Here is a 56,984-nt window from a genome sequence, read left to right on the forward strand (position 1 = left end):
GGAGTACAAATTATGTAGACCCTCAGTGAGACACTTACAATCAAAATATAGAAAGATACAAGAGGAAATCTTCAAAGCGGCAAGAAAGAAGCAACTCAAGACATACAAGAGCTCCTCAATTGTATGACTAGCAGATTTCTCAGCAGAAGCTTTGCAGGCCAGAAATAAATGAGATGACATAAGTACAGAAAGGAACTCTCAACCAGGATTTCTATATCCAGCAAAACTACTCAGAAACAACGGGGTGGCCTGCATTGTGGTGCAGCGCGTTAGGTTGCCACTTGCAATCCAGGCATCACATACTGGAGTGCCAGTTTTAGTCCCAGCTGCTCTGCTTGTGATCCAGTTTCCTGCTAATCCACTAGGAAGGCAGTGGATGACGGATACTTGGGCCTATGGGAGACCAGGGTGGAGTTCCTGGCTTCAGTCTGGCTTCAGCCCTGGATGTGCATGATGAGGGCATTTGGGGGTGGGGGTGGGGTGAACAAGCAGATGAAAGATCTCTTAATCTCTCTCTCTCTCGCTCTGTCTCGCTCGCTCTCTCTGTCACTCTGCCTTTCAAACATATGTACGTATGTATGTATGTATATTTTTAAGTGAGAAATTAAGACAATTCCAGATGAATGAAAGCTATGGAAATTCATTATAACCAAAACTGCCCTACAAGAAGTATGAAATGGAGTCCTGAAAGTTGAAATAACATTAGAAAGCAACTAAAAATCTACATTCTTTCCAATAAAGGTCAAAGATATTTTTCTTAAAAAGGAGAAAATACACAAATATGAAAACCAGTATTACTGTAATTTTGTTTTGTGACTTGACTAAGAGGTTGGTGAACACATCAATGTGCAGAAGCATAGCACATCCAGGAAGGGCATGGAAGCCACTGCTACCCTCCCATACGTTGCTCTATGCATCTCTTCCATTCGGCTGATCCTGAGTTGTATTTTTTACAACAAAATTATAATCAAAAGTAGAGTGCTTTCCCAAGTCCTGTGAGCTGTTCCAGAAAATTACCAAACTTACGGCTGGGTCATGGGAACTCCTGACTTTTTAGTTAGCTGGGAGGTAGCTGAGGACCACACTTGTGGTTGGTGTCTAAAGTGGGAGCAGTTTTGAAGGGTTGAGTCCTTAACCTTTGGAGTCTACGTTTGAGTCTTAGTTCTGCTGTATTTTCTAAGTGACCTTGACAAGTAGTCTAACCTCTTTCAACTTCAGTTTTCCCATCTGTGTAATGGGATTGGATAATAGCGTCTCTGAGTTGTTCTGAGGCATATATGAGATGATGTAATAAAGCACAAAGCACAGTGTCTGACACATTAAAAACACTCAATAAATATTAGCTTAAAGTTTAATACTAGTATTATTAATAAAGCAAGTTTGTGCCAGGCCACTCTGGTGATACAATCAAGTAGGCATGTTTTAGGTACATATTTGTGTTTGGTTCTCCAGTCATAATCTAGGAAACATATTTCCTTTTTTAAAATATGGACACATCTGAATAATAAATGAGAACTAGAATTCAAAATACAGAAGAGCCAGTTCTGTAGCGTAGCAGGTAGAGCCTCTGCGGTGCCGACATCTCATATGGGCATGGGTTTGTGTTCCAGCTGCTCCACTTCTGATCCAGCTCTCTATTATGGCTTGGGGAAGCAGTGGAAGATGGCCTAAGTACTTGGGTCCCTGCACCCGCATGGGAGACCTGGAAGAAGCTCCTGGCTCCTGGCCATTTGGCAACTGAACCAATGGATGGAAGGTCATTCTCTCTCTCTCTCTCCCTCTTTATAACTCTTTCAAATAAATAACTTAATCTTAAAAAAAAAAAAACATGTGAGAAGCATACAACAGAGGGTTTATGCCCTTGCACAATTACTTTTCTCCTAAGTCTGTAGGGCCCAAAACTGTTTTGTAAGCTTCCCTAGATGAAAGATTCTTTTTTTTTTTTTTTTTTTTTTAAGAAAGTATCTGGGGAAACTTGACGAGTGAATCATTTGGAAATATTGACTTGAGCTGTTGCTTAATATTTTGTCTGTGTTTTAGGGCACTCAGTAGCTGAAGTCCCTGAAGTTGCTGCTAAGGATCCTCTGTTAAGTCCCTGGGACTGCTTCTGAAAACATTGCCAAACATCCTCCATGGTGGAAGTAAGAGAGTCCTCAGATCCCTGCATGACCAGGAAGCAAGAAATTGATGAATGTGGAACAACAAACACACTGCGAATGAAAGAGGTTTTATTTGTTCATGAAGATTATACAACTGCCCTTTCTCCTTTGCTCTACTGCCCCCTCCTCTCCTTGTTCTCCTCACACCACCTGGATTTAGTTGACTTGGCTCCTAAGGACACAATGTGCCTGCATTTGCTCCGAAATGTTATCACAGCAATACTGAACTGTAAATACCACTTTTGTGAAGTGTTGTTATTCAGTTTCAATCTCCTGAAATTGCATAAACATTGACCATGCCAGTTGCCCATACAAACCTTAGTTTGGTATCACCAGTTTATCTTTAACCCACTTTGCACGTCATGTTGAAAGTTTACTGAAATGTGTGTCCTAGCTGTTAGCTTTCCTCAACTAATATTTGCTTTTTAGAGTGGCAATGATGTGCTTTGCAGAGCACATGGGATCTCAATGAAATCCCCCTAAACTTGCTCTAAAATCTTGACCCTGACCTTTTTTTTTTCTTTGAGGCTTTCGGTTAGGATGGGAGCAGAGCAGACTAATATATGGGAGAGGGAGAGGGATAGAGGAACAGAGAGTGACTGCAGGCAGATACCCCCTAACATCTCCAGAAATGGCTCAGTAGCCATCCCTGAAATCAGGTCATAAGCACTTTAAGATTTATGTTATTTCCCTTTCAAATTTTTCTCTCTCTCTTTTTTTAAAAAATTTATTTATTTATTTGAAAGGCAGAGTTACACAAAGAGAGAAGAGGCAGAGAGTGAGAGAGGTCCTCCATCCGATGGCTGCAACGGCCGGAGCTGCACCGATCCGAAGCCAGGAGCCAGGAGCTTCTTCCAGGTCTCCCACGTGGGCGAAGGGGCCCAAGTACTTGGGCCATCTTCTACTGTTTTCCCAGGCCATAGCAGAGAGCTGAATTGGAAGAGGAGCAGCCAGGACTAGAACCAGCACCCATGTGGAATGCCGGTGCTTCAGGCCAGGGCTTTAACCAGCTGAGCCACAGCGCCACGCCCCCCCCTTTTCAAATTTTTCTTGTATTATGCAGGAAATCATTACTCTTTTGTTTTAACTTGTGGTAAAATACACATAAACTTTATCATTTTACCATTTTAAGGTGTACAGTTCACATTAAGAACACTTGCATTATTGTGTAATCATCACAGCCATCCATATTTAGAACATTTTCATTGTCTTAAACCAAAACTATAATTCCCCATTTGTCCTCCCCCTCAGTCACCTCTATTTTCTTATTTATTCATTTGTTTCAAAGGCAGAGTCTCACACACACACACACACACACACACACAGATCTTCCATCCCTTGGTTCACTCTCTAAATAGCTGCAATGGCTGGAGCTGGGCCAGTCCGAAGCTAGGAGCCAGGAGCTTCTTCCAGGTTTCCCATGAGGGTGCTGGGGCCCAAGCACTTGGACCATCTTACACTGCTTTCTCAGGCGCATTGGCAGTGAAATGCATTGGAAGCGGAGCAGCTGGGACTGGAACTGTTACTGGAGAATGGCAGAGTTCTTGTCTTCGCGCAAGAAAGAATTCAGGCGTGAGACAGAGAGTAGTGGGAGGTAAAATAGCAAGGTTTATTAGGGAAGGGACATCCATAAAAATGGATGGGACCTCTGCAGACAGGACCTGAGAGAGTGCCCAGTCGCTCGGACTGGCGGGGGAGGGGGGAACTGAGGTTACATGGTTGAGTAGAGAGAGTACACCTGACCAGATCAGGCGGGCGGCTCAGCAGAGAGGCAGAGGGCTAAGCGTGCAGTCTGGTTGAGGCTGGGGGTTTTTAAGGAGATGGGCCTTGCTTCCTCACCTCTGCTCCTCTTGAAACAAAGGGCTTTTTGGATGTTGTTAGGAAACTGGCGCAGTTGGCCACATGGCCCAGCTACCTGAACCAGGCTCCACCCCCATCCTAATGGGATTGGCTGCTCCTGCTTCCCTGCCCGCCCTCAGGCAAAGTTTTAAAAGGGCCTGTTCCTGAACACGTGCTCTCTCGCCCCTTCTCTCCTGCTCTCTCTCAGTTCCTCTCTCCAGCCTCCTCCTCTGGTCTCTTGGCTCCGCTCTCCTCTCTCCTCTTCTCTGCTCTATCTTCTCTCCTTGCTAGCTCTTCTCCTCTCTGTCTCTCTCTCTTACAGTCTCCCTCCCTTTTTTCCTTCGCCGCCCCTTCACTCCGGTCTGTAGGTTGTTCCCCAGTAAACCCTTTCCCTTACTAAGGTGTCTGGTGTGCTTTGCGACGGCTAACATTAAGATATAACAGATGTAAACAGAAAAACTTCCGAGTTTTCTCCCTGAAGTTATCAGACAGGGGGAAGTCTGGCTGGTGCCTGGCCCGTTAGAGGAAAGGTGATCAAGACCCCCTGGAGAATCGGGATCCGGAGCAGGGTGTTCGAAATGCAGATACTGGGCTGCATCTGGGAGCTTGTGGAAGATTGCCAGGCAGAAGGGGCGGGGACCCCCACCTCGCAGGTTATCCGGTAGAAGGGGCAGGGCAGGATGCGAACATTGGGCTGCCCCTGAAACAGATGCCTTTGAGATGCAGATGCATATGCTGGACATAGATGTCTTTTCTTTAGGCCTTTATGTCACACACACATAAGCTCATATCTGACTTCCTACCTAACAGAACCAGCACCTATATGGAATGCCAGCACCACAGGCAGCAGCTTTACCTGGCTGGCCCCCATTTACCTCTAGTCTAATTTGTGTCTATGAATTTGACTACTGTAGAATCAGAATCAAAATGGAGTGAGCGTGGCTAAAAGCTAATTGCAGATCTCTTGCTTCTGTACATATTAGCTTTGCTTGCTCATGGCTAAGCGTGTATCTTGTGAAACTATGTGGGCCCAAATTCCCAGGAACTAGGTTGACAGAAATGTTTCCTTCACTGTTATCTTACAACCGTATTTCTTTTTATTGCTCACTGCATACCAGGGGCCAGTTCGAAATTGTGAGCCCTAGTGAACAGATTACTATAAAAAGCTGTGTAACCCGCTGTTGGGGGATGCACTCTGGTAAGGAGTATCGGTCCCGATCAGTTGCCTTGCCTCTCAATTGTCTCTCATTTTCAGTAAAATTCATGTGTGACTGTCACTGGTTTTTGTAATACTCTATTTTAGCTGATGAGCAGATGCAACACTATTCTACATTCCTCATGTAAGTGGAATCATACAAAATGTGTCCTTTTTGTGTCTAACTAACTTTCCTTAACATAGTACCTTTAAATTACATCCATGTTTGTGTCCTTTTTGTGTCTAACTTACTTTCCTTAACATAGTACCTTTAAATTACATCCATGTTGTAGTTTATGTCAGAATTCCCCTCCTTTTTAAGGCTACTACGCAGGTACCACATTTCATTCATCCATTCAGCTGTCAACAGACACTTGGATCCTTTCTACCTTTTGACTGTTGTGAATAATGCTGTTATGAATGTTGGTGTACAAATAGGTGGAGCCTTCAACAAGTTTATGGAAAATCTGTATAATCTTTTCATTCCATTTGCCGATGAGCTTTTTAAAGTATCCTTATATCTGTCTGAGTCCTGACTTTCACTTCTCTTGAGTATATATCCAGAAATGAAACTGCTGTAGCATATGGTATTCCATGTTTATTTTTTAAATTTATATTTTAAATTTATCATTATTTTAAAATTTTATTAGTTTTTGGAACTTTGAAAATACATTAAGGAAAAAAGAAAAATTAGTTACAAGTAATCCCATCACTTAAAAATAACCACCACTGGGCCAGTGCTTGTGGCTTAGTGGGTAAAGCTGCTGCCTGTTCTTTGTCTCGTGTAAAAGAATTATCACGTGGACACAGCATTGAAAGTAAAATAGGGTTTATTCAGGTTGGAAACCTCCTGCCAGAGCAGCAAAGGGGGGGGGGGTTCCAAGAGAGGGAGCCCAAGGGCTAGTGATAATGAAGTTTTTTTTTTTTAAACTTTTATTTAATGCATATAAATTTCCAAAGTACAACAATGAAGTTTTTAAGTACAATCTTGGGTAACAAACTGTCAATCAAGGAGGTAGGAACAAACTCAACAATAGATCTGATTTACAAGTCTCCATCCTTTTTGCCTTGTTTAAGATAAAAATCATCCCTGAAGGGCAGAGGAGGAATCACTGCTTCTTGGCTATTTTCATGGTAAATTTGTAAATTTGGAGATTCCTAAGGGAGCTGAACACATTGATCTGCTAAAGATAATGGAGAGATTTGTAAGGAAGCAGGATAATTTGATCTGCCAAAGATAAACTTCTTTTGGGGGGAGCAGGCACCTCACAATTCAAAATTTCTACCTAGGGACCACTCTGGCTGCCTATTACCCATTTAACTACCACCAGCATCCCACGTGGGCACCAGTTGGAGACCTGGCTGTTCCACTTCTGATTCAGCTCTCTGCTGTGGCTTGGGGAAGCAATAGAAGATGGCCCAAGTCCTTGGGCCCCTATACCCATGAAGGAGACCCAGAAGAATCTCTTGGCTCCTGGCTCCTGGCTTCAGATCAGCGCAGCTCTGGCTGTTGCAGCCATTTGGGGAGTGAACCAGCAGATGGAAGACCTTTCCCTCTGTCTCTACTTTTCTTAACTCTGCCTTTCAAATAAATAAATAAATATTAAAAAAAATTAGCAAGACAGTATTTACCCTTTCATACTCCCCTCCCCCCTCTTTTTAACAATTTATTTATTTGAAAGTCAACGTTACAGAGAGGGAGGGAGAGCACAGATGGCTACAATGGCCAGGGCTGGGCCAGGCCCAAGCCAGGAGCCTGGAGTTTTTTCTTGGTCTCCCATGTGGTTGGCAGGGGTCCAAGCACTTGGACCATTTTCCACTGCCTTTCCCAGGCCATTAGCAGGGACTTGGATCAGAAATAGAGCAGCTAGGACATGAACCGGCGCCAATGTGGGATGCCTGTCTTGCAGGTGGTGGCTCACCCTCCCTCTCCCAGTATAGTTTTCAATCTATGCAAATATCCATAAGAAAAATAAAATTTAAAATATTATATTTGGGGCCAGCACTGTAGCATAGCGGGTAAATCCGCTGTCTGCAGTGCCAGTATCCCGTATGAGTGCAGATTCAAGACCCAGCTGCTCCACTTCCGATCCAGCTCTCTGCTATGGCCTGAGAAAGCAGTAGAAGATGGGCCAAGTGCTTGGGCATCTCTACCCACATAGGAGACCCAGAAGATGCTCCTGGTTCCTGATCAGCCCTGCTCCAGCCATTGCAGCCATTTGGGAAATGAACCAATGATGAAAAATCTCTCTCTCTCTGCCTCTGCCTCTCTGTAACTCTGCTTTCCAAACAAATAAATCAATCTTTAAAAAGAAATATTATCTCTAGGGCCATAGTGGTTAAGATGTTTGGCATAATGGTTAAGATGCCTGCCTCCCATATCTGAGTATATAGGTTTGATACCCACCTTCAGATCCCTGCCAATGCAGACCTTGGGAGGCAGTGGTGATGGTCCAAGTAATTGGGGTCTTTCCACCCATGTGGAAGACTTGGTTGAGCTCCTGGCTACCAGCTTTGGCTTCAGCCCAGTCTTGGCGGCTGTGGATATTTAGTATTTAGGGAATGAAACAGAAGATTGGAGCTGTTACTCTCTGTCCCTCAAATAAATGAGAAACTTAATGAATCATTTCTAATCATCTCAGCAACCATCTAAGCAGGCACTGTTGTTCCGCTCACTGCCAGGTGAGGGAATAGAGACTCGCTGAGCCAGGTGTGCATTCTGGTGAATAGGAGAGCCGCCAGGGTTGGAAGGGGAGGTTTAGTATCCTTAAGCTTCTTAGAAGAGCACATGGTCTAGATTCAGGTAGAAGAAGAGCACATGGTCTGGATTCAGGTAGAAATGCAGGTAGAAGAGGAAGCTAAGGCTGGAGGAGGGGATAGCCCTGGTTCAAGAATGCCAAATGAGATTAATGACATATTTGCTGCTAGAATTCAGACCTCCCTGATTTGACCTTTTCCTACCATGACACGCCCAGCCTGGCCCTGCCCTTATGCTTCTCAAACTTCATTATGAGAAAATTCCTGGGGCAATCTACTCTTGGAATTTCATAACCAGCAAGTTCAGGCCAAGGCTTTGGAAATCTGCATTTTAAGCAAACACTCAGGTGATCCTTGGATAACACTTTAGAATCACTGTCTGGGATCCTTGGACAGTCACCTTAGGATCACATGCTCCCAAGAGCATGAGTCAAGGCATTTGATTACTGAGAACACTAACGTCTCCCAGGCATCCTGAATGTCCCTGAGAGCTAGAGACTATGAGTTAGCTCTGAAAGAGTCACTCAAGCACTCAGCCCAACCATGGTTTAGCATCCTTGGAGGTTATTCATCCCTCCCTTGCAGCCCTTTCATGTCCATAGGCTTCTCTTAGAAGACTCACTTTCTGTTCTGGTCTGTGGTTATCTACGAACGGACCTCAAGGAGTCCAAAGACAAGCTGAACTCAATTCCTAGACACTGCTCTTACCACCTACCACCCATCCCGTGCTGGACTGCATGGACCTTGCAGAATCTACTTTCTCACTCAAGCAACAAGAATGTACTGAAAACCTCTGTGCTAGGTGATGTGCCAGGTGCTGGTGATGTAGACAAGCCTGTCCACTTCCCACCACCCAGCCCTCATCCAGCCAGCACTGGACCTTGTTGGTTCCACAATTCATTCTCTAGCACCCTTCGATGCCCCTGATCTACTCCATCCTCCAAGAAACAGAATTTAAATATAGATCTGATTATGTTGTCCCCCCTACTCTCAGCGTTCCAGAAGTTCTCAACAGTTCTTGGATGAGGACAAAAATTCTTTCGTCAATGATTTTAAAATTTAAATTGAAGAGCTTTCCTCCTCCTCATTATTATTATTTTTCTAGTAGCTTCACGGTTTCAAGTCTCACATTTAGGGAAGTCCAAAATGCTTCCCTGGCCTGCCTGTCCTGATGCCACTCATGTCTTGTATTCCAGCCTTGTCCTCCCTCACTGTTTGTCCTGCAGTCACTGTGGAGTCCCTCAGATCGCTAGGCCTTTAGTGGTCCCTGGCCTAGGAAGTTGTCCTCACTGCTGACCCCGAGATGGGGTGTGATATTAGGAGTGAACCCCTGAAAGAGGAAGTGGGAGGAAGCAGCATGGGCAGAGAAAGGAAAACCGTGACACAGGCCTGACAAAGCCTCAGCCAACCTGCTGGGGAGGCCCTGGGGCAGTGGAGGTGACAGGATTTGTGTGTCTTGCCTTGTGTGCTTCAGCAGGGAGGTGTGACTGCCATCTCTGTGTCTACCACACCACCAGTACTGCTATGCCTCATCAACCTCAGGGCGGCTCATGGCTCACTTTATCTGGGAAACCTTCACTCAGACCTCTGGGCTCTCATAAAATGCCGCCCTGTTCCTCCCCAGCACTCATCAGTTTGTAATCATGTTTGAGTACGTGATTATTGGGTGGATGTCTGCCTTTGCTAAGAAACTCTGTTCTGTGCAGACAGGGACGGTCTGACTCATTATAGTCCCAGAACTTAGCCAGTACCTGGCATATAGTCCGTGCCCAATAAAAACTTACCGAAGTTGTTGAAGATGAAGATCGCTACCATGTCTTGCACACCTATGATTCTCCCAAGTTTGTGGGTAGAAAGCAGCTTGGTGTGTATTTGAAGGAAAGACATTCATGATTATTTCAATTAGGTTTTTAGCTTTAATATTAAGGAGGGTGCTTGTCCCTGACTGTCATCTAGACAACAAAATAAAAGCAGAGTTCAGGGGCCAGCGCTGTGATACAGCAGGTTAAGCCACTGTCTGCAGTTCGGGCATCCCATATGGGTGCCAGTTCAAGTCCTGGCTGTTCCACTTCTAATCCAGCTCACTGCTATTGGGCTTGGGAAAGCAGCAGAAGATGACCCAAGTCCCTGGGCCCCTACCACCCACATGAGAGACCCAGAAGAAGCTCCTGGCTCCTGGTTTCATTGTAGCCATTTGGGGAGTGAATCAGTGAATAGAAGATTCTCTCTCTCTCTCTCTCTCTCTCTGTGTCTTTCTTTGTAACTCTTTCAAATAAAATTTTTTTTTAAAAAAAGCAAAGTTGAACCTATTGCTGCAATCATAATAGCTACCATCCAAAGAGTTTCTAAAGACTCAGTGCATTGCAATGAGCAGTTCAAATTTCTCAGTCCAGGGAGCTACACATGCCCAGTCTTTATGCGTGCGTGGGGGGGGGGGGGGCGAGTGAGGTGCTGTAGACCTGGGTTAAGAATCACAATTCCTGCTCTCTGTTTTACTGAACCACTTGAATGTGCCACGTCTGTGCATCTCTGAGCATCATCTGTAAAGTGGGCATAACATTGTCTGCTCTTTTGGGTGTAGAAGTGCCTTGCTGATTGCCAAGTATGGTTTGCAGGAACACAACGGAATTCCTCAGAGACCGATTGGCAGTGCACATATCAGGAGTACGAAGTCCTTGTTTTTGACAAGGATGACGCAGTAATCCACCTAAAGGGGCTGTGTCCTGGGTGTTGCTTTTCCCAGTGATGCAACTGGATTTGTGCTCACCTTTCTGAGTTCTCCCTCCCAGCTCCTGTGTCCCTACTAATCAGGGGTAGACGAAGAGAGAGGAAACGGTGCACCGACCTATGGTGGACAGCGAGGGACTGCGTTTGCATCATAGGCAGGTCAAGGTTAAGCATGTTTTGGAGGTGGCGGGGTGTGTTTTTCTCCCCAGCTGGGCAGAGTACATGACAACATGACATTGAAGGCAGTGGAGTCCTCCGAGGAGCCAGTTAAGCTCACTGTGAGGCAGTCTTTTACCTGGTAACTGAATACCTGCCATTTAGACAGAGGCTGGGAAGGAGCTAGTGTAGACACAGGTGCTGAGGGTGGGACCAGTAGATTACCTTTCCAGAGCCCTGGGTAGGCCTGTTTGCTAACACAGAAATACTCAGATATCTCTGATTTCTATTGTTTCCCCTGCCCTGTCCCCTTTCCCCTGTTTGCTGGTAACCTAGTTCATCAAAGTGAATGGCATTCTCTTGACAAGGGTGACCAAGCGTGAATCACAGCATTAGCTTCCCAGCGTTGGCTTGTACACAATCCCCTCCTTGAACTTTCTGCTTAGCTCCGGGAGGCAGGTGTTGTCATCTCCATTTTACATGAGGAAACTAGGCTTGCGCAGGCTTCGGATAAACAGCAAGCGGCTGGATGCAGCTATGGTAAAGCCTGGGTTTCCTGCCGTCTTTTTCTCATATTAAGCACCTCCTGCCCCTGACTTGAACAAATCTAACACGTATATGTGTTTTTGTTTTTGTTGTGGTGTGCAAGCTGTGGACTTTCTTTCTACTCGAAAACATCTAGACTTACTGAATTTCCAAGACAGGAAGGGATCCGAGAGACCTTTTAATCCAATTTACTTTGCGGATGGAGAATCTGAGGCCAAGAGGAGTGACCACTCCCGATCCTCTCTGCAGATTGTGGTGTCCCAAGTAGCTGAAGCCTCTCCTATTCCTACCTATCCTACACCACACCTAGCCTTGCTCTGCACCGGCTCTGGGTGAGCCAGGAAGGGTTTTGTCTGGAGATACTTTTGCCAAAGGTAATAGTTACTCTATGGTGAGCCCTCATTGCTCAACAAATATTTACTGACTGCCTACAAGGGAACTAGTAGAGGTGCTGCGGATTCCACGAACAAGAAAAACACTGTCCTTTGCCCTTCTGGGGGTTTACATGGTTCATGGGGGCTGGGTGGTGGTGGTGGTGGTGGGGGGGTGATGAGTGAAAAGTACCTCACCAGGACGTCAGATGCTAGAAAAGAAATAAAGTGGAAGTAATGGAGGTGAGGTAGGGCTTCAAATGGGATGGTCAGGAAAAGCCTGCCCAGCTGGTGCATGGTCCCGTAATTCTTGCAACGATCCTTAGAGACTGTGGGCAGATCCCCACTTTGCTATCAAGGCAATTGACGTTCATAAGGGGTCTGAGCGGCACGGTCTAAGGCTAGGCGCCTAACCTCCACTGCCTACCAACCTCGGTGAGCGGCGGTGGCAGCGTGGGGCCCTGGATGATGAAACTCGGGGGGAAGACTGCACCATCCTGCAGCCCGTCCTTGTAGATGTTGGGGGCTGGGAGTGGAGGGAGGCGGGATGCGCCTCCACGGAGAAGCTGCAAGCAGCTCTACACTCTCAAAAGCGGCACAGACCACTACACTAGTCCGGCCCCAGCCAGGACCTCTATCCCCCCACCCCCATCCCCGCCCCCCACCTCCGGCGAGGACAAAGAACCCGCCCAGCCCGGGGCAGAGCCAAACGGCTGCTCCCGCCTCCTGCCCGGCCCCCGTCCGGGCCTGCGCGGGGCACTGTGGGACGTGTAGTTCGACTAGCTCCCTACAGCGACTCTGGCCATAACTAGGAGAACTACAAGGCCCAGGAGCCAGCGCGCAGGTTCGAGGCGGACTCGGCGCCGGTGGGTGTGCGAGCGCAGGGGGCCGGGCGGTGCGGGAGCCGAGCGCAGGGATGCGGCTGAGGGAGCCCCGGCCGGGGAGCAGCTTCAGGCGCGCGCTCTAGCCCCTCGCTGTGAGGGGCGGTCTGGCGGCGACAGGCACGTTGCATGCCCCCCTTGGGCGCAGCCTTTGCAAATCTGACGGTGCATTTGGCTTTGGCGCTGCCGTGGCGCGGCGGAGGGTCCTGGTCGCCGGGAGATGGGCACGCAACCCCAGAGCTGGGCTGGCACCGCTCGCTGAAGAGAGCCCTTGGCTGGGCTGGGGGTGGGGTGAGGGTGCCTGCCTTGGGCTGTAGGCGACGCGTTCTCGTTCTCTTTTTGTGTCAGGATTTCCCTCGGCAGGCGCGCGATGCAGCGGGCGGCGGCGCTGGTCCGGCGGGGCTGCTGCCCCCGGACCCCGGGCCCCTGGGGCCGTAGACAGAGCAGCGCGGCCGCCGAGGCCTCGGCCGTGCTCAAGGTGCGGCCCGAGCGCAGCCGGCGCGAGCGCATCCTCACGCTGGAGTCCATGAACCCGCAGGTGAAAGCGGTGGAGTACGCGGTGCGGGGACCCATCGTGCTCAAGGCTGGCGAGATCGAGCTGGAGCTGCAGCGGGTGAGCGTGGGCGCCGGGGGCCCATGGGGGGCGGAGGGCCCGGGAAGCCCGGCGGCGACCCCTGCCGCCCACCCCGGGGCCGACTCCCCCATCCCCTCACCCTCGAGCGCCGGGCACCTGGCACACAGTAAGGCCTTCAGACACGGTTCACTTGTTGAGCTGAATTCAATAATTGAGCGGCCCGTGCTGCCAGGAGCTGCACACGTTCGTTACGTGTCCTAAGCAGCGTGGAACCCAGATCCGTTGGAGGGAGGGAAGCAGCCCAGGAATAAAGAGACTTTCAGATAGTGAATACGGGCTTTGAAGAAGGCAAACCGGAGGCGGGCTGGAAGGAGGCTGCTGGGCGCAGCGGTGGGAGGGAAGCCGGCGCTCAGGAGAGTTTGTTCCAGACGTCGTTTCTCTCCGTCTTGAGGCCTTTTGGGTCTTTGCCAGTTATGATTCCCTGACAAGAGCAGGGGCGTGGAGGAGGGCCGGGCGGAAAATCTTGTTTTAGGCCCCCCGAGGAACCTTGGCTGGCAGCAGGCTCTCTGCCCTGGGACGGTCGCTGCGGGTGGGGAGGCAGAGGACTGGGCCCTTTGGGGACTTGATAAGGTGACCCTGGGACTGTCTTCATCTTGGGGACTGGCAGGATCTTGGCTTGAGCTCACAGCTGCCTGTAGAGTGACCACATGACCAGGAGTGCCGGGTGGGTGTAAAAGGTGGCCCTGTAGGCTACCCGATTCTCACCTGGGTGGAATTCTGGAGGCAGCGTCAAAGAAGGTTGTCTGAAAAAGGAAACACTTCTAAGAACTGTGAAAAGCAGCTGGTTGCATCGCCCAGCTGCTTGCTCAACATAGTTCTGAGCCAGAATGTGTGGCATGGGGGCAGGACTCCGGGAGCTTTTTTCTCAGAGGCACCACGTCCCAGTGCCCAGGGGTGAAGTGGTCACTTGGTGTCCCTTGAGTACTTGGGAGGTAGCCTCAAGGGGACTATGACACTTGGCCCCCATTCCTCTGGGGACTTTGGGAGTTGGATGAACTCAGGGCTTGCTAGGACCTCTTGGGGACACCCAGTTCTGCTGACTCAAAACAGTGAGCTGGCCGAGTCAGAGTCCAGTGTCTCCTGCCGACTTCTTGCAGGGCTAAGTTTAAAGGCTGGGCCAGAGAAGGCCCATTTCTGTGCTTCCCACGGAGGTGGGCCCTGGGCTGGCACGTGGGTTTCTCCCGCTGTGCTCCTTATTGATATTTGGCAGGCAGCAGCTGGCCCTCCTGGAGGCAGCAGTTTCTCTGCTAAAACAAAGCTGGGATTAAAGTATTCCAGTTTATCACATTACAGCTGATTCCAGAGTCGGGAGGGGTTCCAGGAATGATCTCCACCTTTTGCTAAATAGCAGGTTCTCTGTTGACGCTTCCCTGTTGGAGAGAGAGCTGATTGCCATATTGTTCGCTGGGCTCCAGCCTCCCTCCCCCAGTTCATTAAGGATTGGTGGGAGCATTCCAAATGGAAGCAGTGCTGTGAGCAAAGGCAGGTGCTTCGAAAGTTCTGGGTGTTTGGGGAAGGGAGCTAGTGTTAGTAGCCTACCATCCAGCAGAGGGATGTGGGAGAAAAATGAGACAGAAAGGTGGACTGGAGTTTATGTGCTGGGCTCAGGACTTTATGGTGTGTTTTGGAGGGAAGTGGGGAGCCAGGAAGGGTTTCCAGCAGGGGTGTGGCTCGATTGCAGGTGGTCATGTTTCTTGGTCAGTGGGCCAGAGCATTCTCTGATTGCTGGTACAGCTGCTCCTACCCCCACACCCGTGGAGAAGTTCTGTCTGTGCACCAACATTCTTAGGTGCTTTCCTTCAAGTTCGTTCTCTTCTCACTTAACTGAGTCTCAGTTATGCGGCTGTAGGTGCTGGAGACAGAGCCCCAGCCGAGCCAGCATTGCCTCATTCAAACATTTCTTTCTTGGGAGACAGCTGCTCTTCACGGGGCCAGCTTGAACAACGTCCCCTGAGGCAGCTGTGTTTCCCCCAACTGTTCTTTGTATTTATTTATTTATTAGCTTGCCTTGGCTTTGTACAGCCTTGGTTTTTCTACTTCTGTCTTGAACCACAGTGATTAACATGGGACTGGTGTTGTAAGAGGTCTGATTTGGTTACAGATGGAATGGCAGGGATTTGTAGAGAGTCGGTGACTTGGGGTGAATCCTACATCCTCTCCTGGCCTCTCTGTTTCCCTCATTTATAAAAGGAGAGAAGTGGCCTGGCTGGCCCAGGCTTCCCTCTTGGGCCTCCTTGTCCTGGGGGACCCAAGGATGGCCTCTGGTAGTAGCAGGGCCTTTAAGCTGCCTTATAGAATCATTTTCACCAGGTGCTCTGCAAACTGCAGGCTATTCGACTGGACACTTGGCTCCAGTGGTTGACTGTGGGCTTGCTGGCTGGACTGAGTCTTTGTCTTTCTTGCTTCTCTGACAGTACAGCCCAAGCTTGAAGGATTGGGGTGGGGGGGGGGTGGCTAAGGGGTATAAAAGGGGCCATTCTCCTCCAGGCCCTGCTGTGTACTCTCAGGGAGGCCCTGTTTCTCCTGAACAGCAACTCCAAGGGGGAGAACCTCTATTTGCTTTTCAGGTCCTTGTGTTCACTGGGAGCCGCACTTAAAAGCAAGCCGTAACTAAAAAGAGTACTGAAAAGATCTGACAGTTCTTCTTCAACCTTCTGCTTTAACCTTGCTTTATTGGAACATAGGGGTTAGGAGTTGGAACAGGTGGAGACAGGAATGGCTTCACTTCTGCTTATAAAAGTGCACACATTCGGGGCCTGCGTTATGCCGTGACAGGTTAAGCCACCCCCTGCAATGCCTGCATCTCATGTGATGTTAGTCCCTGTCCCAGCTGGTCCATTTCCAGTCTGGCTCCCTGCTAATGGCCTGGGAAAAGCATGGAGTATTTGAGCCCCTGCCATTTATGTGGGAGACCCAGATGAAGCTCCTGGCTTCAGCCTGGCCATTGCAGCCATTTGGGGAATGAACCAGCAGGTGGAAGGTCAGTCTCTGTCTCTCTCTCTCCCCTCCTCCTCCTCTCTGTAACTCTACTTTTCAAATAAAAAAGTAAATCTTAAAAAAGTGCACACAGTTAAGGCAAAACATTCAGGAAGTGGAGAGTGGTCATGTCTGGGTGTGATATCCAAGCACAGGCAAAAATGGAGGGTACTGTAGTACATGACTGGAGTTAGCTAAGAATGAAGATTGGAGGCCCTGGACGTGCCATGCCAAGCACAGGTGTTGAAACCCCACTCATTTTCCATAGATTTGGGTGCTACTTTTTTTTTTTTTTTTCAAGTGACAAAGAACTCTCATCTACTGGTTCTCTCCCCAAGGTGCCAGTTTGTAGACTGGGAGGTAGGCTGTCAGTCTCAGGACAGCAGGTTCAAAGCACCCCTGGGCACTGGGACGTGGTGCCTCTGTAGAGCTATTCAGGACTGGGGTCAAAGGTGGGAGCTGGGAACTCAATCCAGGTCTTTCACAGACGGAGCAGAATCTTATTTGAGCCATTACCTCTGCCTCCCAGGGTCCACATGAGCAGGAAGGTGGAGTCAGGAGCCAGAACCAGGAATCACACCCAGGCATGCTGATGTGGGCATCTTAATTCCTAGGCTAAGCACCCACTTGTGCACGCTACTTTAAAATGATTTGTGTAGGCTTCCAATGGGATAGACCCTTCACCTGCCCAGCCTGTCCGAGTCACCGTGGATCTGCGCCCTCTGCCTTTGTGTGCTCTGGGCCTCAGGCTTGTTGCCCTTGGTTTACTCATCTTCAAAATGAGGACAGTTTATTTCTCCTGGAACTAGTTGGAGCTGTTGGTAAGAATGCTTTGAACAGCAAGGAACCAGTTAGCCAGCTAACGAGAGCTGGCTTGGCGACAGGAGATGTTGAGGGTCCCTCCTTCCTTGCCCTCCTCCTGAACCTGAGAACCTATGCTGTGGGGCTGGCTTTTTCCTGCCTGGGCCCCATTCTTGCTCTTGTGAATGACCCCGTTTGGAACTCATCCAGTTTCCACCCAGCTTCAGCCCTACAGATCTCAGCTTCTGCAGCTGACTGACCCCTAGTCATCCAGAGTTCAGGGGTCTCTACCCAGCTGTGCTGCTTCACTGCCTCGTTTCTCAGTTACTGCTCTGGTTTCTTCCAGCTTGTCTTGTCTTCCCCTGTCTTCGGGGTCAGTCCTGGTGCTGAGCCTCAGTTTCCCCTGCTTACACATGCCTGTTTTCAGGGACTCTGGAGTTTAGTTGGGATTTATCTCTAGGGCTTCTCCCCGGAGCTCTCTGTAGGACTTCCTGCATGCTTCAGTGCCAGTCATTGCCCTTGTGGGGTCAGGAAGGTACCGGCCTTTTTGTAGGAGGTTTCTTCTCCCCCTCTCCTGCCCAAACGCTTCCTTTGCCTACTTTCTATTCGCCAGCAGTCTGGGCTGTGCAGGGTGGGTGATGGCCTCATCTGTATTGCTTACTCCTGTCACCGGGCATGGGTGATCAATAAATATTTGTTGAACAAGAGGGAGGTTCTCTGGAGAGTAACCATCCTACCCAATCCCCACCTACATGTCACATAAAATGATAAGAGCCATCCCTTATACAAGGAAACTGTCTTTTACTCCCACCTTTATGAAGGTATCATTGACAAATAAAGAATTATATATTCAAGGTGTACAACCTGATGATTTGACATTGTGAAAAGATTATAACAAGCCACACAGTTGCCTGCTCATTATGTGTGCACTAGGGGGAGGCTAAGATCTACTTCCTTGACAAAGTTCAAGTGAACAATACAGTATTATTAACTACAGTCACCATTTGATCCCCACCACTCAGAACAGGAACTTTTGTATACTTTGGCCAGAATTTCACATTTCCCCCATGCCCCAGCTCCTGGCAACCACTGTCTGTCTATAGGTGAGATCGTACAGTATTTGTCTTTCTGTATCTTATTTCACTTAGCAAAATATCCTCCGGTTTCATCCAAGTTGTCTCTCAAGTGGCATGGTTTCCCTCCTTTTTTGTGGCTAAGTAATGTTCCATTGTGTGTGACACATGCACTCTATTTTCTCTGTAGTTAGATATTTTTTTTAAAGATTTTTTTAAAATTTATTTTCCTTGAAAGAGTTACACAGAGAGAGAAGGAGAGAGAGAGAGAGAGAGAGGGAGGGAGGGAGGGAGGGAGGGAGGGAGGTCGGTCTTCCATCCAATGGTTCACTCCCCAGATGGCCGTGATGGCCGGAGCTGTGACGATCCGAAGCCAGGAGCCAGGAGCTGCTTCTGGGTTTCCCATGTGGGTGCAGGGGCCCAAGGACTTGGGCCATCTTCTGCTTTCCCAGGCCATAGCAGAGAGCTGGATCGGAAGAGGAGCAGCCGGGATTTGAACTGGCACCCATATGGGATTCCGGCGCTTCAGGCCAGAGCGTTAACCCATTGCGCCATAGCGTGGGCCCCTGTAGTTAGATATTTAGGTTGGTTTTTTATCTAGGCAATTGTGAGTACTACTGCAATGAACGTGGAAGTGCAGGTATCTTTTTAAGATCCTGATTTCATTTCTTTGAATAGGTACCTAGAAGTTGGATTGCTGGATCATGAGGTAGTCCTGTTTACACTTTCACCAAATTTGTACAAAGGTTGCCTTTTCTCTGTACCCTTATCAATACTTCTCATTTAACTTGTTGATAATAGCCATTCTAACAGGTTAAGGTGATATTGTGGTTTGGATTTGCATTTGGTTACTGATATTGAACCCTTTTTTCTTATACCCATTGGCCATTTTGTATTTCCTCTTTGGAAAAATGACACTTTGCCCATTTTTAAATCACGTTATCTTTTTTTTTTTTTTTGGTATTGAGTTGGAGTTCCTTGTGTATTTCGGATAAGTAACTCCTTATTGGATGATATGGTTTGCAAATATTCCCATTCTGTAGGTTGTCTTTTCATTCTGTTAATGATTTCCTTTGCCATGGCGTACACCTGTTAGAATCATCCATGGCACCTTGATCCATCCCCATCGTGACACTAGGGCTGTGGGCAGGGAAGAACAATGATGACAGCTCTTTCTTTCCCCTGCTAATACCCTCTAAAATATGCTAACCCCTGCTACCTGCCTGAGCCAAAGTGGTGGGAAGGGAGCCTTCGCAGGGTGGGACTGTCCCCAGGTGCTGCACATAGAACAGCTCTGGGGAAACCAGGATGCTCCATGCTTGTTAGTCCCTCTGACCTGGCTCTGGGGGCTAGGCTGGGGCGATGGCACCATTGGGTGTTCTGGCCAGGTCTGGACGAGTCACTGTTTTTAAGAGTTTGCTCCAGGCCCCTTGGTCTTTCCCAATCCCTGTAGACCTTGAGTGCCCAGACGTAGGAATCTGCACGGAACAGTCTCCTCCCATTGGTGGCTCTTGGCTGGGCAGGCTGGGACCCTTGCCCATTCAAAGGAGCCAATTTCCTGTCTCCTAGTTCATCCATCAAAGTAAAGTGTCCAGTGTCCAGGGGCTCTAAGACCCAGGAAAGGAGATGCCCAGTGTTCCCAGGCTGCATGTCAACATGCCCTGTATTGGTTGAGCAACGCCAGGGGAGGGCACAGGAAAGGAGCACCAGGGCTCCATTCTAGGCTTTATTCTCTCCCTGTGTTGGGCTGGCCCAGGGCCTGCAGCTGTGTGTTGGTTCCTGGCCCTCCCAACTATGACAGATTTATTCCCCACCAAAGAATAGGCTGTGCCCATGCCACAGAAATCACCTGTGTTCAGCTAATCAGGCCTGGGGGCTGTGACAGTTCAGTCAGGCTGGACAGAGGGCCTCCTGCCAGGAGCCAGGCTGCTGCCAGGGGCTGAGCTGAGCCTGCCCTTTTGCACAATGTGGCTTGGATCACCCCCCACACATACACCACCTTCTTGGCTGCTGCCTGTGGGACCAGCCCTGAGGCCACAAACCCACGGCCCCAGTCTCCCCAGGCTGTCTGCTCTCAGTACTCCAGAGCAGTGGATGGGTGCAGCTCCTCGCCTTGCACTCCATCGCACTTGTTGCTTCCTGAGGCCCCTAGGCAAGTTCTTCATGTTGGCCACCCCTGAAAAAACTCAGTGGAAGGGGCACAAGAGATGTAAAATGTTCCTCGTCCCCTCAAAACAACTCTTAGAAACATGTACTTTATTGAAAAACCGCAGGCCATTGCTTGGTCACCTTCCTTGCCCCCTGGGTGTCTCCTCCCCCACCCCATGCCTCATTACTTAGGGCTCGGGCAAAAAGGGTTAGAAAAATTTGTTTTGTCTTTCAAGTCCACTAGTTTTTACTTAAGGTGTTGATTCTAAAAAATCAAAGTTTTCTGAAGCTGTTTTTATTTATGCCTGACATGAAATGGAGAGAAAAAAGCAAGTGGCAGAAACAGAAATGTATCTTTAACACTTGGGTTTGGGGTGCCTTTAGGGCAAGGACAGCTGGAGATAGGAGGGTGGCTGGCCATGCTCAGATTGCCTCCTGGCACTGCCCCCTCTTCCTCCGCCATGACCCTCAGGAGCTCGTTCCTGGGCTGGCTCTGTGAGCGGATGATACTTGTAATCTGCCAAGTGGTCTCGCACTGTTTATCTCAGATCATCCTTTCAGCCACCCTGCAAAGTCCTTGAACCTGTTGTTGATTGCAAGTTTTCCAGGGCTAGTTCTGGGAGCTGTGTAGGATCCTCGTGTACTGTCCTCTATATCAAACCGCATTTTCACCTTTGCAGCAGCTGGGGTGTCCCTGTCGCCTCTTCAGTGATGTCACAAGGGTCTCATGAATTCCTCTTTCTGTGCTAAGCACATTGCTCAGGAGTGGGCTCTACTTTGTTCTTTCTTTTTTTTCTTTTTCTTTTTTTTTTTTTTTTTTTTTTTTTTTTTGACAGGCAGGCAGACTGGACAGTGAGAGAGAGAGAGAGAGAGAAAGGTCTTCCTTTGCCGTTGGTTCACCCTCCAATGGCTGCCGCAGCCGGCACACTGCAGCTGGCGCACCGCGCTGATCCGAAGCCAGGAGCCAGGTGCTTCTCCTGGTCTCCCATGGGGTGCAGGGTCAAGTACTTGGGCCATCCTCCACTGTACTCCCGGGCCACAGCAGAGAGCTGGCCTGGAAGAGGGGCAACCGGGACTAGAACCCGGTGTGCCTGTGCCGCAGGCGGAGGATTAGCCTAGTGAGCCACGGCGCCGGCCTCTACTTTGTTCTTAAATCCTTTTGTCCCTTGGGAAAATATTCATCATTCTACAAAGTCAGGGTTCCAAGAGAATAACCCCAAGAATTCCCTGCTGGTCAGTGTCTTCTGGAAGTGAGGGTGTCCTCAGTGTCCCTGGCTGTTGACTTCACCCTTCGAGGAGGGGCTGCACGTGGGGATGGGGTGCGGGGAGTCTGGGGTCCTCTCTCCCTGATGTTTGACATGTCCCATGCTGACACCTGTCTCCCGCCCACCACGTGTGCCCCGGAGACCTCCTGTGAGGTCCTGCAGCTGCCTCAGGATGCTCTGGCTGCCCAGGAAAGCTCCTGCAGCCTTTCCGGAAAGTGGGGGCTTTCTGGCAGTGGAGCATAGTGGTTAGGAAGAGAGATCTTGGAGTCTGGCTTCCTGGGTTCAAATCCCAGTACGTACTTATCAATGACATGACCTTGGATGTCTGCATCTGTGTAATTAGATTAATAGTAGTTCTACCTCAATGGGGTGGTTGTGAAGGTTAAATGAGACTGGGCATGTCAAGGGCTTGACACCAAGCCTAACACTCAGTGAGGCTCAAAATAGGGCAACTTATTAATATCCTGTGGGCTCACTGCAAGGCTTCAGGAATCCAGAGTCTGAGTGTCTCTAAGTATAACCACCTGTTGCCTTCTCTCCACTCAGGGTATCAAAAAACCGTTCACTGAGGTCATCCGAGCCAACATCGGGGATGCCCAGGCCATGGGCCAGCAGCCAATCACCTTCCTCCGACAGGTGAGTCAGTCTTCAGGAGCAGAGGCTGTGTGGGACCGGCATGGGCTTCAGGGCCAGCTTCTGCCTCCTTGTACTTCCAAACCCCTAGGCCCAGGCGGCACCAGAATCCCACAGGGAAGTGCTGTTGATGTGGTGGCCCCTTAAGTGCCTGATGTCCCCTCGTGCTCTCCCTTGGCCGTTTCTCCTCCCAAGGTCATCAGGAACACTACACTCATTTGGGGGTTGCTGAGTAGGTAGAAGGTCAGTTGGCATGGACAGTAGTGGGGTGGGCAGCTGGCCAGGGGAGAGGTAGAGACCCAGGGGACTGGGAGGTGATTGATGTGCTGGGTCAAGAAAGAACTTCCGAGTGAGACAACCTGGCTTTGAGTGTTGGCTGTGCCCCTTTCCTGTGAGTGGCCTTGGGCATGTGAAGCTCACCAAGGCACTGCCTCAGAGGGTGGCCGGGGTCACGGTGAGATGATGAGTGTGGAGGCCTTCCTCCGGCACAGAGGAGAGCCTGGGGCCTGGCTGCCCCTGTCAGCTGCTGCTTTCCTGGCTGCCTCCAGCGTGGCTCAGCTCACTCTTAAGGGCTCCAGGAGGAGGCATAGTTCAGAGTTTCAGTGGACTCTGCACCAACACTGGGATTTGTGGGCCAGAGAAGAGGAAGCAGGGTGAGGGGCAGCCTGAACAGAGGTGGGAGCCCCAGCTGGGTGAAGGCTTTTCCTGTGTGGTTAAAGTTCACCAGTTGGGGGGTGGGCAGGGAAGTTGAATGCTAGGCGCCTGGTTCCCATTTCCCTCCTCATGTCTCTGACTGCAGGAGTGGCACCAGGGAAGTATGACCCTAGCCTGTGCCCTGGGGTAGAGGGGGGTGGGAGGGGGTCTCAGCATGAAGCCCCTGAGGGTAATAGGGAAGAGCAAGTGAGGCTGGGCCTGGTCTGAGGAATGCCCACCATGCCTCCGTCCTGTGGCTGCTACTGTTGACCCTCAGAGCATGCCAGCTGCCCCGTAGATATCAGAGTCGCCAGCCGGGCCCCAGATGGGGAAATGGATCGGAGTGGCTGTACCAGGGAAGTGGAGGTGGGAGGAAATCAGCGGCCCTGATTGTCCTAGAAGTATGTTCTTGGGGGGCGGGGGGAGGGGCTGGGTCATGAACAGGCCTCAGCCTTTACTGGCTTGCAGACATGTCCCCAGATCCTGCCCTGCCACTGGCTATGGCAGGCCCAACACCTCCTGCCTATTGCTGGCCTCTTCCAGCCTTCGTGTACTTCCTGTGGGCTTTATTAGGATACCTGGGAAGTGAGCAGGCTGGGTCAATGCCCATCATGCCTGGGCAGAAAACGCAGCTCCAAGAAGCCAGGCACCTGCTGAAGTCGCCTGGCTGGTGTCAGAGCCGGGAGCCCTAATTGCCACCTCCGCCTCCCCAGTGCACCTGGCTCAGCCCCTAAGCTGCCAGCTTAGACTCGCCTGGTGAACTGGGGTTAACCAACACCTTTGCACACCTTTCCTTGCTTAATCCTCTTAATTGGTGAGGTTAGGGTGATTTTCCCTATTACAGAGTTGAGAAAGCTGGCCTAGTTTTCAGATAGCAAGGAAGGGCCCGGGGTGTGGGGGAAGCTCAGGCTGTGAGTAGGGAGGGGGTCTTTGTCACCTTACTCCTGTCAGCTGGGCTTCACCTGCCTGCTCAGCCCTGGCCCTCTGCTCAGGAGACCCCTGGTGGCCTGGCATGTGGGAGGCCGCTGTCTTTGCTGGGCCAGTCAGGGCCAGGGGGGAGCAGGACCCTCACTTGATTGCTCAGCTCCCCTTGTGTATCCCAAAACCCAGGTCAGGGTGCATCCCAGCTCCCAGCAGCACCCCCTTGTCTGCGGAGAGCCTAATGTCTTTCTGGCCCCCGCCCAGCATCCCTTGTGTTCCACCTGGGGCAATGGGGAGGAGAAGCTGGGAGCCCAGCCTGCACTCTTGTTCCCCCAGGTGATGGCACTCTGCACCTACCCAAACCTGTTGGACAGCCCCAGCTTTCCAGAAGATGCTAAGAAACGAGCCCGGCGGATCCTACAGGCCTGTGGCGGGAACAGCCTGGGTGAGGCTCCAACTTGCATGGTCCCCAAGAGCGTGAGATGAGCGTGTGTTCCCAGCATGGCTCTGGGTCTCGGTCCCTCCATGTGAGTGTGATTGCGTGTGGCGTGGCTGGTGCACAGAGTACGTGAAAATAGCACTCCTTGTCCGTGCACTTGGCCGATGGTGCATTGGGGCGCTTTAGGGGCCAGTGCTTGTATTTTGCTGGATTTAGGTCTTACCACCCGGGAGCCAGTTTCGACAGCTGAGCCTCCCCTTCTTCAGAGTAGAAGATTTAGCCCAGGGGTCGGTCTCAGCAAGAGGGGGCTGAGTGGCAGTGCAATGCTCAGCCTTGTTCGGCGGTCCTGCCCTCTGGACACATCCCCGCATGGTCTAGGAGGCGCTGGCAGTTGCTGGGGAGGAGAAATGCCTTGGGAGCCCTGCAGCCCTCTTTCTGTAGCCTCCACGTTGTTGCCAGCTGCTCCCCCTGGTCCTTGTGTCCCTCTCCCCCTGGCCTCTCCTCTCCTTTGTTGGGAGCCCACGCCCAGCTGTCCGCCTCCTTACGGAACACCAGGCACCCGAGGGCTCCGCGCGGGAGGAGGGCCTGGAATTTGGCCCATGTTGTCATGAAAATGATACTTGTTGTCCCTCCCCACTCGGATGGATTTCCAGCCTCTGGCTGTTTGTCCTCTGCCCTCTGTTTATTTTTGCCCCATTCCTTCGCCCAGTGCCTATACGGGGAATCCACTTCCCTCAGCCTGAGGAAACCAGTTCTCAGAGCTGACTTTGGTGGTGGGCACTGATGTCCTGGGATGTGGAGCTGAGAGTGGGACAGGGGTTTCTCTCACTTGCTCAGCAGGGGATGGGCCCCCTTGCTCTCAGTCATCTTCCTGCCTTGCTCTGCTCTGCTCTGTCTCTTTATGGAGAGCCCTGTGCATTGTTTTCTGGCTGTGGTTCCCCATCCCTCACCCCCAGCACACTAATACTCGCACCCCTTCTCTGAGTCTGGGCACCTTCCTGGTCGTGTACCTCTCTGAGTCCCTCGGCTCTCCTGCCTGCCAGCCTGGATAGGGTTTGGGCCAGTGCCCTGTGTTCCCAGACCTACACCACGGGATGGTAAGAGGCCTGGCCATTCGGGCTCCTTGTCCTCTGCACCCTCTGCCTGGTCCAGAGGACAAAGAAGCCTCTCAAAGACCCCATGGCTGGGGGCCTGAGACTCCTGGAAGCCCAGTAGAGAGGTATTGAGATGAGAGGAAAATCGCCTTGTGTGTGTCTGATAGGAATGAATGGGGGAAAGCATAGGAGATGTTTGTTCCACCATACTAAGCCTCTTTAACAGGTTTTTGCCACTCAGTGTTAGCCGGAGCTGGGCCAGTGAGGTTGGGAGGCTGTGTCTATGTAAGTCCCCTCTCGGAGTATTACAGCAAGAGAGCATTGGTTGGCTGTCACATGAACAGGTGCACTCTGGTCCTTTCTCCTCATCCTCAAACTAGGAAGTACTTTGTACCTACCCTCCTTCCCCCCCAACCCCGCCCCTGTTTGCAAGAAAGATTGACAAGTGTACTGAAGCCCCATCCCTGTAGGGTCACTACCAGGCCCTGGCATAGAAGGAAGAGGGGCAGTTTGGTTTTTCCTTGACGACCTGGGGGTGCTGCTCTCCCAGCTAAGCCTCGGGCAACCTGAGTACTTTTCTGCTCATAGAAAAGGAAATGAAATATGATACTGTGACCCAGGGCCACCTGACCCAAGTGGGATTTTTAAAAAATTTTTTAAATTGGACCGGCGCCGTGGCTCACTAGGCTAATCCTCCGCCTGCGGCACCGGCACCCCAGGTTCTAGTCCCGGTTGGGGTGCCGGATTCTGTCCTGGTTGCTCCTTTTCCAGTCCAGCTCTCTGCTGTGGCCCAGGAGGGCAGTGGGGGATGGCCCAAGTCTTTGGGCCCTGCACCCGCATGCTAGACCAGGAGAAGCACCTGGTTCCTGGCTTCGGATCGGTGCGGTGCGCCGGCCGCAGCGGCCATTGGGGGGTGAACCAATGGCAAAGGAAGACCTTTCTCTCTCTCTCTCTCTCACTGTCCACTCTGCCTGTCAAAAAAAAATTTTTTTTAATTTATTTTTTCAAAATTGAGATTTTATTGGTGTTGTAGATCAGTACGCAGACATTTCAATTTGTACACGATTTGTATCATACATACTGAAAAATCTATAAAGCTGTGAACTGTTATCCTTTTTGAAAGTTACTCCAGTACTTTCCAGCTTCAGATTTGGAGGCAGCTCTTCCTTAAGAGGCTGTCAAGTACCAGTATCTTCAGTTGTTGCTATATTGCTTCAGTTGTTCCTATAAATCCCACCAGTTCACAGGTTAATGTCATATGCACCACATACTCAAATCGTCCATCTTTTCAGTACACTGACGAATTATTAGGAAAACTGGAAGACCACAACCAAACAGTGCACACGGTTCTGACAGAGTAACAGGGAGTGGTTTTCCATAGGAAACAATTCAATACACAACTGTGACTCCAAATTGCCATTTAGTATGTGTTGTAGTGTAGGATATAACACCCTCCCCTCCATGAAATGTTAAAACAGACACCCAAGACAGTGAAAGCCTTCCATGGTTGAATATCCAAAAAGCAAACAACCAGCAAATTAAAAAATTAATTTACACTTAAAAAATGGGATAAGGTAGGCCGCCCTCCTTCTTTAAAATGTTTCTATAGCTACTGAAAAATTTGCATTTACAAAATAGTCGGTACATTTCCCCTGGATTGTACAATAAGGGAGACAGACCACTGATAGGACGTTGTGTATGGTGTTAATCAGACTTGGCTTCATCCTCTTCTGCTTCATCAGAGGCTGGATCTCCTATTTTTAGTTTCCCTGTTTTCTGCAGGCAAATCTTTAATTTCTTGGTCAGCCACCTCAGCCTGTTTCCCCTTTGCTCCTCTCTCCCTTTTGTTTGTGCTTTTGTGTCCGAGGACTTATGCTTCCCTGCTGCCTCTCTAGACCTTGCTTCTTCCACTTCCTCAGGAGCAGGTTTAGCCGACAGCCTTGCCCGTCTCCTCCTGGGCCCTTCCTTTAGTGCCCTTGGGCGGAGCTGACTTTCCTCTTGAGCATCTTGGAGGTGGAGAGAGCATGTACCGGGTGCTGCTGGGACACTGCAGGGGTTGTGGGAGAACTGGATGGGACCAGATTTGGAGCCTGCCCCTTCCCCCCAACACTCCTTATCTCCCATCCTGTGTCCCCTGGCTTCCCCCCGCCCCTCTGGTGGCCAGCCCAAATGGGATTTTTTAAAGATTTATTTATTTGAAAGGCAGGGTGACAGAGAGGGAGAGACAGTGAGAGATCTTCCGTCACTGGTTCATTCCCCAAATGGCAGCAACAACTGGGGTTGGGCCAGGCTGAAGCCAAGACTGCAGAGCTGGATCCAGGTCTCTGACATGGGTGGCAGGGGCCCAAGCACTTGGGCCGTCATCCACCACTTTTCCTGGGTGCATTAGCGGGGAGCTGGACTGGAAGTGGAGCAGCTGGGACTCAAACCAGCACTCATATTGGGTGCCAGCATCACAGGTGGCAGCTTAACTCACTGTGCCACAATGCCATCCTCACCGCCCCCAAGTAGGGATTTTAAAAAATATTTATGTATTCATTTGAGGGACAAAGAGAGTGAGTGTGCTCCCATCTGCTGTTTCATTCCCCTGATGTCCACAACAGCCAGGGCTGTGCTGGGGTGGAAGCCCGGAGCCAAAAGCTTAGTCCAGATCTCCTACGTGAGTGGCAGAGACCTGATTACTTAAGGATCTGTCACTGCTGCTTTTCAGGGTCTTGCACTGGCAGGAAGCTGGAGTCAGGAGCCAGAGCCAGGACTCAAACTCAGGCCTTCCAGTAATGTGGGATGCAGATACCTTAACCACCAGGCTAAATATCCGCTCCCCAGAGTGAGATCATTAAGTGTGTATGGAAAGTCTTTTTATTTTATTTTTTTAACATTTATTTATTTGAGGGGCAGAGCTATAGACAGAGGGAAAGACAGAGAGGGAAGTCCTCCATCTGCTGGTTCATTCCCCAAATGGCCACAATGGCTGGAGCTGGGCTGTTCCAAAGCCAGGAGCTTCTTCCAGGTCTCCCACGTGAGTGCAGGGGCCCAAGGACGCGGGCCATCTTCCACTGTTTTTCCAGGCCACCAGCAAGGAGCTGGATCAGAAGTGGAGCAGCTGAGACTTGAACTGGTGCCCATATGGGATGCAGGCTCCATAGGTGGCGACCTAACCTACTACACCACGGTGCTGGCCCTGTACATGAGGACTTTAAGCTCACACAGGACATGCTTTTCGCATGCCCTTTAAAATCATTTCTTACTAGAGCCTCAATTATTGTCAGTTTGACAAGTAATTCAGCTCTGGGGTTGCATCCTGGGTCTTAAATAGAATCAAGGAGAAAACTGGCACCTGCTCGCAGAACTAGGAATTTTATTTACCTTTGTGTGCCTTTGGGAAGCGTGTGTACCTTCGTGCAGCCCCTGCCTGAGCACATGCCGTAGACCAGGCACCATTCCTGACTGTGAGGGACCCTGGAAGAAAGACAAACAGAGCTTCTGGGGGAACAAATGTTATAAAGAATTCAGACGAAAATGTAGTCGCCAGTTTCCATGACTTCTTGGAAGAAGTGCAGAGAGCACTGTAGGATATAAAGGGAGACCAGTGGAGAAGGGGGGCTTACGGAGAAAGTGACATTCAGGTGCATGTGGAGGATGAGTGAGACAGAGCTGCAAATGCATGCTGGACAGAGGGAACAGCATGTGTAAAGGCCCTGGGGCTTGGGAGCTAAGTGTGATTACGTGGAGGGGTGGGTGTGGTTATTCAGTAAGAGAGTTTGGCAGTGGTGATGGTGCCACTCTATTTGTCCGCAGGAGGTAGGTTGGTCCACAATCTTAGGATAGTGGATCCAATGCAGGGTGTAGTGGGAAAGGGTTCAGCAGGGGGCTAAGTGCTCTAGGATAGGTACACTGAAGAAGTAAGTCACAGTCTCTGCCCCAAAGGAACTTGAAGTCAGCAGAAGACAAGGCTTCTTTTGGGTAAAATAACTGGAGAAATTGCCAGCCAGGAGAGAGGCTGGGCATGGGGCAGAATCTTCAGCATTATAGACTGGAAATGAGCCTTGAAGGAGCAGTGTGGTTTGGAGCATAACCCGAGATCTACAGGCAGAAAGGAACCCAGAAGCCTCCTGAGAAGGGTGAAAGGTGTGTTGCCCGCAGAAGCAGAGTTTACCAGTGGATGAAGGCCTGGAAGTTCAAGCATGCCGCTGGGCTTAGAGGCAGGAAGAAGGGGAGGCATGGCCCAGGCCACATAGAGTAGAAGCTGGGGGCATTGGGAGAAGGCAGAGTTCAAGACAAGGGAGCCTGGAAGGTTCCGAGCACTGAAGCTCAGAAATATCAAGTTCCTATGGGAGAGGAGCTCTCTAACCCAGTATTTGTACCCCCCCTTTAATTTACAAAGCAGTTGGAATACATCAGAATGCCCAAAATGTTGTAAAAGCCACTGTGCACCCACTGCTCAGTGAGGACGCATGTTAATGTTGATACTTGGCATCTGGACCTAGCCCCCTTATTCTTACAGCTGGTCAGAGGGAAATGGGAAGGCCCAGTGCTGCCCAGGGAGGCTGAGGCATAGCCGGGGCCAGCGCCCTTCCAGTGGAGAACATTTAACCAAGTCCCTCCTGAGTGCCAAGCCTAGCCTGATACTTGGGAGTCCCCAGAACAGAATCTTTTACCTTCCAGAGCCTGATGCTGCCTCCTGTTGGTGGTTTTGCAGTAATCGTAGAAGGAATAGGCTGGCCCTTTAAAGTGAAAAACTTGAAGAAAAATCAAAAGACATGAAAGGTTATATACTAAAAATCTGACTGCCAACTTCCTGGTTCTCTCCTGAAGAATTTTCCCTGCCCCTGTCTTTCCTTTCCTCTGTTTTCTTCCAGAGAGATTTTGTGCATGTGGAAGTACATTTTTTAATTTATTCTTTAGAAACACAAGGTTGCCTGACAGTTTAAAATGTCCTGTTGAGGTTAGCAAACATCCTGTGAAACGCACTAATGCTAACTAGCGTACAGCTTGAGTGATTGCTGCACATGTACAGCTTGCATCACAGCCTGTGCAGACCAAGGTGCCAGGCATCTCCAACCCGCGGAAAAGCCCTCTTCGTCCTCCTTTCCAGTCAGTATCCCCACCCTCGATAACCGCACCGCCAGAATAGTCACCGCTGTTCCTCCTTTCAGCACCATGCATCAGTTTGGCCTGGTTTTGACCCTCATATAAATGGGAAAGTGGCAGCCTAAGGATATTGTTGACCTGGGATGGGGTGGGGCGGGGTGGGGTGGGGGCTGTTTGGATCATGCATTCTGACAGATTCTGCATAACCACATATTGGCAAAGGTGGTAAAACCACGGGAACCCCAGTTCTAATGACTTTTTTTAAAGATGTATTTATTTATTTGAAAGTCAGTTACAAACAAGGGAGGGAGAGATAGAGGTCTTCCATCTGCTGGTTCACTCCCTGAGTGGCTGCAGCAGCCAGGGCTGGGCCAGGCTGAAGCCAGGAGCCAGGAGCTTCTTCTGGGTCTCCTATGTGGGTGCAAGGGCTCAGGGACTTAGGCCATCTTATACTGCTTTCCCCAGTGCATTAACAGGGAGCACGGATGAGAAGCGGAGCAGCCAGGACATGAAGCGGTGCCCATATGGGGTGCTGGCATCGCAGGTGTGGCTTTATCCACTGTGGCACAGCGCCGGCCCCTCTAATGACTTCTGTTGTCATAGAACACGTATGTGGCTGTGCGGAGTGGGTGTAGGCACCGTGCAACTTGCTGGAAGCCAGGGCCTAGAATAATGCTTAACATTTAGTAGGCACTCATGAAATACTGGGTGGGTAAATGAATGAGTCAATGGATACATGGCTGGGTGGATGGATGTGTGGGTGAAGCCGAGACGGTTAAGTAGCTTGTCACAATTCCGAACCCTGGAGCAGTGGGAGTCGGGCCCCATCCAGGACCCCCAGCCTGCCTCAGTAAATTGATTGGGACCCCTCTGCAGCCTGGCATCCTGCCTCTGTTCATCATCTTGTGTGTTCTCTTACAGGGTCTTACAGTGCTAGCCAGGGTGTCAACTGCATCCGTGAGGATGTGGCTGCCTACATTACCAGGAGAGACGGCGGCGTGCCTGCAGACCCAGACAACATTTACCTGACCACTGGAGCTAGCGATGGCATTTCGGTACATGCGATGGTCCCTCTTTTCCCGCTGTTATGAACAGCCTTGCGTGCAAGTTTCAATCATTTGAACTGGCTAGCAGGGAGACAGGCCAGCTTCCGGCCCCTGCCCTGGTGGCCTGCAGTCCTTGCGTCTTCATTGCTAGGTTCTCGGAGCTCTATGCCCCAAAAAGGCGAAGAGGCAACTGGTTGTGACGGGAGAGTTTTATTGAAAACAGGATAGCAGAGGAAAGGGAGGAGGAGGGGTAAGAAGTACACTCTAACAGCTAGTGGGGGTCTGAGAAGAGATCCAGCCTTCACCCCAGCAGTGGGCAGCAGCCTATTGATGCTGTTTGTTGGGAGGGGGACATGCAGATGTGCAGAGACCCACATCCATTGCATTAAGGTGGGTTTCAATAGGCAGAAGACCCTAATTTACAATGTATGAGCTTGTCAGTTTGGTATGTCCACTGCAAGTGGGCAGCTGTAAGAGCCAGAGCTGGCAGAATCTTACGCCATAAAATACCATTGTGACATCTTCAGGGTTGTTCTATTTTTTTTTTTTTATTTAAAGATTTATTGATTTATTTGAGAGGCAGAGTTACAGAGAGAGGGATAGACAGAAAGAGGTCTTGCATCCACTGCGTCACTCCCCAAATGGCTGCAAGGCTGGATCTGGGCTGATCCGAAACCAGGAGCCAGGCTCTTCTTCCGGGTCTCCATGTGGGTGCAGGGGCCCAAGCACTTAGGCCATCCTCCACTGCTTTCCCAGGCCATAGCAGAAAGCTGGATCTAAAGAGGAGCAGCCAGGACATGAACCGGCACCCATATGGGATACCAGCAGCTCAGGCAGAGGCCTAACCCACAGCACCACAGGGTTGTTCTTAATTGGGGCTCAGTGTGCCAGGTGTGAGGTTAACTGTGTCCCAGCAGCCTAGCAAGTCCTAACATTCATGAGCCTGGATACTGCTGTAGCCTCGGTTTCCCTCCAGAGCTCACACCAGCAGGTCCAGCTGGAGAGGAGCCAGGGGCACTCGAGATTGCCCGCTGGCCTGTCACTGGGCGTGTACTGTGCCAGGTGCTGGGGAGGCCTCAGGAGTGAAACCCATCCCTCGGCCTCTCCCACCCCCCAGTGCTGGTGCACGGCAGCATTGGTATCACCTAAATGAATGTCATGGCAGGAGCCTCTGGTTTCTGTTCTGCAGTGAAGGACAGAGCGCCAGGAAGCCGCAGGGACTCTGACTTGGTGGGACGGGGGTGGGGGCAGAAGGCTTCTGGAGGAAGTCTGAGCAGAGATGTGAAGCTGTCCTGGAGTGGGCTGGCAGAGGCCTTGAGCCGGAAGCAGCCTGGGTGGAGGGAGAGTCCTGCTGGGCTTAGGAGGCCACATTTGGGTCATTGTCCTAAGAACAATAGGGAGCTATTGAAGGCTGTGAGGGGGAGGGGCACATAATTATGTTCTCAAGTTGAAACTTTGTTGTAGAGTAGGAGTGTAGGGAGGGAACTTCAGGATCTGGGTCAGCCATGGGCCGGAAGGGCAGCCTGCTGTCGGTGGTTACTTGGCGGGAGACCCTGGGTCTGGTAGACCCTCTGGCCGCCTTCCCCTTGTGCCAAGCTGCTCCCAGGCCTGGGAGGGCATGCAGTGCTGTCAGCTCTGTTCTGCCTGTTCCTTCCTTTGTCTCCCAACCTTCACATTTGTTGTGCTTCATTTCTTTCCCAGAGCCTTTCTGATGCATTTGCGCTTTCTGGAGCCTGGGAGGAAACAGGCCCAGGCACAATAAGCAGTCTGCCTGCTTGCATTAGGGCTCCAGCTCCCCAGCTCGGTGTCTTCCGTCGGCCTCTGCCCTTCTCCAGAGGAGCCCTGTGTGGGCAGAGGTCCTGGAGCTGGGGAGGGAGGTGCCGAGCAAGCTTCAGTGGAAGGAACCAAATGGTAGCATGTCTCAGTCCAGTGGCATTCTCAGCGCCAGGGACTGAGCCTGCGCAGGCTTACACTGTGTGTAAGGTGGAGACTCCTCCTGCAGAGGGTTTTGGCTTATTAATTAATTATTGCCACCTCCACAAACACCCCACTGGATTCCCATGGCCTGATTTCTTAGCACTCTCCAACACGTCTCCAGCTCTGCTTTGAAAACAGGTCGAAGCGCCCCCTGGTGGCAGTGGATGGATATTTAACCCCACTTCTGAGATGAAGGACTCTGCCACCAAGTACTAAGTCTCAACTCCCTGCCATCCCCCAAGCTAGGAACTTGAAGTTGTGTTTCTCTTATCCTTTCAGCAGCCCTAGGAAATGAGGCTTGGGGCATTGAGGTGACTCGCACAGGGTGCACTGGAAGCGGGCAGTGGGGCGACTGGGGAAAGGCCGGGATGGGGGCTTGTCTGCTCGTCAGCTTCCAGGAGTAGGAAGTGGCAGGGGCCTCCTAGATGTGACTTTTCCATTGCAGACAACCCTGAAGATCCTCGTCTCTGGGGGCGGCAAGTCCCGGACGGGGGTGATGATCCCCATCCCGCAGTATCCCCTCTACTCGGCAGTCATCTCTGAGCTCGACGCCGTCCAGGTGAACTACTACCTGGATGAGGAGAACTGCTGGGCCCTGAACGTGAATGAGCTCCGGCGGGCATTGCGGGAGGCCAAAGACCACTGTGACCCCAAGGTGCTCTGCATCATCAACCCCGGGAACCCCACAGGTCTGTACTTTCCTCCCTCGCTGGTTTCTAGGGGTGGGGGGAGGGCTGGTGCACTGGACATCTGGGCACTGAAGAGTTAAATAATGTGCGGCCCTCTCTGCCCCAGTTTCCCAATCCTGTTGCGGGTTTGCTAACACAAAGCCATAAAATTTGCCTCTGGAGGTGAGCAAATAGAGGCATTTGCTTGGGCAGCGTTGTACGATTATTAACACCAGCTTTGTTTTTTCTTTCCTGTTCTTGCATTGGTAAAGACTCACCTCCTTGAGATTATTTACGGGCAAACTGGCACCATTAATTGGAGGCCTCATTTTACGCTCACTGCCATTTGCTTTTTGAATTGGTTTTCAGAATGTGGGTGAGTGCATTTTTAAGGTTTTATTTTTTATTTTTCCTCCCTTTTTGACACAGCACTGCAGTGCACCTTGAGGACTGAGAAGGAAATATCATTTAAGAAAAAAAAAAAGCAAGTCCCCCTCCCCATAAAAGCCTTTTTCCAGAAGTTGAAAAGCCGCCCAATTTTGCCTGTTTTTCTTAAAAAAAAGCACGCAGCCCTGCCCGTGTTGGTCTTCTGGACTGCAGATTTCCTCTGCCTGATGCTGTTCGGATGCAGAGGACAAGGGCTCCTCTCGCCTCCTTTGTTGAGATAATCTGGGTCAGAGCCAAACCGCCTTGGAGCTGATGGTGGAGTCCGCTGCTCGGGCACATCAAATGCCTCAATCAGCCAGAAGCACCGCTTGAATTCCTGAGTGCAGAAATGGGTGCAGCTGGCAGCAACGCTGCTTTATTTACCCCAGTTCCTCCCCAGGGGAGGCGGGGAAGATTCTAACGGTGATGGAGGCGACAAAGAGCCGGGTTCTCAATCAGGGTGGGAATTACAAAGGGAGCCTTGACGGCTTTCCAAGGCCACCACACCCCTGGCTCTCGGGGGGGGGGGGGGGGGGGGGGGGGGGGGACGGGGCCAGGCATCAGTATTCTGTGCCACGGTGGCCGAGAACCACTGCCTTAGACAGTGGTCTTCAAATCTGAGTTTGTTAGAGTGCCGACTGCCGGGGTCCAGGCCTGGATATTTTGATATAGTTGGGCTGGGGTAGGGCTTGTGAATTTGCATTTCTAGTAAGCTCCCAGGTGCTAATTATGCTGGACCACACTTGGAACAGCAAGTCCAAAGACATTTTAGGAAAGCCTGCATTAGTGTCAGTAATTTCTTGGCTGGTTGTTTACATTAAGTCTCTTCCCTTGGCTGTCTGAGAAGTAGCTGCGCCAGGGGCCTTCCTGTTCTAAGTAAAGGGGTCTTGTGAGTGTCCATTCATACAGGTAGTCTTAATTTTTATTATTTTTGATGAGTGGGCATAATCCAGGGTCCTAGATGTGTGACAGTCAGCCATTTACCAGGAAAGAGGCAATGGAAAATAGAAACCCACCTATGACACGCCTGTATCTTACTGTTCCACATACCCATTCCACAGTTTGGCCAAAAGGTGTCAAAATGGACTGGGGTGTTAAGCCAGGGCTCTTTTGGTTTCAAGATAGAAAACCAGCTCAAGACTGAAGGGGTGGGATCACAGAACTGTAAAGCAGAGCAGGACATGTCCATTAAGGTCACTGTCATCCTCTGGGCTGGCTTCCCTCTTTGGAGTGGCCTTGGGCAGCCCTCACTGTTGCCCACCAGTGAGCCAGTAGAAAGGAAAGCCTCTCCCCTACAGTTGCACCTAGGCCAGCATCTGAGTGACACATGCCTGAACCAGTCAGGCATGACTGTGACTCTGAACGGTCAGGTCCCACATCTCCTGCTGGAGCTCCTTATAGGACAGTCCTGAAGGGAAGGGTGTTCAGCAGGCACCAGCACAGATGTTCCCTGCACTTTGTGGGAAATTGCTTTGATCCAGCCTCTGGTGAGAGGCAGTCAGAGACCCCTCTCCAGCCTTTGGGCCATGTCTCATGTCTCCCCAAGCTGGGCACAGCTGCCCCTGGCCCCTCTAAAGCCACGTCTGACTCCCTTCTACATCACTGCCCGTGTGTTCCTTCGTTGGCTCAGCAGGCATGCTCTCTGTGACTTCTGTGTCCCAGGCACTGGGGAGAAATAAGCTCTTTTTTTTTTTTTCTCAAGATTTATTTTTATTTTTATTTTATTTTATTTATTATTATTTTTTTTTTTGACAGGCAGAGTGGACAGTGAGAGAGAGAGACAGAGAGAAAGGTCTTCCTTTGCCATTGGTTCACCCTCCAATGGCCACCGCTGCAGCCGGCGCACCGCGCTGATCCGATGGCAGGAGCCAGGATCCAGGTGCTTTTCCTGGTCTCCCATAGGGTGCAGGGCCCAAGCACCTGGGCCATCCTCCACTGCACTCCCTGGCCATAGCAGAGAGCTGGCCTGGAAGAGGGGCAACCGGGACAGAATCCGGCGCCCCGACCGGGACTAGAACCTGGTGTGCCGGCGCCGCAAGGTGGAGGATTAGCCTATTGAGCCACGGCGCCGGCAAGATTTATTTTTATTTTAAAGGCAGAGTTGTAGAGAGAGATGAGGACAGACAAGAGAGAGAAAGGGAGCAGGATCTTCCATGTGCTGGCTCATTGCCCAGCCCAAATGGGGCTGCTAACGGCTAGGCCTGGGCCAGGCCAAAACCAGGAGCCCAGAGCTTCTTCCAGGTCTCCCCTGTGGGTGCAGGGACCCAAGCATTTGGGCCAACTTCTGCTGCTTTCCCCCACACAGTAGCAGGGAGCTGGATTGGAAGTGGAGCAACCAGGTCTTCAACCGGTGCCCATATCAGATGCTGGCATCACAAGCAGAGGCTTAACCTGCTAGGCCACAGCGCCAGCCCCAAGCTCTGTCCTTATCCTAAAGTTTGCATCATATGCATCAGTGGGATTATTTGCTTATGTTAAGTCTCATTTCCTCGACTGGTCTGAAGGCTTTTGAGGCTCTGGTCCTACTCAGTTCCTCTTTGTGGACCCCTAGCATTGAGTGCACATGGTTTTGCATATTTTGGTGCACAAATCCTTGTTCCTAACAGAATGTAATTTGGCATTATTAGCATGAGAAAGCAAGACCAGGAGGATTTGCAGGCAGATTCTGCCCACTGGGGAGCCAGCCCCTATGTGTCTGTGGAAATAGCTGCTGTTTCCCTGTGGAAACCAGCACCTGCCACCTTCCAGGAGTCCCAGAACCCTGAGTGTACTTCACATGAGGCCTGCTTGGTGCTTGCTTGGCAGGTGACAAGTTGATACCTTAGGAAAGGAATTGGTCTGTTGTTCAAGTCCTGGCTGAACCATACTGTGCCCTTATAAGATAGATATGTGAGGGGGCTGTTAAAAGGTTCATGGGAAGTAGAACTAACAATACTATAATACTAATAAATGTATTTTGGTGCAAAAAATTTTAGAAATCCATGCAATTTTTTTTAAAATTTTTTTACAGGCAGAGTGGACAGTGAGAGAGAGAGAGAGAAAGGTCTTCCATTGCCGTTGGTTCACCCTCCAATGGCCGCCGCGGCCTGCGCGCTGCGGCCGGCGCACCGCGCTGATCCGATGGCAGGAGCCAGGTGCTTCTCCTGGTCTCCCATGGGGTGCAGGGCCCAAGCACTTGGGCCATCCTCCACTGCACTCCCTGGCCACAGCAGAGAGCTGGCCTGGAAGAGGGGCAACTGGGACAGAATCCGGCGCCCCGACTGGGACTAGAACCCGGTGTGCCGGCGCCGCAGGCGGAGGATTAGCCTAGTGAGCCACGGTGCCGGCCGCAATTTCTTTTTCTTTTTCTTTTTTTTTTTTTAAGATTTATTTATTTTATTTGAAAGTCAGAATTACACAGGGAGAGAAGGAGAAGCAGAGAGAAAGAGAGGTCTTTCATTCGCTGGTTTACTCCCTAAATGGCTACAACAGCCAGAGCTGGGCTGATCTGCAGCCAGGATCCAGGAGCTTCTTCTGGGTCTCCCACAAGGGTTCAGGGGCCCAAGCACTTGGGCCATCTTCCATTGCTTTCCCAGGCCATAGCGGAGAGCTGGATCAGAAGTGGAGCAGCCGGGACTCACTGGAACCCGTATGGGATGCCAGCACTGCTAGGTGGCAGCTTTACCTGCTATGCCACGGTGCCAGCCCCGATGCAGTTTTTTCATAATACACATTTTCCATGAATTGTTTGAAGACCCCTTGAGTATATTTTTTCCAGATATATTTCTTATATTCCTTATGTTCTTTCATAGACAAAAATATAAATATCTTCATTTTTGTTTTTATTTATTTTTTATTTATTTGAAAGGTAGAGCAAGAAATATCTTCCATCTGATGATTCACCCCTAGGTGATTCATCTCCAGGCTAAAGCCAGGAGCCCAGAACTTAGTCCGCGTTTCCCACATAGGTGTCAGGGAACCGAGTACTTGAGCCATCACCTGCTGCCTCCCAGGGTGTTCATTAGCAGGAAGCCAGACTCGGAAGTGGAGCTGGGACTCAACCCCAGACTCTCTGATAGGGGATTCAGGTATCCTAAGCAACATCTCAACCATTGCACCAAATGCCCACCCTAGTATTCTTAACAAAGAAAGGATATAGTCTCCATACGGCTTTTGCTTCAGGCATATGTGTTTACATTGCAGGTGATATGTGTGTGCGTGTGTACACACACCTCAGCAGGCATGTTATGTACGTAGATAACATGGTAAAGGAAGCTGGCATCGTGGTGATGCTCTCCCAGCTTCGGCAAGCACACTGGGCGGCCCCAGAGCCACACTGACAGTAGGCCTCAGGAAATAGTGCGGAGAGGCCCACTTCTGCTTTGTCGCCTTTGCCCCTTCCCTCGCTTGTCCTGCAGTGTGTCCAGTGAACTGATGGTTACCGTCTTGATCTTTGCACTCATCTCTTGAGTGTTTCCCCTCAGTGTTGAGTTGAATTCTGAAGGACGACTGGGCCGGGAAGACTCAAATGCCCGTCCTGGGTCTGTAGCGACGCCTGCCTCCCTGCTAGCTGCTGACAGCTGACACCAGAGCTGGCGCCCAGGCTTATGCCTTCAGCTGTCACTCTGCAGGCATTCACTGGGCACCTGCTGAGCCCTGCCCCATGGAGACTATGTGCTTCCCTGGGGAGAAGGCGTAGTAACTCCCTCAGTTACCACACCAGCCAGCGCAGCTCTCTCCACATTTTGCTGCTGGCATGTAGTCAGAGGGGTGCCACTGCACCATAGGTTTAATTCTCTCAGTTTTATTTCCTGTTCCTATTGGCCCTTCTGGGCCTTCCTGCCCTCCAGCACACACACACACCCCTACCTGTCGTGAGATACTAAGAAAGCTGAGTGTGAAATGTTACTCCTGCTACACACCTGGCTTAAATGAGTCCTACAGTTGGAACTCAGCCGGAGTCCTTAGACTGACCCCACTGTCATGCGCAGCAACCAGGGAGGGTGACTCCTGGGGTCTTGAGGGAACACAGGACACCCGTGTGATTCTGTATGGGGTTCTGACCAGGGGACAGTTTAAAAAACATTACAACGTACATCTTGGTTTTCTTGGGGATTTTATAGGCCAGGTACAAAGCAGAAAGTGCATAGAAGATGTGATTCACTTTGCCTGGGAAGAGAAGCTCTTTCTCCTGGCTGATGAGGTAAGAGCAGTCTCAGCTCCCCCTGCAGAGGGGAGGGGGGAGCGTTGTCTTCTAGGGGGAGGGAACCAGGCCTGCTTTTCTGCAGTCAGAAAGAATTTTCCAGATGGTAGAAGAGCAATTTTGGCCAAGGATGAAGATGTTCAGTGTTGTAGCCTATAAGGCTGTGACCTAAGTTATTCCTATATTGGTTTAAACTCTTATAAATTTAGTTATAAATTTTAGAATTTAACCCATATCATTTTAAACTTAGAAATCAAAGAAAATGATACTGGGGTCTCGGGCATGTGACCTGATTGAGAGATTCTAACTGTGTCTTCCAGATTCTCTCCTTTTTCCATCCCTCTGTGTTGGTTTCACGCACAGGCTTGTTATCTTCCCAGCCTAGAAAGAGGGCTTTTCATCCTGTAGTTCCAGGAAAAGTCTTAGACTTGAGCCTCATTGGTTCAACTCCAGTCACACCCTTATTGCTGAACCAATCACTATGGTCCAGGAGTTGGACTATGCAAATAGACCAGGTGCAGAGCAAGGCTTCAGATCTCTGCCCTGTCTCCATAGACCTCTGGACACAACAGGTTTCCCAGAGGGCAAATCAAGGGGCTCTTACCCAAGAAGGGGATATGGGTACCCAGTCCTCCTAAAGCTGTGGTTCTTTGCCTCCTGGTGCTTGTGTAACTACCATCTCAGCCCTGAAGATGAGATTTTAATCAACTTTGTAATTTTTTTTAAAGATTTATTTATTTATTTGAAAGTCAGAGTTACACAGAGAGAGGAGAGGCAGAGAGAGAGAGAGAGAGAGAGAGAGAGAGAGAGAGAGAGAAGTCTTCTGTCTGATGGTTCACTCCCCAGATGGCCCCAACGGCCGGAGCTGCGCTGATCCAAAGCCAGGAGCCGGGAGCTTCTTCCATGTCTCCTACACGGGTGCAGGGGCCCAAGGACTTGGGCCATCTTTTACTGCTTTCCCAGGCCATAGCAGAGAGCTGGATTGGAAGAGGAGCAGCTGGGACTCGAACCGGTGCCCATATGGAATGCTGGCGCTTCAGGCCAGGGCATTAATCCACTGCGCCACAGCGCCAGCCCCAAACTTCATAATTTTTGCTTCTTAAACTCCAATTCTTTTTTTTTTTTTTAAGGTGTAATTATTTATTTGAGAGGCAGAGTTAGAGACAGAGAGGTCTTCCATCAGCCTGTTCACTCACCAAATAGCCACAACAGCCAGAGCTGGGCCAATCTGAAGCCAGGAACCAGGAGTTTCTTTGGGGTTTCCTACATGGGATGCAGGGGCCCAAGCACTTGGGCCATCTTCCACTGCTTTCCCAGGCTATTAGCAGAGAGCTGGATCGGAAGAGGAGCAGCCGGGACTCAAACGGGCACTCATATGGGTTGCCGGCATCACAGGCAGAGGCTTAACCTATGACGCCACGGCACTAGCCCCTAAACCCTGGTTCTGAAACCCAGATCTGTCCATTCGTCTCCTCTTTTGCAAGGAAATAATAATTTTTAAAAATATATTTGCTTGGCTGGCGCTGCAGCTCAATAGGCTAATCCTCCGTCTGCAGCACCAGCACTCCGGGTTCTAGTCCCGGTCGGGGCACCGGATTCTGTCCCGGTTGCCCCTCTTCCAGTCCAGCTCTCTGATATGGCCCAGGAGTGCAGTGGAGGATGACCCAAGTGCTTGGGCCCTGCACACACATAGGAGACCAGAAGGAAGCTCCTGGCTTCGGATCAGCGCAGTGCACCAGCCGTAGCGCACCAGCCATAGCGCACCGGCTACAGTGGCCATTGGAGGGTGAACCAACGGTAAAAGGAAGACCTTTCTCTCTGTCTCTCTCTCTCACTGTCTACTCTGCCTGTCAAAAAAAAAAATTTGCTTTATTTGAAAGGCAGTGTTACAGAGAGAGAGAGAGAGAGAGAGAGAGAGAGAGAGAGATTGATTGATTGATTGATCTTCCATCTGCTGGTTCACTTGCTGGACCAAGCCAAAGCCAGGAGAGAGAGAGAGAGATTGATTGATTGATCGATTGATCTATCTTCCATCTGGTGGTTCACTTGCTGGACCAAGCCAAAGCCAGGAACCTGGAACTCCATCCAGGTCTCCCAAATGGGTGGCATTGAACTATATTCCACTGCTTTCCTGGGCTCCGTGGCGGGGAGCTGGATTGGAAGCAGAACAGCCTGGACTGGCTCTCCTATGAGACACCAGCATTGTAGGTGATGGCTTAATCCACTGTACCATGATGCCGGCCCCTGCATGGAAAATGAAGATCCTTCAAATCCTATTTTTTTTTTCAATTTAACCTTAACTTCTGCATGATTTCTGGCTAATTGTTGCTTCTGGCACATTGCTTTCCTCTTTACTGTTTAGTGCCCTGCCACCCGCACATGCACACAGCTTACCTACCAGACTGGTGCCATAATTAATAGTTGATGTGCTAGGATTTTCATTCCTAATAAAGAGGAAGGGCAGCAGAGAGACCAGGGTTTTACTAATGACCTGTGTACAAACCTTCCCTCTGGGTCTGGAGGACGGCGCCTGGCTGTCTCTCCGATCTCCATAACTGGGTATGGGCAGCTCATCTCAGGGCGCAGAGTGAGATACTCTGGAGACAAGGGGCAAGAGTGGGTGTGGCTGCTGCTCTGGCAGTGAAAAATGGAGCGAAAAAAAAAAAAAAAAAAAAAAACCACAAAATATTGCCAGACTGGAAAAGTGTGGTAAAGGAAACTGAACTGGGCCAGCTCTGCAAGTCAGCAGGCCAGAGAGCAGGTACATCAACTGCTGTCATCGTCATTGTTGTCAAAGGAAGTGCACATGGTGCTTTAAGGGACAGGTAAGGATGGAAGCCCTTGGCAGAGCACTGGTCAGATGAGATAGAAAGGAAGCCTGGAGACCGGGTTGGGGGAAGCGAGTGAGCTCCTGAGCTGTTAAGTTCAGTGTCCAGCCTGAGGCCTTCCTCCTTGCTTGTTCTGGAAGGTTCCTGCAGGCACACTCTAGCTCATTTCTAGAAGTGGTGGTGAAGGCCAGGCTAGCTGGTGTATTCACGACCAGGCCTCACACACCCTACTGCAGGCTAACCCTAAGCACCTGTGCCCTCCTCTCCCTGGGCTCTGTCCCCTTGGCCGCCCTCGGCAGCAGCCTCTCGAAGGACTTGCAGTGACCGTCCCTGTCGTGTCCTCCCCTGCAGGTGTACCAGGACAATGTGTACTCTCCAGACTGCAGATTTCACTCCTTTAAGAAGGTGCTCTACGAGATGGGACCCGAGTATTCCAACAACGTGGAGCTCGCCTCCTTCCACTCCACCTCCAAGGGCTACATGGGCGAGTATGTAGTCCTCCCTCCGTCCAGGGCCTGCCTGGTGCCAAAGCTGCTGCCTCCTCGGCCGTGCCCTGAGGTCGACCCACTTGGACAGAGAGAAGACAGCCCTTACTTACTGCTTCTGCTAATCTAAGAAGTAGGAAGAGACAGACTGTACCTCCCCAAGGGTGTGGGAATCACCCCCATGCAGGGATTCAAATTCAGTAAGGCTGTGGTGAAAGAAGCCAGACTCTGAAAAACAGGATCTCCCAGCACCTCCTCACACCTGCCAGCCCTCCTACTGTTGCTCCAATACCAGCTGAAGTCCAAGGGGCTAGAGAGAACAGGTTGAAGGGACAAACAAGTGCTATTATGCTGATGGACCAAGCTGTGTATGCAAGGCCGCCTGGCACTGGGTGACCCCAGGGGCCAGAGGGTCAGCTTCAGTCCTGTGTTTGTTCATTCAGCTAATATTTACTGAGCATTTGCTGTGATTTTAGCAGTAACTCCAGCAATCTCTGCTCTTGCAAAGCTCATGTCCTAGTGAGGAGAGAGAAAGGTCATGTGTCAGGTGGAGAAAAGTAATTAAAGAAGAGATAGGAACCTGGACGTGGGGACAGAGGTCACAAGCTATGCCGATACCTAGTGGGGAGCACTCCAGGCAGAGGGAATACATATGTCAAAGCCCTGAGCTGAAAGTATGATGGGAACAGCAGGGAGGCTGGAAAGGGGTGCGCTGGGGGGTGAGTGGCAGAGACTGAGACCAAAGAAGTCGCAGGAGGCCACAGCACCTGGATTACTTTGTTCCTCAGTGAGATGGAGGCCATTGGAGGGTGTGGGCAGAGGTGTAACCTCCCCTGAACTGTGTCTTCCTGCACTCCTGGTCGCTGTGGGGTTGGGCAGGGGATGGAAGTGGGGACCCGGCTGGAGGCTGCTCAGTCCTCTGGGGTGCAGGTGAGGAGGAGATCCTGGAGGTGTCTGGAGGTGGAGTTGACAGAGGATGCTGATGAGAAGATAGGTATGAGAGAGAGGAGTCCAGGATGAGCCCCAGGTTTCCCATTCAGACAGCAGGAAGGATGGAGCTGCTGTCAGCAGTTGCAGGTGGTTTGGGGAGACAGCAGGAGTTTGGTGTTGGACATGTTACAATTGCAAATGCCTGTTTGAAGTCTGTGTAGAGAGGGTTGTGAGTCTGTAGATGAGGCTGGCAACTGGCTGTAAGTTTGAATGTGGGAGATACTAGTGTAGGGGCTGTTAGGTGGTTAAAGCTGAAGGCCTGGGTGTCTCACACAGCATGAGTGTTCTAGAATTGGGCCAGGCCTCCACTGCTTGGAGGTTGAGGAAGAAGAGGAGGAAGGACCAGCCAGTCCACAGCTGAGGGCCTTCATTCCTGCTTGGCAGGGCTTTTCTGGTGTGCCGGGTGTCGGCATGGGGGTGTTGGTTCTTGTTTGTTAGGCTGGAAGTCTATAACTGAAGCTGGAAGAAATACACTGTGGCCAGGTCAAGAGAGCTGACCCCTGGGTTGTTGCCTAATGACCTGGCTTTATTTGATCTGATCAACCCAGTAGCAGCGCTGACTCCATGTTGGACTCTGTGCACTGAGTGGCTCTTGTCTGAAACGGATTGGTTCATAATGGCTCGTTTTGGAGCTCCGATGTCTCTTCCGTGCCTGCCCATCTCTGTCTCTGTCCCTGGTTGCTCTTCATGATCAGGCCCCTGGAAGCTGGAATGCTGAGGTCTGCTCTGCTCTCAGGCCCTGATTACCTAGGATGACACAGCTCTGCTCAGCATGATTTCCTGCTCATCAGCAGAGCATTGGCTAGGACGCTCTTCCTCTGCACCTGCTTCATGGGGAGCCTTTCTGAGACGCCACCATTTATCTTGCTGCCTCAGAAAGTCCAGGCCAGGGATCAGGTGGGATCTGCTGTCGCCAGTTCGTCTCAGCAGCGTGATCCCAGAAGCCGGTGCCCTGAAGTTGGGGATGAGGCATACAGAGGGAGGTAACCCAGCCTCCGGCCTCAGGGGCCTGCATTTCTGCCATCCTTGATCCAAGCCTTGCGGCCATAGCTCCCGAAGGTGTGGCTGCTGTTGCTGATTTGGTTTAGAAAGAGTTTTTAAAAACTCACTTCACAATCCCAGCTTGCTTTTTTTTCTTATTCCCATTGTTATATTTTTTACTGAGATCAATTTCAATTGACTTTATACACATGTGATTAACTCTGTTAACAAATAGAAGGAAGAAGAAAAAAAAACAAGACTGTTCCTTGACAGTTGACAAGGGCTGTTCAAGTCATTGCTTCTCAAAGTATCAATTTCATTTCTACAGATTTTCTTTTAGGTGCTCTTATTAGTTATCACAGATCAGGGAGAACATAGGGTATTTGTCCCTTTAGGACTGGCTTATTTCACTTAGTATGATTTCCAGATTCATCTATTTTTTTTGCAAATGATTAGATTTCATTATTTTTTTAACTACTGTGTAGTATTCCATAGAGTACATATCCCATAGTTTCTTTATCCGGTCTTCGGCTGACGGACATTTAGGTTGATTCCATGTCTTAGCTATTGTGAATTGAGCTGCAGTAAACATGGGGGTGCAGATAACTCTTAATTGCTGATTTCATTTCCCTTGGGTAAATAAATTCCTAGGAGTAGGATGGCTGAGTCCCAGTTTATTTTTGCGTGATTTGACTCTGATCAGTCAGGAGTCTTGGCAGTAAGTTACAGAACTCAACTTGAACTGGCTTACTCCAAATAGCCATTTTTTTTTTTTTTTTAATCTATGTCGGCAAAAAAGTGCAGGAGCTTGACAATGTCAGTGGGACCTGTCTCTTGCCCCTGGCTCTGTCTTGTTTTCTTTCTCAGCTGGGCTGTCCTTTGAGCTGACGGCCTTGGTTCAGGCAGCCGAGACAGTTGCAGGCTGGTGCTTGGTGCCTGGTGCTGGAGGCTGTTTTGAGCAGAAGCTGGTACAGTAGTGTAGCAGGCTAGGGTACTATGACCCAATGGCCCAAAGCTACAGTGCCTCAAACAGGATGGGAGTGTAGCTCTCTGTGACATAACAACCCAAAAGTGAGCGGCGTCCAGGGCAGGCTCTGCTCCCTGGAGTCATGCGGGCTCTGCCTTCTCAGCTGTGGCGTTGGTCACTAGTTCAGTGTCTCCATTTCCCAGGAGTAGGGAAAGGGAAAGAGGAAGGCGAGTGCTCGCTACTCGCTTAGGAAGAAGTAAATGTGTGCACATCACTTCGTTCCCCTTCCTGGCCCTTTGGTGTTATGGGCTGGGGGTGGCTGCAGGTTCTGGCTGTCCAGGTTGCACCTTTGTCCAGGTCCCTGTACCTACTGGGTACTCTCCCTGTCCTCAACCCTCCAGGTGTGGATACAGAGGGGGCTACATGGAGGTGATCAATCTGCACCCTGAGATCAAGGGCCAGCTGGTGAAGCTGCTGTCAGTACGCCTGTGCCCGCCGGTGTCTGGGCAGGCTGCCATGGACATCGTCGTGAACCCCCCGGTGCCAGGAGAGGAGTCCTTTGAACAGTTCATCAGGGTGAGTGTGCGTCATTGCAACCAGGGTCACAGGTGAAATCCTGCTGCGGCCAGTGGCCAGCCTGGCTCCAAACAGCTGCCACGGGTGGCCAGGTGAGTGTGGCCCCCAGGGGACGCTCATGGGTCCCCTTGGTGCCTGAACCACCCCCAGGAGCTGGTGAAGCCCCAGTATGCAGAGGGCTGTGTCTTAAAGTGGGAGGAGTAGGGCTGCAAGTGGGCAGGTGGACCCTTCCTCCTCCTCCCCGTGAGACACTCAGGAGGAAGGCCCTGTGTCCTGACAGCCCGCTGGGAGATTCTGTTAAGCTGAAGGCAAGAAGGGGATGTTGGTGGGCATGGCGTGGATTGTAGGCCACGGGCCTGCCTCTGGCCTAAGCAGGCTTCTCCCAGCCCTGTGACCCAGCCAGGGCCCTTTGATTGCAGGTGACAAAAGCTTGACTCCCAAAGAAGGAATCTGTGGGTCACATAATCAAGACATCAGAGTCCCACTCTTCTAGCCTGCGTCTTTTTTTTGTTGTTGTGATAAAATAACATGTGACAGAAGCTTGGCTAGTCTGACCCCTTTTGGGCACTCAGTTTCGTGGCAGCATGGACAGTCATGCTTTGTGCGGCATCCCCAGCACTCACCCCACGAGCTCTCCCATCATCCCAAGCTGAAACCCCGTACCTGCTACACACGCACTCTGTTCTCTGTGAACTCACCGATCCCGATTCTCCCTGAAACTGCCCTCTCCTTGTGCCTGGCTTTGTCTCACTCAGAGCTCCGTAGTCCAGTTTCATGGCTGGGGGTTGTGTGCGTTAGAAGTCCCATCACGCCGAAGGCCCAGTCATCCTCCACGTGGATAAACCACACGTGGATAAGCCACACGTGACTTCTGCGTGCACCTGCAGCCTGGCACCTACTCCCCACCCCCCACCCCCAGTACCTGCAGAAGTTCAGGACGACTCCAGTCCAGCTCTGCACCGGGCACTGACCCTGACTGGCTTTCCCTGGGCCATGTGTTTCCTGCACAGCACATGGACTGAGAGTATGGAGGGAGGGTCCCCCAAAGGACGTGGTTCCAGGGCGTTCCATCCAGGGCCACCAAGACGGAGAGGCAGGGACTGGTTTCCCTTATTCTCAGGAATGACATGGTACAAGAACAGAGCCTGGGGCAGGCTCCCCGGGACCTCCCTGGTGTCCTGACTGTCCCCACACCCAGGGCAGCTGGTGGTCTCCTAGGCCCACCTCCCTGACTGGCTGCAATCGTGCACATACAAGCTTGCCTTTTGTCAATCTGCCCAGTTACTCCGGGGTCCTAGGGACAGCCCCCAGTGGCTGGGGCCCATCCGCATCCACCGCGACTGAACTCCTGTGCTCTCTGTCCGTCTCTCACCAGGAGAAGGAGTCCGTCCTGGGAAACCTGGCCAAAAAAGCAAAGCTGACAGAAGACCTGTTTAACCAAGTCCCCGGGATTCACTGCAACCCCTTGCAGGGAGCCATGTATGCCTTCCCTCGGATCTTCATCCCCGCCAAAGCCGTGGAGGAGGCTCAGGTCTGGGACCCGGCCCAGCTGGCGCGCTGTCCCCGGGTTCCCTTGGCGGTGGCTGGGTTGGGGGCTGCTGCCTCGGGGAACAGAGGTGCTGAATCCTGTGTCCCTTTCAGAGGGGGTTCTCCGCCAGCACTACTCATCCTGGGCTCAGCCACAGTGGGGCGCTGTGGTGATGGGATGAACGTGAGGTGGGCCCTGGTGGGAGAAGCCCCCGAGAACATTGCTGCTCTGAAGGGAGGGGCCCGGGTGTGACGCAGACAGAGGCAGCACCAGGCACTTCCTGGGTTTGAGTGTGCAAACCAGTCACCTGTTAAAACGCCAAGTCCGGGCCCCTTAACCTGCAAGGGTCTCGAGATGTCACACTTCCCCAGGTGGGACCACACACCCCACTTGGAGGATCGGGGCAGAGCAGAGTTTCTGGAACTGGATCCTCAGCCTATTCCAGAACCTCCTAAATACGTGCTCACACCTCCCAGTCCAGGCCCGACCCAGCCGACAGCGTCAGAATCGCTGGTGTGGGAGAATGTGTCTCTCGTGGGCTCCCGGTGATTGCTGTGCAAACCACGCGTGAGAAGCATCCTTCCACAGTGTCCCCCAAGAAGCCTGTTCCCTGCCAGCCCCCTGGGTGCAGCTCTGGCGCTTGGGCACACAGGAGGCCGCCCTCACGGCTTGCTCAGCAGCTCCCAGGGCACGGAGCATGGGGCAGGGGCACGGAAGAAACAGACTGACACTCCCCAGTGCACAGCAGAGCGCCACAGCCCCCAGCCAGCCTGCAGCAGCCTTGGGGGTCTGGTTCCCTGCCCCAGCTACCAGCAGTGGCCTTGTCCTCCAGGAGGGGTCTTGCCATGGCAAAGACTACCTTCTGTTTCCATGGCACTGGCTTTGAGCTTTTGAGGGTGCGTACATACAGTGTGAGGCCAGGAATGGATCTTAACCCATGCCCTGCTCCTGCAGGCCCATAAGATGGCCCCAGACATGTTCTACTGCATGAAGCTGCTGGAGGAGACCGGCATTTGCGTCGTGCCCGGCAGTGGCTTCGGACAGAGGGAAGGCACCTATCATTTCAGGTACCATGGTGCTGCGCCCGCGCTTATTCAGGGTAACCGGGGCATCTTAACAGAGGGCACAAGGCTAGAGACGGGTATCTGGAGCCACCCCTGCCCTGCCCTGCTGCAGAGCCAAACTCAGACCCTCACCCAGAGAGTGAGGAGAACAACCCCAGGGTCATCTGCAAGAGGCCCGCCTGGCTGTTCTCACACTCCCTTCGCCACCTCCGGCTGTTGAGTTAGCATCAGAAGCTTCCCAAGGGCTGCATTTTCCTCTTTATTTCCACATCCCTTTAAGCTCTGTGACAGCATCCAGGTGCCAGGCATGGGGTGTGGCACACGGCAGGTGCTTAACGGCTCCATGGCTACCTCCTGGGCTGTGCACTGACACATGGGGGATTCGCCCCGCCTACTGCGATGCCCTCACGGAGCCGGCCCCGGTCCTGCTGCCATGCGGTGGCGTTGCTGACTCGCAGAGCCGAGCTGGCAGCAGCAGCTCTGCAAGGACCTCCCCGCCCGCTCCGTTCAGAACAGCATCTTCTCCACGCAGGTTGCTCTCAGACGTCTCCTGTGGCAGATGCTAGAAAAAGAAATGTCGTGAGCTGGTGGCACCTGGAGCCAAGCCTCGACTTAGTGACGGTCGTAGGTGGTGTCCCCAAGATGGGCAGCCCATGGCTGGTTGACATGTTTGCCCGGTCAGGAGCACCTCCGCCATTCCTGCAGGCTGCCTCCAGGATTGGGAACAGAGTGACAGGATGGGGTGGGGGCAGGGTTAGTTACCATGGCAACATGGGAATGCTTCTCCCCCTTTATTTATTTTTAAAAGATTTATTTTTTTATTTGAAAGGCAGTTACAGAGAGGCAGAGAGAGAGAACGAGAGAGAGAGAGGTCTTCCATTCCCCAAATGGCCACAACAGCAGGAGCCGGGCTGATCCGAAGCTAAGAGCTTCTTCTGGGTCTCCCAGGTGGATGCAGGGGTCCAAGCACTTGGGCTATTTTCTACTGCATTCCCAGGCCGTAGCAGAGAGCTGGATCGAAAGTGGAGCAGGCAGGACTTGAATCGATGCCCATATGGGATGCCGGCGCTACAGGTGGTGGCTTTACCCTCTACACCACACACACACACACACACACTGTTTTTACCAGTCCCTCTCCATCATCCCAGTTGCTTCCTGTTGTTCCTCTTCCCCAGTCCCTCCAGGTTGCTGTCGCGTCTCCCCCAGACCCCCTCTGGTCCCCGCCCCCTTTGGAAATGCCCATGGTGGGGATTTGTCTGAAGACTGTCCCACTGTCAGAAAGTGACCATAGAGATAAAAGACACATCTAGCAGGAGCAAAGTCTCATGTATATGTAGCAAAGACCAAGCGTCATGCTCTAGAAAGTTCTGTACACCTGCCCAGATGTTGTGCAGGCCTTCCGCAGTAACAGTGGGTTTTTCCTATTTGTTGGCTTCCATGCTGTCCCTAGTTCCTTGCTTTTAGGCACACACATTACTCATGTAGAGAGAGAGTGTGGGAAGTTGGGGGGGGGCATTCCACTCGTGCGGGGCTGTCTGGGGCAGCTCGCCCACACCTGCCGCTCTCCTTGCAGGATGACCATCCTGCCCCCCGTGGAGAAGCTGAAGACGGTGCTGCAGAAGGTAAAGGACTTCCACATGCAGTTCCTGGAGAAGTACGCGTGAGCTGGCCGTGGGCCCGGGGGACCCGGTCCTGGGCTTCTCCTCCCGGCCTCTCCCAGAGGCCGCTGGCCGCGTCCGTCAGCATCCTGCGCAGGAGACGTCTTTCTCTGTGCCTTGACGTTGGGAGCACTTCTCTTCTGAGCAAATGTGAATTCATGCTGTCCTGGAGGCCCTGTTTTTTTGTTTTTGTTTTTTGTTTTTTTGATGCAACCAAAGTAGAAGGACTTGCTCAGCAGGTGTGGCTAAGGTTCTCCAAATGTGTTACTGTTACTGTTTGGGAGAAGTTCATCTGGGGTTTTCAACAACCAGAGTGTGCTGGGTGCGATGATTCAGATCCGGAGAATCGAGCAGGTGTCAGGAAATGTCTGACTTAGCCACAGGAGGACCGGGAATCTGAGACTCGCCCATGTGATCCGTGAAATAAAGCCCTCAGCGGTGCGAAAATCTAGTCTTTCCAACGGCAGGGGGCCGAGCCCACTCGGCTCAGACAGGAGGCAAAGACAGGGGCACACGGGTTGGCCCAGGTTGTGGTGGACACTGGGGGAGACGCTGAGGTCAGAGGGTTCTGCAGGGAGGAGTGGGCGCTAGCTGGGCTCCAAGTGGAACCAGGCCTCTGCTGCTGAGCTGCACGACAGGTGGTGAGGACTGTGCCCAGGGACGGCTTTGGGGACGAAGGATGAAGCATGCGGAGGCTGGGACCCCTGCCCGAGAGGTTTCCCCGGACTTCAGGGTTCCTGGTACAGCCCAGCAACGCCCCAGGGAGAGGGATTCTGCCCAGTTGTCAACCCCGGGGGCCAGTTCTCTCCCGGGGACTTGATGGCGCCTTCACTCCCGTCGCCCCCTGCTGGTGGCAGCAGGGACAAGGACAGACCAAAAATGTCCTAAGCCAGGACTTGACCCACCTGACAGTCAAACTCTTGTAGTTCCTGGAATTGTTTCAAAGTGAATTCGACCCATTTTCTGGCTCTCCCTGGGTGAAAGTACCTGGTAGCTGGGCGGCTAGAGAGGAGCGAGTTGTGATTGGAAGCGTTTTAGCTGGAGGCAAAGTGCTTCGCCTCCACGTTAGCTGCCAGCTCCCCTCCCAGGCGCTGTGCAGTAGCATCGGTTGTCCCTGTGGGCCTGGAGGGTGTCGTCCACCAAGCACGCAGACCCTCGGCCCACACTCCAAGGGAGCAGGTGCTGCGGGCAGCAGCTGGCTCAGCGGTCTCTTCCTCTTCACCAGGAGCTCTCCCCCAGACCTGCCTTCTCCAGTGGGCAGTTAGGGAAACCAAGGGCAGCTCAGGACCCAGCAAGCCTCAGAGTGGAACTGAAGGAGCTGGAGAGGGAAACCTGCAGAGGCTATGAGAGCGGCCCCGACGCTGCAGTGTGCACCCTGGGTGCCGGCAGGGGCACGCGCCGGAGGACTGCAGCAGCCCCTGCTGGCGTTACGGTCCCCGAGAAGAGAGCAGCCACAATCTCCAGTAACAAAAGGGAATATTTTGGAACTTTTCCTTCCTTATAAAATCAAAGAAATTGCACTCGTGCTTGCTGTATGGTACATGAGCCAGGACGGGTCCCAGGGCCGTAAGGTCCCTGGTGGAGAGGTCAGATAGAAGCTAGTATATTTTTTATATTTTTGTAACAGTTGCTTTTTTCATGGGGAGGGGAGGATGGGTTAGTATTTATAGTCTTAACAAGTCCAGTAATTTTTTAATAAATCTCTTCAGATTATAAATAACCCCCTTAAAACTTTGCAACGTTTACATGATTTTTTAAAAGATACCGTCTACCTATGGTTTGCTTTTAAAAATAAACGAGTAATAAAAGGTCAGCTGGTATTAGAGGTTAACCCGAGGCCGGAATGCTGACCACAATAGATGTGATTTTCTACGCGTTTTATTCAGGTGCCTTTGCTGTTTGGGCACCACCCAAGAACACCGTTTGTGACCTGGGGTCGCACTTTGAATCTGCCCCTGTGAAGTTGCTGTTAAGCCAGATGCTGGTGGGGGGGCGTGCCCTGAGCCTCGGGGCCAGGCTGGGTTCCGTCCCCGTGTGTGGAGTGTGCAGGAACCGCAGACACAGGCTGCCCTGTCTGTGGCTGTTTCCCAACCTAGGCTCTCACAGGCATCTCCCAACAAAGGTACCTAATGATAGCTGTGCTGGAAAATTCTAAACAATAAACTGTGTGTCCAAAGCGGCGGCTGTGTCTAACTTTCCTTGTAGTTTACATCTCAAAACAGAGTGAGCATCACCAGTTTCATATCCTCACTCATTGCCGTGTACCTTTCTGGCACCATCGTGAGGGTCTTTTCCTCCTAAACATGTAAACCCCAGTAACAGCTTCTCAGCTTCCATTTCTTAGGGTCAGCCCTGAGATTTATTTATTTATTTATTTATTTATTTTTTTGTCATTTGAAGTAGAGAAACTGTGCAGTCTTTGAAAGACTTAGAATGTTAAAATGAATGCAGACTGTGGGTTTCTGGAAGAATGGCTTCTGCATGGGGCTTGGGGCAGTGGGCCAGGAAGGGGAGCTGGCAGGAAGCTCTCAGGCAAGTGGGAAAGGGTTCCTTGTCAACAGAAGGAGCTGTGTTCATTTGCCCCAGGCTTAAATATTTGTTTTAAAGATTTATTTATTTGAAAGTCAGAGTTACACACAGAGAGAAGGAGAGGCAGAGAGAGTCTTCCATCTGCTGGTTCACTCCCCAGTTGGCTGCAGCGGGTGGAGATGTGCTGATCAGGAGCTTCTTCCGGGTCTCCCACACAGGTGCAGGGGCCCAAGGATTTGGGCATCTCCTACTGGTTTCCCAGGCCATAGCAGAGAGCTGGATCGGAAGTGGAGCAGCTGGGACTTGAACCGGCGCCTATATGGGTTGCTGGCACTGCAGGCGGCAGCTTTACCCACTACGCCACAGCACTGGCCCCTGGAAAATATTTTTTTGCAGATTCATTTATTACTTGGAAGAGTTACAGAGAGAGAGACATAGAGAGGTCTTCTATCTTCTGGTTCACTCCCAAATGACCTCAATAGCTGGAGATGAGCCAGTCTAGCCAGGAGTTTCTTCCAGGTCTCCCACAGCCATAGTAGAGAGCTGGGTTGGAAGTGGAGCAGCCAGGATTCAAATCGGAGCCCATTTGGGATACCACTATCGCAGGTGGTGACTTTACGTGCTATGCCACAGCGCCAGCCCCAGAAAATACATATATTTTTAACTAGGACTCCCCATTGGAAACTAGAAACTCATTTGGTAGCTTGAGCAGAGGAGTGTGCTTCCTCGCGTAACCCTGGGGAAGCTGGCTTTGGTCCTCAGGCCCTCTGTTAAATGTGAAGTTGTCTTATCCCAAGGAAGGACTGTGGCTGCCTCCAACATGTGCCCGTCCCTGAGCCGTTCTCTGTGGTCCCTGGGCACGAGGGGATGGTGGAGCAGGTACTTGGGATCTCAGGAACACTGCCAAGCAGAAGCTGCTCCCCACAGGGAAGGGGGCAGAAGTGGAGTTGGCAGACAAAGCTCATTCACCACAGAGGAGGTGGGAGGGCGTGGCACCTCCAAGGTGGGTTGATAACCAAGTGGACTGGGGATGCCCTCTGCATTCCCTCACTGGGCACATGCTTGCACACGCATGGACTCGGGCCTCATGAGGGAGAAATTTTTTTTAAAGACACTTTAAATTTTTTTTAAGGTTTACTTATTTATTTGAGAGGCAGAATTAGAAAGAGAGGTCTTCCATCTGCTGGTTCACTTCCCAAATGGCTGCAAAACAGCCAGAGCTGGGCTGATCAGGAGCTTATTCTGGGTCTCCACATGGATCCAGGGGCCCAAGCACTTGGGCCACCCTCCACTGCATTCCCAGGCCATCAGCAGGGAGCTGGATTGGAAGGGGAGCAATGCTGTGACATGGGATACCGGAGTCACAGGTGGCGGCTTAACCTGCTGCACTACAATGCCAGGCCCAGCCACCTCTTTATAAGAAATGGACCCAGAATCCCAGTGATGCTTAGAACGAGGTAAAAGCATATGTGACACAAAAGTGTAACAACTGAAAAAATAGCCTGATTATCCAAGTAAACACATTCATGTGGAAAAGTTAGAAAATGAAAATCAAGGGGATGTGAAATCTAGAATCTTTCATTCAGAGCAAATTAAGCCTAATATTCCGGGGTCATTTCCTTCCTCTCCTTTTCTGGAGAATGTTTTATGTGGTGGAGGGGGGTGTGTGTGTGTGTGTCTAGATTGGGATCCTAACTTTCCCCCCTGAACAATAGAACATGTTAATAAAAACGCCTGGGACTTGGGGGGCTAAGTCGCTGCCTGAGACACCTGCATTCCATGTGAGTGCCGGTTCAAGTCCCAGCTGCTCTGCTTCTGCTCAGCTCCCTGCTAATGTACCTGGGAAAGCCGTGGAAGCTGGTCCATGTATTTGGGCCCCTGCCACCCAGTGGGAGATCCAGATGGAGTTCCAGGCTCCCGACTTCAGCTTGGTCCAGCCTCAGCTCTTGCAGCCATTTGGGGAGTGAATCAGCAAATGGAAGGTACCTCTGTCTCTCCATCTCTCTCTCTCATCACTATAACTCTGCTTTCAAATAAATAAATCTTGTTTAAAAAATAAAAATGCCTGACAAGCAGTTCCATGGCTATCCTAGCCATTCTGTGAGTGACCATTAGGTAATGGCAATCTTAAACATTTGCATTATATACAAAGGTGCTTAACGAAAAAAAAAGATTCAAAAAGCCAGTGACAGATCATCTGCAGGTTCACTCTGCAAATGCATATAACAACCGGTACTGGACCAAACAAACCAGGAGCTGGGAACTCCATCTGGGTCTCCCACATGGGTAGCAGCAGTTCAAGTACTTGGGCCGTCACCTGCTGCTTTCTGGGTGTAATAGCAGGAAGCTGGATTGGAGGGAAGCAGAGCAACTGGGACTCAAGCCAGCGCTCTGATATGGGATGCCGGCATTACAGCATGGTTTTACCCCCTGTGCCGCAATGCCAGGTCCTCCACAGCTCCTGTTCAATGTCTGTGGAGGGGCCAGCGCTGTAGCATAGCAGGTAAAGCTGCCGCCTGCAGTACCAGCATCCCATATGGGTGCCAGTTTGAGTCCCAGCTGCTCCACTTCCGATCCAGCTTTTGCTATGGCCTGGGAAAGTAGTACAAGATGGCCCAAGTGCTTGGACCCCTGCACCTGCATGAGAGATCAGGAAGAAGCTCCTGGCTCCTGGCTTCGGATTGGCGCAGCTCCGGCTGTTGCAGCCAACTGGGGAATAAACCAGCAGGTGGAAGACCTCTCTCTGTATATCTGCCTCTGCCTCTCTGTAACTCTGCCTTTCAAATAAAATAAATAAATCTTTTTAAAAGTCTGTGGAAAGATGGAGTTATGAGTTTATTTTGGTATCCATTTTTTTGCATAATACATGGATAGTGTGTACTATGAAAAATCATACATGGATTTCAAATGTGTTATGCACCAAAATAAACCCATACATTTAATTCACAAGCTATTTCTCTTTTTTCTTTTTTTAAAGTTTTTTTTTTATTCATTTGAGAGGTAGAGTTAACAGAGAGAGGGAGAGACATAGCAGAAAGCTGGATTGGAAAAGGAGCAGCGGGGACACGAACCAGTGCCCATATGGGATGCCAGCGCCGCTGGCAGAGACTTAGCCCACTATGCCACAGCGCCAGCCCCTACAGGTTATTTTTCTTTATATATATATATATATATATATATATATAGAGAGAGAGAGAGAGAGAGAGAGAGAGAGAGACAGAGACAGATAGACTTAGACAGTGAGAGAGAAAGAGAGAAAGGTCTCCCCTCCGTTGGTTCACCCCCCAAGTGGCCGCTATGGCTGGAGCTACGCCAATCTGAAGCCAAGAGCCAGGAGCCTCCTCCTAGTCTCCCATGCGGGTGCAGGGGCCCAAGCACTTGGGCCATCCTCCACTGCCTTCCTGGGCCAGAGCAGAGAGCTGGACTGAAAGAGGAGCAACCGGGACTAGAACCCAGTGCCCACATGGGATGCCGGGGCCACAGGCGGAGGATTATCCGAGTGAGCCACAGCACCGGCCCCCAGGTTACTTTTTTATCAGTGATAACTTTTGTTTTTAGTCACAGTTTATGAAGTAAAAATCATTTGGGGTCCAGTCCATGCCAGTTGCAGCAGGTGTTTCCTGGGGACCTTTGTTTCTTATTAGCTTATTTGCCCTGGGTTGGGTTCTCTCCCAGGAGAC

The 56,984-nt window shown here is 51.2% G+C and overlaps 1 protein-coding gene across 1 annotated transcript; it reads left to right on the forward strand.

Moving 5' to 3' along the window:
- Nucleotides 1–12,621: 12,621 nt before the first annotated feature.
- GPT2 (glutamic--pyruvic transaminase 2) lies at nt 12,622–52,951 on the forward strand. The gene is made up of 12 exons (XM_008248377.4): nt 12,622–12,751; nt 12,980–13,244; nt 22,075–22,164; nt 24,112–24,220; nt 31,321–31,454; nt 33,868–34,111; nt 39,619–39,698; nt 42,878–43,014; nt 46,351–46,525; nt 47,901–48,056; nt 49,008–49,120; nt 50,691–52,951. Exons 2-12 carry the CDS (start codon nt 13,002–13,004, stop codon nt 50,779–50,781), a joined length of 1,572 nt encoding a protein of 523 aa, XP_008246599.2. The 5' UTR covers nt 12,622–12,751; nt 12,980–13,001; the 3' UTR covers nt 50,782–52,951.
- The last annotated feature ends 4,033 nt before the right edge of the window (nt 52,952–56,984 follow it).

This window comes from Oryctolagus cuniculus, chromosome 18, assembly GCF_964237555.1.
Source record: "Oryctolagus cuniculus chromosome 18, mOryCun1.1, whole genome shotgun sequence".
In the NCBI taxonomy this organism is placed as follows: Eukaryota; Metazoa; Chordata; class Mammalia; order Lagomorpha; family Leporidae; genus Oryctolagus; species Oryctolagus cuniculus.

What these genes read in the sequence shown, in the direction of transcription:
- GPT2 (XM_008248377.4), top strand. Translation starts at nt 13,002, where the DNA reads ATGCAGCGGGCGGCGGCGCTGGTCCGGCGGGGCTGCTGCCCCCGGACC. An exon ending in CAACCCCGGGAACCCCACAG is followed by an intron (nt 34,112 to 39,618) that starts GTCTGTACTTTC and finishes GGGATTTTATAG; the next exon opens with GCCAGGTACAAAGCAGAAAG. An exon ending in TCCAAGGGCTACATGGGCGA is followed by an intron (nt 43,015 to 46,350) that starts GTATGTAGTCCT and finishes TCAACCCTCCAG; the next exon opens with GTGTGGATACAGAGGGGGCT.